The 72,089-nt window shown below is 35.5% G+C and overlaps 1 protein-coding gene and 1 non-coding gene across 2 annotated transcripts; one reads left to right on the top strand and one right to left on the bottom strand.

Moving 5' to 3' along the window:
• Positions 1-61,256: 61,256 nt before the first annotated feature.
• LOC133782808 (uncharacterized) lies at positions 61,257-65,371 on the bottom strand. The gene is made up of 4 exons (XM_062222201.1): positions 65,216-65,371; positions 64,036-64,385; positions 63,567-63,748; positions 61,257-63,481 (listed from the first exon to the last, which is right to left on the bottom strand). Exons 2-4 carry the CDS (start codon positions 64,377-64,379, stop codon positions 61,437-61,439), a joined length of 2,571 nt encoding a protein of 856 aa, XP_062078185.1. The 5' UTR covers positions 64,380-64,385; positions 65,216-65,371; the 3' UTR covers positions 61,257-61,436.
• An 816-nt stretch (positions 65,372-66,187) lies between these two features.
• TRNAR-UCG (transfer RNA arginine (anticodon UCG)) lies at positions 66,188-66,261 on the top strand. The gene has a single exon. It is a non-coding gene; the product is annotated as a tRNA-Arg (tRNA).
• The last annotated feature ends 5,828 nt before the right edge of the window (positions 66,262-72,089 follow it).

Raw genomic sequence — 72,089 nt, 5'->3', positions numbered from 1 at the left:
ACTTTGAAACCCTTTCCAGAATGGCAAAGAACTCAACTAAATCAAATAACCTATTTAAGTGCTCGTAGTTGTTACATTTCGGGTTCTATGGTGAAACATACAATTCTGAAAATGTCTAATACATTTCAAGATTAATGTGTTTCCTCCATATTTATGGAAACTGATTCTGATATCAATCTTTGAAGATTTCTATCTGGTTTAAAATCAGTTCATCCTTTGGGGTTTTAGGTCATTGCCTAAATACACAAACATATAATCTCCATTATATTCAAGATACTCAAAAAATTAAGTCCTTATAATTATTCAATGACTCAATCCATCATTGGATTGACAACTGCTGACTATTCCCACTTTTAACAAATTTTAATTCGAAGACATAACATTCGATACATCAAACAGGCCATCACTGAGTTGTAGGAATACTGTCTCATGTCCTTTTCTAGTTAAAGAATAAATGGACATTATTATTTAGCTAATACATCCTCCTGACCGGGAAGGCAAAAAGCATTTCTTGGATTTTTGTAAACTAAAGTATTTAAGCTTCTTATCTATATAAGTTGCTTGAGATAGTGCCAAAAAATTGTTCTTTCAATCTAATATTTAGAAATGTTCAGCTAACTATTTCTTTTCTATTGATAATTTCTCTACATCATTCCCAATGATCAGAATGTTATCAATATTAAGAATAAGAATCACAACAGAATCTTTCTAGTCGAGATCTTCGAAGGGTTTTGTCATGTCAGTCATTCAGTAAAGACTACGTAGACATCCATTTAAATTAATCTCATAATCCATGCATAAAGCAATGGATAATAGTATGTAAACAGATTTAAGCTTGGTTACATTAGAAGGTATTTATTTGAGTAATAAATTATTCCTTCTGTTTATAGCCTTAAGCTATTAACCTTACTTTGAAAAGTTTGTACTTTCCTCTGTTCTCCTATCATCTTGAATATCCTGTTTCAAAATGAAGTTTAATGAACTTTAGTTGGATGTTAAAGAATCCAAATGTCAAAGGAATTCCAAATTCTATTTCTAGATTCATGGTGCTTCAACCATTGTTTTCTGTTAAAACCTTTCATTATATACTAGTATGTGAATGAAAAATATAGTTAGATCGTGTTACACACAACCAACTAAACTTTATATTTGTAACGGAGTAGTTACTAACTAACGTTCCCATTACAATAATGATTTACATAATTTGTGATATTCTTTGATTTTATCATTGTTAATTATCAGTAACTCGCTTACTTGACTTATAGTCATTATTTCTAGTACAATTTAACTAGAAAAATATAGTTATTATAATAATCATGCTTCATTAAAGTAGAATTTAAGAGATACAAACACTTTTCTAATCTTTTATGATTATTAAATTGTTTCACTAAATGAATTCATGGAAAAAATTCAATTTATTCATATAACCACTTGTGAATCCAAACTTTTAAGTCTTTGATGTTGTACAATCAAACATGTAAAGAGTATAGCAAGTGTTAAAATTATAGAAATAATAAAGATGATAACGATCACTCATTATCTATTTAATCTTATCAAATATGATTATATTCCATTTTCTAAAATACTAATTTTGCTTAGCATTCTAGTTGTATGTGAGTTGGGTTTTGTAACGCCCACCTAATCAAGGACCGTTACACTGTGTAATTAAAATTTTGTCAGACCTGCTAATCGGGTCATTTGGCTTAAATCGTGTAACTAAGGTTAGTGACAAAGGTTAGGGTTAAAATTTTTGGTCAAAGAACCATTGACTTTTATTTCAAAAGTGTTATACAACATGGGATCCCAAAATATTACAACACAACTGTTTAAAAGGGTAAATACATAACAAAAATTACATCAGCCGGCCTAAGCGGCAAAATAGGGCTATAACCCTAGTTCCTCTGAGATAACCTCGGCTGTGATGGTCGACTAGTCGCATATGTACACGCCACCACCGAAGCTCTCCAACTCATGGTTGGTCAAGCTTTCCCTTTCCCTTGCCTACACCAAAAAGCACCCGTGAGCCGAGGCTCAGCAAGAAAACAGAACGTACGACAACAGAGAACATAACTATAAATAACCATTCAACAATAATCAAAAACATTAGTTCACAACCAATGTCATTTAGTTCTATCACACGATCATTGGATCAATCTGGGTCATTGCTCTACTCAGTTGGCTTTTAAGCCAACTCTCAGGCCTATGCCCTAGCTACGTGACCATAGAGTCACCTGGGGTCTCCCCCTTAGCTCTGTCTCAGTAGCCATAGAGCTAGCCCAACCTCCATGGTTCATCTTCGACCTTAGAGTCGATCAACGTAATAGTACATTGCTGGTTTAGGCCAACGCCTTGCAACCAGCGCACAATGCGCTATTGCCGTCCTTGACTCATAAGTCAAGCCCTGATCTAGGATTACACACCTTACTTATAAGAAACAGATGTGGATAGTCACATCCCAACAAATTAAGCACATATTCATGCTAATCATATAATCCCATTAGATAACCATTTCTATAATACTAAACTTATTCACATGACGGGGCCACATGCCCTAACCATAGAATTCATGTAACGAATATAAGCACTTAAGCATTTATCAACAAACATTTAGAACAATAGTCTAACATAACCAATCCTGGGGCTCAAGCCCTAACCATATTAATATATAACAAATGGGCCAAGCCCTAATCACATACAACACGTTCTGGGTACAGTTTTCTTACCTTAGGTCCAAGCAAGCGTAAACAAGAACGACCCTCGAGCACGATCCCAGTTCCGAGCCCTTAGCGATAGCCTAAGTCACAACCATAAAAATAGGATTCTATTAACATTGAGTGATCAAAGGCTTCCGGACCAAGTCCTAGCCTCTGGGACCTCGGGTTCCACCAAACCGGGTAGTGGAAACAATCCCGAGCCCCTAAGATTAAGTTTCTGCGCTCAAAACCTTCTAGGGGTCAAAAAACCCCTTAAGAGTCGCGACCCTATGCCCCCATGCCGCGGTCCACCTCAAACCAGAGGCCTAGCCTCCCCAACCAGTAGACACGCGTCGCGGCCCAGCCATAGTGGCGACGCAGCCCGCCCTCCTTCCCTGGCTCCCATCTGCTCTAGAGGGTCGCGACTCACCAAGAATAGAGTTGCGGCCCGACCCCTTCGAACCCAGAAAAACCTCCATTTCCAGCAACCAAATCCCATCCAATTAAACCCAAAATCATCCCAATAACATAAATTAACTAACCCAATCACTCTAACATGTTCTCAACAATAAAACCCATCAGAAAACTAGCTTCAAAATTCATAAAAATCACACCTTAAATCTTTGAATTTCAAAAGCTCAAGAACACTACAAACTAGCCAAGAAAAACACAGAATTCAAATGCTAAAACCAGAATTCAAGGTTTACCTCTGATGAAGATTAAATCCCTCAAGCCTTAAGCTTTAACTCATGTGATCCTAGCCCAAAATCTCCTTGGTTTCTACCCCCTAAATTCCTTAATTTCCAATGATAATAGCTTAGGAAAGCTTGAGAGAAAAACAAGAGTGAGAGAGAAAAGAAAGGGTCAGTTTAGGCAGCTCCCAAAATGTTCTACTATTTTGTCTTTTGTCCATTAAGTGACTAAGTTAATCCCAAGGCTCGGGGTACCAAAAACGTCCCCGAGGGAAAAATGGTAAATTTCCCCAATATTCCCTCCTAAACTCTCTAACTTCCAATACATCTCCAATTATTTATTTTCATAACCCAATTAATTATCCAATACCCAAAATACCCATTGACTCACCCCGAGTCGGGTATTGGGTCCCGTTGTGACTTTCCCGCTAACTTGCTCCCTAGGATCGCCTCATGCCAAATAATCCAAATAAACCCACAAATTAATGTGGCTTCTCACATATGTCACATTTATGCATGCAAATACACATTTATGCCCTCAACGGGCCAAATTGCCAAATCGCCCTTATAATAAGAAGTGGGCCCACATGCATATTTAATATCCCTAAATATGTCCATTTAATCATATTTTCACATAATTCACATATTAACAATTAATATAGCAATTAAACACGAAATTTCATATATTTCCATCCCGGCCCCCTAAGCCTTATTAGGTAATTTTTGGACGTTATAGGTTTGAATTCCAAGTTCACATGAAAATTACTTGGATTCCAAATTCGAGTTTAGACTTCCTTTTGATCATATCAAACAAGTCTTTAAGTGACTTTACTTTGAATGTTGCATGAAAATTTCTAGAAATTTTCTTTGCATTCAACAAAAATAAACATATCTTAAATAAATGTCAATCAATATTGACTTACTATTTATTATCTCTTTTAGCTTTGAACATTAAAAGTTTCAACATATATCTTGATGTATTAGCTAAACAATTATGTGATTTTTTTATCATTTATAAGACAAATGTCTTTTGGTTAACCTTAATTAATAGACTACATAAACAGGGAGACAACCAAAGAATGATTCTAATAAAAGATTGTCTTTTATTTATTTTATGTGTCTAATTAATTACAAATCAATCTAAAAACTAATTCACATATATGTTTCACTTAATTGTTGTTGGAATAATATGTCTTATTTATTAAATCTTTGATTTGCACAATAATGAATAATTCATAATTATCATTTATACTCATTGATGAAATAGGTAGAATAAATATATTTCAAAAAATAACAACTGGATTTATTATTGAAAAGAAATATTAAACTTGTTCACTCATCAAATAAAGGAATCTAAAATATAGTTCTAGAAATAATTCTAGAACTAATTTAAAGAAAGAACTTATCAGTTTCTTTCATAATGAAAATCAACTATTTCAAAATGACTAAAAAATTTAATTTTTTTTTAAATAAACAAAATAAATTTCTAAACTAATCTTTTCTTTATTCATTCGTCCTCATCATTTCATCTTCTCTTTGGTTTCAATGCAATTACTCTTTTTCTCAAAAGATTTATGCATCCTTGAAGACAAGAACAAATGAAAATTAATATTAGTGGCATAATTTTGAATCAACCATTCAAAATATTAAATAAGAGTTTTTGAGTAAATCGAATATACCCCATATCTTAAAATTTGAGCACGTGCCATAGCATCACTCTTTATTAAGGCTCACATCTCATATGCAGTTTCAATAACCATATATATTTCTTTAATGTCTCCATGCATGGTCGATAACATGCATTGACGTGCCAGGTGATTCAATCTTATCCATTCACCATATTTTTCATGTTCATCAAAGCTGGATGAAAAGCTTGGAACCTCTGGAGGTGGATCATAGATCGCTTCGTACAAGTTTTGTGTTCCAAAGACAATGTGAATCCCTTCATACCATCTTCTTATGCAGTTAAGACTAAATGGAATCTGTTCCAAGATTTTATCAATGAGGTGTGTGTGAATTCCCAAGTTTTCAAGTACTTGATCAGGATTAAGAGAATTAATCATTGTTGCTAGAAATAAATAAATAAAATATAATGAATTAAAACATATAATAAATACCAGATTTTATTTGGAAAAGTAAACATGATGCATGAATGCAACATATAAAAACACATAAAAAATTAAATACTAATCCACGATAAATTAATTTGAAAATTAATGGACCAGCCTTGGGGTAGGTCAGACTAACTCCAAATTAATTTTGAGACGACAAATCTCAATTTCATAAGTGAAAACTTAAAAGCCCCTTTTTCTGTTTTGACTTATGAACTACCGCTAGTTTTGTCAATATGTACTAATTGTGCTCGAAAGCCTAGATACACATTTGGAGTGTAACTCATTATTTTCAATTAATGACTTAACTCAAGAATGTGCCTTAAGGTCAGTCAAACTTGAAATATATCACTAATTATATTCTCATAAGAGAAGTCAACCTTGAGATAAATTAAACATATTCGAAAGTCTTTCCTTAGGGAGGTCGCAAACAGAGGCGACACGAGGCCCTTCCTATGCCTCTCGGTGTTCAACCAATAATGGAGATCATGAGACTTATTGTCATAACTCCCTCTCCCACTCACTATTTTTGAAAAAGTGTGTTTTTCACAAAATCAATATTTTTTAATTTAGTTGTAAAATAAATTTAATTATTTTTACCAAATGATATTCTAATAATTACTAATCCAATTAAGCAAAAAATAAAAAATCGTGCCCTTAATTCTAATTTTAATTTTGCTTCAATTAAAAGAATATCATTTTTATTTTATTAAAAAAATCATTAAAATAATAAATTAAACAACTTTAATTTTGATTTACCGTCTTAACTAATTAAGACTAAGTTTATTGTTATATGAATTATCATATATAAACATATAATAAAATATAGGACGTTCCTAATAACACGCTTCTACACGAATGTAATGCATGCTAATTGCATACTCTGTGGGTATATGAATGGCATGTTATAATGCATGACAAAATATTAAACACTTTAATCATATTAAACATTTATAATAAGTAAATAAAAGCAGGTTGATAACTTTTGGGTATTTCTAGAAAAATTACAACACTTGCAAAAAATTCATGAAAATGTAACCTAGACTAGCTAAGGCCTGATGAAAAGCCCCTTGATCTCGAACCTTGAGATATAGTCTTGTTGAGCCAATGCCACCCTTTTCCATATCTATTTTGAATTATACAACTTTTTAATTATTTTAAACAACCTTTTATAATAATTAAACTTTGGGTTTTAACACCCAAATAGTTTCTAAGGCCCAATTTGAATTTGGGTAATTTAATTCAAAAATAAAATTAAACAATTTAATTTTAATTTATTAAAATTAAGAATAATTTTAATTTTGGATATTTTAATTAAAATGGTTTTAATTATGGAAGAGAATAATTAAAACATTTTTAATTGAGGAGAATAATCAATATTATTTCAATAAAGGAAATTTCCAAATTAAAACAATTTTAATTCAATTTCAAAATTTTAATTAAATGAATAATTAAAATAATTTTGGTAACAACACATTAGGGTTTGTATAACACAAACCCTAGGTGTGTCACCAATATGGGCAGCGGCAAGAGGTTCGGCGGTGGAGGAGGGCACGGCTCGGGGTGAAGGCTGGCAGGGGCACGCGGCCTGTGCACAGGTGGGCACGGCGTGGAGTGGGCGTGCGTGGGCACGGCGTGGGGTGCAGGGCACAGCTCGGGCCTCGTGGTTCATGCTCGAGGCTTGGACCATATCAAAATTTATCCAAAAATTTAAATTACAAAATTCCTATGCCCCAAAATTTGGCTTACATTTTTTTTTTCATCTAGAAATTTTAAGAACAATTCCTCTACCCAAAAGTATCATTATAAACAACCCTTAAGAATTTATCATCATCAATATAAACATTCATCTATTCAAATATATATCACATATAATATAAAAATGCACATAGTCCCACATAGCAATTAATAATATGCAGAGATTAATAACATGCTCTCGTACCAATTGTTGGAAAAACAATTAGAGTGCACAGTGAATTGGCATGGTGGGCCCAACTTATAAACAATAAAAAAAAAAAAGCATCTCCTGTATAAACAGTTTATATGTTCAAGAAAACATCCAGGCAAGAACCATTAATATGCAATATCATTAATCGTGCAACATATATATTATACACATACTTATACATATCATATGCACATGTATACAAATATTCAAGAACATAAATATTTACCACTTGAAGCTTATCAAGTGTCCTTGAGTCTTTTAGCGATCTTCTTATCCAATGCTTTGAGTACTCAGACCACGATCTTCCAGAATGTTCTCTACACCTCAAGATGTGTTTGGACACATAGAGAACAAGGGTTTGTAATTTAGAAATCACGAGTTTTTCTCAACACATGAGAACTTGGATTATGGCTTGAGAAATGTTATAATAACAGAAGAAGATGACAATTTCTTGTTTGACAAATTCTGAAACTTTTTCTGAATCACCACTCACTTATTTCTTATTATAACATAACATATATATATATTAGAGATTATATATTACCATATTATTCAAAATAAAATAGTAATATAATAATACAATCATAATGATGATAGGACTTGATTTAGGTAATATCTAACTTACCAAATTTGAAAAAAAAAATCTATTTTCTTACACGCATGGCACAGTCCCTGGACTGTGCCATGCGCGTAGCAGTATTCCCTTTCAGAGAATAATGCATTTTTATTATTTTCTTTTATTTATATATTTAATTAAAATCAATCATTCCCACAAAATATGGTATCATCTTTTTAAGGAAAATATCACAACCATTTTTCAATATTTAAATTTTAAATTCAAAATTCAAATTGATGATCATCATCTTTTAAAACTCAATAAATCAAAAACTATTTTGACTTACCAAATTTATTTTCTCCCACTCAAATAAAATAACTAATTTAAAAAATTAATGTTTATATATAAATTTTGAAATTCTATAAATATATTTTTTTTAAATTTATTAATTAATTATTCAACCTCAATTATCATATAATTGTATATTTGACCTGAAGAATAAAATTCTTCTCAAATTTCCAAATTACAATTTTTACCCTTGTATCAACTCTTACATTGATATAGTGTTGATAGAGCCACCCTAGGGACCTATGGACCTATAATATCAAGCTCCAATAAATATTAGATTATTAATCAAAGCTCTTTGACTAAATAACCATATTTATTAATCTCATGATTACTCCACTATAAATATGAGATTGAACTCTTGATAGTTATAGACATATATTTACAAAATACTTTACTAGAGAATCAAGTGTCCATTGATATAATCATTACATACAACGTTAACCCTCTATTAATGGTTCATAATTAAAAGGGAATAAAATTACCATTTTACCCTTTTAACTATATCTAGTTCCTAGTGTACCATTGACTTTACTGGTGAAGGTTGTGTCACAACAAGTTTGCGACTTGAGCGCTCAAAACCTTTTTAGTTCCAAAAGTCAACCCAATAAGGAACCGTTATTCAATTTATAAGAAGGTATAGACTCCATATCTGTTAAACTATGTCCCTACCATATATATATCATTGAGTCCCCAAAACAATTGTTCTTAGCCTGATCATTTTGACAAACCTTAACGCATGAATCAAATGATCAGATGACATATATATGAGTTCATAGTAACCTTAGGATTAAGATCATCGTGTATATGATCACCATTTGATGTGTTTGATTAATACTATGAAACAGTGTTTAAACAAGTATTAACAATCACATCTGGTCCAGTTCTATATATCACTATGTATAAAGTACCTTCACTAAAGTGTCCTACTACACTAGTGACCCAAATATAGGTCACTTGTGACAGTCAGTATCCCGTGATCCGTAGGGGGAAAGACCAGGTAAAGCTGTGCAATCCCACACCGCCTGGGGAAGGTCAAGTGTGAAGATTCTAAGACTGTGTAGGTATGGGACACAGTTGAAGATGGCTTAAATAGATTGATGGGAACTGCCTATATCAACAAGATGCATCTTCTTTTCGGTAGCCCATCACTTGAGAACTCCAAAGTTAAGCGTGCTTGACCTGGAGTAATCTCAAGATGGGTGACCTCTTGGGAAGTTTTCTTAGGAAGCGTGCGAGTGAGGACAAAGCACACTGGAAAGACTCAAGTTGGTTTGTAGGGCCAGACATCATTCCAGGAAGCAGCAATAGTGACGTGGGGCAATACAAATGGTATCAGAGCCTTGACCCAGCCGGAAGTGTGGCCAACGGGGACGTCAGACTCCTAAGAGGGGTGATTGTGACAGTCAATATCCAGTGATCCGTAGGGGAAAGACCAGGTAAAGTTGTGCAATCCCACACCGCCTGGGGAAGGTCAAGTGTGATGATTCTAAGATTGTGTAGGTATGGGACTACTGTAACGACCCAACTATTCTAGACCTTGGACCATTAATAACTACTATACTAATCTTAAGAAAACGTACATATGAAATAACCATAACTTTATTAAAAAAACTGTAAATTAAAGGTTAAATACATCAAAATTCATTTAGGATATGGGATCCCATTGTTTTGAAAATAAAACAAAACATAACTTAAATAAATTGGTTACAAAATTAAGTGCGGAAAAATAATACATAGAAATCATAACTAAAAGACTAAAAAAAAACTTCATCCTCTAATCGAACGCTCAGTCCATCGATTCTATCCTGCCTCAATACACATCCCCAAGCTGCCAAGAATCTTTCCACCGCCATAACTATTTTCCTGCACATATAAAACATAAAGGAATGAGCCTAATGCCCAGCAAGGAAAATCTACTACAAGCATGAAACATAATCATACATATAACTATAAGCTATAAACATATAACATATATCTATAAAGACGTACATCATATAAGACTGTACTATTAATGGCCATTAAATCATGTGATAAACCATCTACGTCCCCTTTCTAATATCTGAGGTAGGTTAGATCACATGGTAGGTTTATGATAACCCATCGACGTCCCCTGTCTAATATCTGAGGTAGGGTAAATCATAACCATGAAACATAAGAAAACATAACATAACATACTATAGCATAAATTATCATAACATATAAGCATATAAAACTATCCTATTTTCCTTACCAATATATCGGGATGATGAGAACAAAGACGGGATTTTGGAACACTCCTAAAAACCATAATAGAGAGGTGAGTATACTAAAGAAAAGGGATGAAAAGAATGAACTACACCATCGAAAAGATACTTACCAATAAGAATCTTACGTTCAAGATCTTAGATGCCTAACCAAGAATAGAGAATACGAGTTAGGATTTGAGTAGAAAAACTATAAGAACAATACATAAAGGAACTAGAATAAGGAATACCATGAATGCTTCTATGACCGAACTATACCTCGAAACCGAAATACACTATAACCTTACTTCCCAAGTGTTTATTAAGCTTATAACCCCAACCCAAGTGTTTATCACTCTATAGTCTCACTAGCACCTGGAAGGCTCTGATTAATGCTTGGAGAATGAATGAAAATGCTTGGTGCTAGGTCCTATTTATAGAGTTCTAGAAATAAAAATCTTCTTTTTGGCTTTGAATAAAAATAATGAATTTAATTGAAAATATTTGAATATCCTTCAGCCAAAGGCTTAGGACTTGGTCAAATTGTTCAGAGAGATTTAAGGAGTCAAAGCTTAATTTTTAAAACAAAAATAATAAAAACAAATAGAATCCTAACTTCTAACTCTAAAGCCATCTTCAGTAAAATCAACATATCTGGAGTTGTACGAATCCAATTTAGACTATCTTTATACCGTTAGAAAACTAATTCAATTATCTACAACTTTCTAGAAATACTATTTTTCGAAATTCATAACATAACAGGGTCAAAAATAGGTCGGAAGTTACAATACCCTAAAATTACGAAAAATCTATTTAATTATCTAAATCTCAAATAAATAAAATTGTGGCAAATGTCATGCTCCTAAAAAATTCTGGTGAAGACTAAGTCTTATATTTCCCTTATTTTATCATTAAAATAATAATTCCTTAATAATCATGCATATGACAAGTGTCATATTCCTATTGGCTCTATCTAAACCTTTAACAATAACCATGCTCATGACAAGTGTCATATTCTCATTAGATCTATCTAAACCTTAGGTTATAATAATTATCATATTAATAACCAACAATATTAATCAAACCTTATGTTATAATTAATATTCTTAAACTATAGGTTAAACTTATAAAATCCATAACTATTCCTAGGAGTTTCCAACTAAGTCCCGGCTTGAACCAAAATCCACAGTCATAAACATACTACAACTACTACTAGCTATTACTATTACTACTACTATCTAACTAGCTAAGTAAAGTTCTAGGACTCTACAACTACACAGTTGAAGAAGGCTTAAATAGATGGATTGGTACTTACTGTATCAACAATATGCATCTGCTTTTCGGTAGCCCATCACTTGAGAACTCCAAAGTTAAGTGTGCTTGACCTGGAGTAATCTCAGATGGGTGACCTCCTGGGAAGTTTTCCCAGGAAGCATGCGAGTGAGGACAAAGCACGCTGGAAAGACTCATGTTGGTTTGTAGGGCCAAACGTCATTCCAGGAAGCAGTCATAGTGACGTGGGGTGTTACATCAATTGTATTCATAATACCAGCAAACCGTACTAGCAGTAATTAATCTAAAGATTCCATAACTTTATTTTATTGCGAAGTATTTCAATTTTATTATTTTAATCTCGTTCCTCTCAAACCAATGTGAGATTAAGACCACATAGATAAACTTTGGAATTTTCTGATATTTACTTAATATTATCAACTTAACATCGGACATAGTCTATATATATAAATTCAATTCAATTATTCATTTTATTTAAAACATTTGTCAACTACAATTTCTTTAAGGGCATTATTCCCAACATAGGATTCATCCATTTTTTCCTAGAGAAATGCCCTAGGTCTGCCCTGGTTTTTGGAGCGAGAGAAACATTCTTGTGGGGGTTTTCTTTTTCGATGGGATCAGGCACTTTGGCTTTCCCTTTTTCTTGAGATGGGTTCAATGGACCGACTCTGGGATGAGGGGATTGTCCCAGAGGAGGAATAGGTGTTGTAGCATTGTTGGGTACGCTAGTCCCTGTAGGAGGGACAGGCGGCTGTGTTTCTGGGGGAGGAATGACTAAGGGATTGGCTGTAAATCCTTGAGCAGCAATAAAAGTTTGAAGAGTCAGGAGGGACTCTTGCATCTAGCGGGTGGTCTCTTATTGTTCTGCCATCCTCGCTTATTAGTCGAGGACCTGTTGCCTCAGACGAACCACTTCTGGATCCTCCTATTCAGGTTCCACATCATTCTCACCGGGATCAATGGAAATTCTCAGCCTCATGGTCTTCATACCCATCTCCATCTTCCTCGTAATAGTCTTCATCGTATTCACCCCCTTCTCCGAAGTTCTAGGAGTCGTCAGGCAGAGGCCCATGATAAGGCACATCCTCTGGTTGGTCTTGAGGAAGTGGTTAGTTTTGCAATGGCTCTCCATTGTCTTGTTGATGATGGTGAGCGGGATCAAACACAGTATGTCTGGTGTTCACCATCTTCGTAGATGACAAAGATTGATTCAAACTTTCTTCAAGCTCTCAATGAAAACACCAAAATGTTTATCGAGTTTTTCGAAAACTATAAATATATTGAAAAATAAGAGCTAGAAAGAAAGGCTAAGAAATGAACAAGATTACATTTTTTATGTGGTTGGGGCGTTAATGAGCCTTAGTCCACGAGTCAGTAGTATTAGTCTTTAGAGAGTTTAACGAGGGAGGTTTTCTGCAAGTTCGGCAGCATTTTGCTTACAAGAGAAAATCGGGGTTTGCTACAGTGCACGAATGACCCTATTTATAGGCAGTCATGTGACTTGGGTTGGACTAATCCAGGCCCAATAAGGATACAATTATAAATGCTCGCTAACAGAGCCATAATACAAGGGTGTAACATGATTATAAGTTATTATACTAGGCCCATTAGGTTGGCTTAAGTGTAATAGAGCCTTACAGCTGCCCTTTGTACGTTGGCATGGACTGATCCACGTGGGCTACCAGGGGGATCTTGGGGACAAGATCTATCAGAGTAGTGGCAGTAGCATTTCCTAGGAACATTGTACGTTCCATGCGTACCCTATTCTGAAGGTTAGTTAGGGAGACCAACTACTGGATTTCTTGGGGACACGTCAGCTATAGGAAAGACTGGGCTTGTTCTACCTGGAAATATGGTCTGGATTCATATTTCTATGTCCATGTTCATTTACCAAGAAGCGGGTTCATTTACCAGGGTGGACATCAGAATACGATAATTGATCGGACATCTTGATGCGGGTTTGAGCATTGGCGATGGACCCGGAGACTTAACCTAAATCCCACTTGATGGGATCTGACTCCTGGAATGGATTGTCTGCCACCATAACCAAAATTTCAGAGGATAGAGATTGGGTGTGCCCGAGAAGGCGGTTCGGGCCTGTATCTCAATTTTGGCCCCCTTACTATGCTCGTGCTACTCGCTAGTTATTGGGCTCGGCATGGTTCGGGTCGATAGGGTTTGGTTCTCATTGTTCGCTGGGCCCTAGTTGGGCCCGGGCCTCTCCCGAGAGCCCATGTAACCCGTCTGGCCATGCCACGTGTCCAAGGTGGAAATATGGATAACATCCACAATTTACATTAAAGTTATGGAATCTTTAATTAAACACTACTATTACGGTCCACTAGTATTATGAATGCATGTGATCTAGATCCGGATCACTAGTGTAGTAGGACATCTTAGTGGAGGTGCTTTATACAATAAGATTGTATAAGACTGGACCAAATATGTATCTAACTCTTTATTAAAATATTGTTTACCATAAAAAGTTATAATCATATCACTTAATGATCATATGCAGATTGATCTAAATCCTGAAGTTATTATGAGCTTCTATTTATATCATTTGAGTCCTTTGATTCACTCATTAGGGTATGTCAAAATGATCAGGCTAAAAACTTTTGTTTTGGGGACTCATTGGTATAGATGGCTAGGGACATAACATACAGATATAGAATGCAAGCCTTCTTCTTTGAAGATTGAATAATTGTTCCCTTAAGGATTAATTCTGGAACTGAATAGTTTGAGGCCTCTAATTTATAAACCTTTTATAAATTAACTATACGCTAGTAAATTAACGTTACTTAAGGATAAAAAGGTAATTAGATGGGTAAAACGGTAATTTAAACTAGCTCTAATTATGAACCAATTATTGGAGGATTGAATTGCATGAAGTGATTAAATCAATAGACACTTAATAAAGTACTCAATAAATATAAGTCTATAATTACAAGAGTTCAATCCCATATTTTTTGTGGGATGATATTGGGATTAATAAATAAAATTGTTATATTAAAGAGTTGTAATTAATAATCTAAATTTATTGGAGCTTGAAATTATAGGTCCCCGGTTCGGCTCTATAAAACATTGTACAGGGTAAGAGTAGCAATAGAACAAGTATGGGTATATTCGTCAAGAAAATTAGTTTCTGGAAAAATACGTAATTATGAGATAACTATGGAATATATATTTATTATTAAATTAATTGTAATTTTCGTAATTATTAATTAATTAAATAAAATAATTATTTTTGAAAATTAGTTTGAGAAATTGATTTAATATTTAAATTTGGGCAATTTAAATTTAGATAACTTATTTGAAATAAGTCAAAGGGTTGTTAGATTGATTTTGAATCAATTTAAATTCAATTAATATATTTTAAATATAGTAATATATAAGATCTATTTTAATTGAATTAATTAAAAAATAAATTTGAAATATATGTCTTGTAACTATGCATGATCTACACGCCAGTCACTGTCCCTGGCGCAGACCAAGTGCTAAGGGCACTATGGTATTTTTTTCCTATCTTATTTTATTATTATTAATTAAAATTATTTTTATTAATGAAACCCTAGATAACTAATATAAATATATGTATTATATTTCTCTCAACAAGATTTAGATCGCGATATTCAGTCTGACTGAAAAAGAGAGTTTTCTCAGGGAGAAAAATTAAGAGAGAATATAAATTGTTTCAACCCTTCTCTTTACCCAAACTCCATTGATCTCATGTGTTGAGAATATCAATGGAGTCCTAGATTGTCCTATTAAATCTCTACGTGCCCACACACGTCCTACAATGGTAAGATTACAATCTGGAAGACTTTTGTGTGAGTCTTGCGTGCTTGGATAAGATGATCATTATTATACAAGAAGATAGCAATGACGCTTGATAGGCTTCAAGATGTAAATCTTCTTCAGTTAGATTAATATATATAAATCATAGGATCGTTTATATAAAAAAAAAAATTTAAATCTACTAGAGCCATATATCACATTCCGCTCCACACTCGAAAAATTGTTTCCAATAGCAAACACATTAAATGTGGTCCTTGTAGAATTCTTGGATAAACCAAGCATCAATGAAGAGCCTGTAGAGGTCGGAATGATTTGCGAAGAACCAACCTAGATGACTCCCATAGTATAATACCTCTGTAGAGTCCAAGAACTTTACTTAGCTAAGATAGATAATAGTATGATAGTATGTATAGTATTATCATTGTTACTGTGGATTTTTGGTTCAGACCGGGAATTATTTGGACACTCATAGTAGTACTTATAGATTTTCTAAGTTTAATCTATAGTTTAAGAATATTAAGTATAACCTAAGGTTTGATTAATGTAACTGATATTAAGGATTATATTTATTATATTATAAGGTTTAGACATCAACCAATAGGATTTTAAGCACATGTTATGAATGGTGATTAAGGATTAAGTATTTTTTAGGATTAAATTTAATAAAGAGTAAAGTTTGAATGTTATAAGGTCAGTCAGCAGCTTTGGATACGTTGAGGGCTTAGTCAAGGCTGTTTACTCCATTCAAACTTAGCTAAAAATGTGTAATTTCGTGTTTAATTATTCAACGTGTGCCGATATATCGCAGCTATAGGGGGCGATATATCGCAGCACGTAGATACGGAAAACACGAAACGATGCACGGTCGCCTCGGGCATACTGGCCCGGGCGATATATCGCCTACAGGGGGCGATATATCGCCTCCTTCAGCATGAATTCAAACTCTTTTGAATTCATTTCCTTTCAGCCATTCAAACTCCTTCAACAGTCCAGCATCTTTTGAACGAGTCTTCAGCCTCTGCTGAACGATTATTCAATTGATTTTCACCTAAAAAGCCATTATTTTTATTCAAGTAAAATCAAGATACTTTCATTCCCAAACTCTATAAATAGGACCTAGTACCCAGCCAGTATTCACCTTTTGCTCTAAGTTCAGAAGCTGCTAGTGTTAAGTGAGTGTGTGAGAGTGTAAACACCTGGTTTGGGAAAAACATAAGCTTAAACATCATAAGCTTATCAAACACTTTGGGAAGTGAGATTCTATAGTATTTCGGTTGTGGTGTAGATCTATCTTACAAGTCTTTGAGGTAACCAAAACTCTAGTTCATTTCTGTATTATGTTATTTTCTTCCTCATAGTCTTCTACTCAATCTCTAACCTTAATCTTCATTTTGGTTAGGGAATCTAAGTTCTTGAAACACATAAGTTTGGTAAGTGTGACTTTCAAATGGTTTAGTCTTTCCATCCCTTCATTTCATCTCCTTTCTTTAGACTCACTCTTGTTCATTATGGTTTTAGGAGTGTTCCAAAAGTCCCAACTCAGTCCATTATATCCTGGTAACTTTGGTAAGGAAAATAGGCTAGAATCTATATGTTTATGTTTATGTTATCTTATGTGTTATGTTATGATATTTTATGAATATGTTATGTATGTATGTTTGTAGGCTTGGGCATATGACCCATATGACTAACAAGACCCCAAATGGGTTATGGGCATATGACCTACTTAGCTAGTAGGACCCCACTAATTCCATGGGCATATGCTTGTTTAGTCTATGGGACCCCAAGTAATAATGGCCATTATAATAAGTGTATTATGTGTTATGATATGTCTTTATGTTTCTTATGAAATTATGTTTATGACTATGTGTTAGATTTTTCCTTGTTGGGCATTAGGCTCATTCCTTTCTGTTTATGTGCAGGAAATAAGCTTTAGAGGCGGAAAGATTCGTGACGCTTAGAGGATGTGTATCGATGGTGAATGGAGTCAAGGGGCCGAGCGTTATTCGATTCGAGGATGTAGTCTTGTTTATGTTTTTTATGGTTTTAAATGTACTTTCCGCATTTTCTATGTAACTCTTTTTACTTTAAGTTATTTTTGTTTTAAAGACAATGGGTACCCATATCCTACTTATTTTTATGAAAGTAACCTTTGTTTCTACAAGTTTATAATAAATTATGGTATTTTCGCAAATGTATGTTTTAGTAAGAATTTGTATGTATAGTTCGATAATGGTCCAAGAGTCTAGATTAGTGGGTCATTACAGTTGGTATCAGAGCAACGGTTCCTTCGCATGAAGTTCTCCTCGATACACACGCTCAAAGCTCTGAATCGGACCGCCAAGTAAGTGTTTAAGTTACTAGTTATGTTACTTATGTGTATAGCTAACACCTTTAGTGTTTATGTTTTCAGTTAAGAATGAACGGAGCTTTAAGCAATGAGGATATCCGAGCCATTAAGGCTTTAAAAAGAATAAGGGAGCCAAGAAACACCGTAGGAGCACTAGAAAAGATCACTCGAAGATTGATCTTGTTCCACAAAGAGATAGGTCACCTTCAAGAGTCTAAGCAAATCATGATGAGAGCTGCAGAACAATATGTCCTAGTAATTAGGCTTTTAAAAGATTTTCCTTCAGCAATTTTAACTTTAGAAGAAATATGGGAGAATATAAATAATGATGATGACTTACAAGCAGCCCTAAGATATTATTCTCTCATACTTAAGTTCACCTATGATTTAGAGTTTCAATTCACTAATGAGCAACAACATAGGATCTTCTTGAATCTTCCCCGAGGAAATTTTGAGGCTCAAGACGATGATGATTATAAGGAGATAGACAATGATATGCTAGATGAAGGATCGGATGTAGAAGATCCCGATTTTTAGAATAGCTAGTTTTTTCATTGTTTGTTTTGTTTATTTCTTTATTTTATGATTGTAATAAGTGAAAATTATTTTCCAAATTAATAACATGTTGTTTTTCTATCATGTATGGGTTTGATTCTATTTTTGCAATCATAATAAGTAATAAATAAAATAAATAATGACTAAGTTCAGTGAGGGTGGATACAAATCAATGGACCAAGTTTCTTTATTGAGAGTTAGGGGGCCTTAGTAGTGGGAACGATTTTACTGATCCCAGCCCTCCCTCAATATGGTTAACTTTGGAACAAAGATAAGTTTCGAGCCTGAGAATTAAGTCATATAGGAAGATTAGAAACACACTTAGAAAATAAAGATGACTTGTTTTTCAAAGTATAGAAACCCACTCTAATAATAAATAAAGACCCATATAATTTTTCATAAGAAGTCATAATAAATAGGTCCGAGATATGTTTGTTTTAGAATAAGTTTTTGCCTTAGAGCCTATTAGGGTAAGTTCTAACAAGTTCTCGACTGTTAGAACTTTTGGTGAAGATGTCGCTCCGAAGATCTGCACGCACCAACGGAAACGCCTCCAACGACCAAGGATGCCCTCCAGTTCAGAAGAGGAGTGCGTGCTACTACTAGCCGCAACGCGCCGACACCGTCAGCTGACAACACCGCGGAAATTGCTAGACGGCAACAACAAGTCGAGGAACTCTTGCAGCAACAACGTCAACAGGCGCAGACTCAGCCTCAGCCTCCGCCGCAACCGCAGCCGCAGCCACAACAAATGGCCCTAGCACCCCAACAAGTTGGTCCATATGGGGGATGGCCAGTGACGAACTACGCGCCACATCTAGTACCGAATCTGGAGTCAGTGTATGAAAGGTTCCGCAAGCAGCATGCTCCAAACTTCGAAGGGACTATAGACCCCTTTGAGGCAGAAGAGTGGCTAAGGAATGAGGAGTCAATTCTTACGCACATGAATCTCAGTAATGCAGACCGCATATCCTGCGTCTCGACATTACTCAAGAAGGATGCCAAAATATGGTGGGACTTAGTTCACCAGACTAACGATGTCACCACCATGATATGGACAAGATTTGTGGAGCCGTTCCACAAAAATTATTACACTTCAGCAGTCATCGCTAATGGTAGAAGAATATGCTCGTCAGTTCAATAAATTAGTCAAGTTTGCACCAGAGTTGGTCCCAACCGACTTTACGAGGTTGACCAAGTTCGTCAGAGGACTTAGACCAAAGATGGAATTAGGGGTTAAGCTAGCAGACCTGGGAACCACTACCTATGCCAATGTTCTAGAAAAGGCAATAGAAGTAGAAAGGATTCAGATGAATGTCAGTGAGGAGAAGAAGGATTAAACGATGGTTCCAGACCTAAGTCTTTGCCTTGACCCAAGGAGGAACCCATGCTAGTAACAAGGATTTACAGGTCAGATCCTATCCTCGATAGTATATGTTCTAGTATCACTTGATTTGGGAGCAATATACTCGTATATCTCGTTAGGAATGATAGAAAAACTAGACAAACCTAGTGAAAGATTTAGAACTAGGTTTGTAACCAAGTTGCCTTCGGGCAAAGTAGTTCTATCATCACGAATAGTATGAGGCGTACCAATCAAGATTGAGGACAAGGAACTAGAAGGAGACCTGTTAGAGCTGGTGATCAAAGACTTCGACGTCATACTAGGCATGGATCGGCTAGCACGGCATGGCGCAACGATTGACAACAAATGCAAGAAGGTGATGTTCGAGACTCCTAACGGCCAGAGACGATGCTTCATGGGACAAGCTTCAGGATTACGCACCCCGTTAGTGTCATCTCTCAAAGCTCAACAAAGGATAGAGAAAGGATGTCAAGCGTTCTTAGCCAGCTTCACGAACGTGGAAAGGGAGACGCCACTTAAGGATGGAGATGTTCGAGTTATACAAGTATTTCTAGAGGTATTTCCTGATGACTTGCCAGGATTGCCGCCAAATCAAGAAATAGACTTCACGATAGAATTAGTACCGGGCACCGAGCCTATCTCTAAGGCACCATACCAGATGGCACCTACGAAACTCAAGGAGTTAACAAGAACTCCTAGACTTGGGTTTCATTAGGCCAAGCCATTCACCATGGGGAGCTCCGGTACTATTCGTGAAGAAGAAGGACGGAAGTATGCGCATGTGCATAGACTACCGTGAGCTAAATAAAGTAACAATTAAGAACAAATACCCACTACCTCGGATTGATGATTTGTTTGATCAACTCCGAGGCGCGACTGTATTTTCTAAGATCGATTTACGGTCCGGGTATCATCAGCTCAAGGTAAAGGGAGAAGATATTCCTAAGACAGCCTTTAGGACTCGTTATGGACACTACGAGTTCTTGGTTATGTCTTTTGGTCCTACTAATGCACCAGCCGCGTTTATGGATTTAAGGAATAGGGTCTTCAAAGACTACTTGGATAAATTCGTCGTTGTGTTCATTGACGACATTTTAATTTACTCCAAGGATGAAGTGGAGCACGAGGAACACTTGAGAATGATTTTGACGCGATTGAAGGAGCACCAAATCTACGCAGAAATGCGAGTTTTGGCTTTCGCAAGTGGCGTTCCTCGGGCACATCATATCAAAAGACGGAGTTGCAGTAGATCCATCGAAGGTAGCGGCCGTGAAGGATTGGCCTAGGCCAAAGAACGCGTCAGAAGTAAGAAGCTCCTTAGGGCTAGGAGGTTATTATAGAAAGTTTGTAGAGGGCTTTTCTAAGATAGCCATTCCACTCACCAACCTGACCCGGAAGCAACAAAAGTTTATCTGGAATGAGAAGTGTGAGGAAAGCTTTCAATTGCTTAAAGATAAGCTTTGCTCAACACCAGTACTCAGTGTACCAACGCCCAACGATAAGTTCGTTGTCTAATGCGATGCATCAAAGCTAGGATTGGGATGCGTGTTGATGCAAAAATGACAAGGTGATAGCCTACGCCTCACGTCAGTTGAAGGAGTATGAACAACGCTATCCAACTCACGATATGGAGTTGGCAGCGGTGGTCGTTGCATTGAAAATCTGGCGCCATTATCTTTACGGAGAACGGTGCGAGATTTATACGGACCACAAGAGTTTAAAATACTTCTTTACGCAGAAGGAGCTCAACATGAGGCAGCGCAGGTGGATAGAATTAGTCAAGGATTACGACTGTGAAATCCTATACCACCCAGGGAAGGCGAACGTAGTTGCCGATGCACTTAGTAGGAAAAGCTATGGGAACTTAGCAGCCTTATCCGGAATAGAAAAGCCGCTACAGCAGGAGCTTATCAGTGCCGGAATAGAAGTGGTTGTAGGCAAGCTGGCTAACTTGTCTATCCAATCAAATCTGCTAGAGGACATACGGATTGGTCAGAGACATGAGGAATCGCTAGCACCACACATGGATGCAGTCAGAGAAGGCAAGACTACCGATTTCTCAATATCTAGCCAAGGCTTATTGAGATATAATGATCGGGTATGCGTGCCATATGATCAAAGTATTAAGAAGACGATCCTAGAAGAAGCGCATAATACCTCGTACTCAGTTCATCCAGGGTCTACCAAGATGACTCATGACATCAAGGCAGTCTATTGGTGGCTAGGGATGAAGGAGATAGTAGAGTATGTATCTAAGTGTCTTGTATGCCAGCAAGTGAAGGCGGAGCATCAGCGGCCTGCAGGATTATTGCAACTGCTTAGCATACCGGAATGGAAGTGGGACGATATAGCCATGGACTTCGTGACGGGTCTGCCAAAGATGAACAAGCAGCATGATTCTGCTTGGATAGTCATAGATATACTAACCAAGTCGGCTCATTTCCTGCCTGTTAAGACTTCATATACGGCAGACCAATATGCAGACATCTACATCCAAGAGATTGTACGATTGCATGGAATCCCCAAGACGTTAGTGTCAGATAGAGGATCAGTATTTACGTCAAGATTTTGGAGAAGCTTACAGCAAGCTATGGGTACTAAATTAAGCCTTCGTACAGCTTTCCATCCTCAGACAGATGGGCAGTCCGAGCGTACGATTCATATTTTAGAGGATATGCTACGCGCATGTGTACTTGATTTCGGAGGATCGTGGAACAAGTACTTACCACTGATCGAGTTCTCGTACAACAACAGCTACCAGTCAACGATCGGAATAGCACCTTATGAGTTGCTATATGGACGAAGGTACCGATCACCGTTGCACTAGGACGAGGTAGGAGAAAGGCAGCTTCTAAGGCCCGAAGCTGTTAGACAAGCTCAAGAAGCAGAAACGTTTATTAGACAGCGAATGCTGGCTGCTCAAAGCCGTCAGAAAAGATATGCGGATACCAAGCGACGCGATGTGGAATTCTAAGTTGGAGATCAAGATATCTCCTATGAAGGGTGTCAAGCGGTTCGGGAAGAAAGGCAAGCTCAGTCCCCGATTCATAAGTCCTTTTGAGATATTGGACAAAGTGGGACCAGTTGTGTATAGACTAGCCCTACCGCCAGCACTAGCCGATAGTCACAACGTCTTCCACATCTCGATGTTACGCAAGTATGTGTCAGACCCATCTCACGTCCTCAAGTACGATACCATAGCGCTCCAGAAAGACTTAAGTTATGAGGAACGACCGATTAGCATCCTAGATAGAGGGATGAAGCAGCTGCGGTCCAAGAGCTTTCCTATAGTCAAAGTCATATGGAGCAATAGTTCTGAACGCGAGGCAACGTGGGAGTTGGAAGAGGACATGCAAGGCCGGTATCCGGAGTTATGTGATAAGTAAATTTCGAGGACGAAATTCTTTTTAGTAGGGGAGAATTGTAGAGTCCAAGAACTTTACTTAGCTAAGATAGATAATAGTATGATAGTATGTATAGTATTATCATTGTTACTGTGGATTTTTGGTTCAGACCGGGAATTATTTGGACACTCATAGTAGTACTTATAGATTTTCTAAGTTTAATCTATAGTTTAAGAATATTAAGTATAACCTAAGGTTTGATTAATGTAACTGATATTAAGGATTATATTTATTATATTATAAGGTTTAGACATCAACCAATAGGATTTTAAGCACATGTTATGAATGGTGATTAAGGATTAAGTATTTTTTAGGATTAAATTTATTAAGGAGTAAAGTTTGAATGTTATAAGGTCAGTCAGCAGCTTTGGATACGTTGAGGGCTTAGTCAAGGCTGTTTACTCCATTCAAACTTAGCTAAAAATGTGTAATTTCGTGTTTAATTATTCAGCGTGTGCCGATATATCGCAGCTATAGGGGGCGATATATCGCAGCACGTAGATACGGAAAACACGAAACGATGCACGGTCGCCTCGGGCATACTGGCCCGGGCGATATATCGCCTACAGGGGGCGATATATCGCCTCCTTCAGCATGAATTCAAACTCTTTTGAATTCATTTCCTTTCAGCCATTCAAACTCCTTCAACAGTCCAGCATCTTTTGAACGAGTCTTCAGCCTCTGCTGAACGATTATTCAATTGATTTTCACCTAAAAAGCCATTATTTTTATTCAAGTAAAATCAAGATACTTTCATTCCCAAACTCTATAAATAGGACCTAGTACCCAGCCATTATTCACCTTTTGCTCTAAGTTCAGAAGCTGCTAGTGTTAAGTGAGTGTGTGAGAGTGTAAACACCTGGTTTGGGAAAAACATAAGCTTAAACATCATAAGCTTATCAAACACTTTGGGAAGTGAGATTCTATAGTATTTCGGTTGTGGTGTAGATCTATCTTACAAGTCTTTGAGGTAACCAAAACTCTAGTTCATTTCTGTATTATGTTATTTTCTTCCTCATAGTCTTCTACTCAATCTCTAACCTTAATCTTCATTTTGGTTAGGGAATCTAAGTTCTTGAAACACATAAGTTTGGTAAGTGTGACTTTCAAATGGTTTAGTCTTTCCATCCCTTCATTTCATCTCCTTTCTTTAGACTCACTCTTGTTCATTATGGTTTTAGGAGTGTTCCAAAAGTCCCAACTCAGTCCATTATATCCCGGTAACTTTGGTAAGGAAAATAGGCTAGAATCTATATGTTTATGTTTATGTTATCTTATGTGTTATGTTATGATATGTTATGAATATGTTATGTATGTATGTTTGTAGGCTTGGGCATATGACCCATATGACTAACAAGACCCCAAATGGGTTATGGGCATATGACCTACTTAGCTAGTAGGACCCCACTAATTCCATGGGCATATGCTTGTTTAGTCTATGGGACCCCAAGTAATAATAGCCATTATAATCAGTGTATTATGTGTCATGATATGTCTTTATGTTTCTTATGAAATTATGTTTATGACTATGTGTTAGATTTTTCCTTGCTGGGCATTAGGCTCATTCCTTTCTGTTTATGTGCAGGAAATAAGCTTTAGAGGCGGAAAGATTCGTGACGCTTAGAGGATGTGTATCGATGGTGAATGGAGTCAAGGGGCCGAGCGTTATTCGATTCGAGGATGTAGTCTTGTTTATGTTTTTTATGGTATTAAATGTATTTTCCGCATTTTCTATGTAACTCTTTTTACTTTAAGTTATTTTTGTTTTAAAGACAATGGGTACCCATATCCTACTTATTTTTATGAAAGTAACCTTTGTTTCTACAAGTTTATAATAAATTATGGTATTTTCGCAAATGTATGTTTTAGTAAGAATTTGTATGTATAGTTCGATAATGGTCCAAGAGTCTAGATTAGTGGGTCATTACAACCTCACAACCGGAAAGCTACCTGAAGACCAAAAGAATGCACACAAATTATTGTATCAGGTCCCGCAGTACGTTATGGTTGAGGGGATTCTCTACATGCGAGGCCATTATTTGCCCCTCCTAAGGTGTGTCCTACCTGAGGAAGCGCAGGCTATCCTTAAATAAATCTACGAAGGATTTTTTGGGACCACGTTGGGGGGAAAAACTTGGATCTAAAGATACTAAGGCAAGGTTATTTCTGGCCCACGTTGAAAAAGGACTCGGCCTCATATGTCCTCAAGTGTGACAAATGTCAACGTTTTGCCACTATTGCCTGAGCTACACCCATGGAGATAACCATGATTTCCTCGCCCTGGCCACTTGCTATATGGGAGATTGACCTAATTGGCTCGTTGCCTACTGGAAAAGGAGGAGTTCACTATGCAGTTGTCGCAATCGACTACTTTACAAAGTAGATTGAGGCTGAGCCTCTGACGACTATAACCTCGGAGAGAGTACTAGATTTTTTTGTGAAGAACATCATATTACCCTTGAACAGTCTTTGAAACATTCAGCAAATTTAGATTAAAATTTTTGCAACTTAGAATTTTGAAAATTGATTACTCCACGACTTCTTAAACCTCGAGTTTTCAAAGAAATTCCAAATACGAACTAAGTTAAGAAAATTCAAAGCATAACAAAAAAAAAAATCCTAGAATGTAACTAGTTATAAAAATCTTGAATCTAAACCAGGTCCAAGGCCTGATCCCTAATAGGTATATGCAACTAGGCAATCAAACTCCTGGAAATAACCAAGTCATCGACCAGAAATTAACTAGGTGAGCCATCAGGCAAAATATCTCGATCTAAAATTACCCCTATAACTCTTCGAATGTATAAGGACTTTGAAGGTTCATAAGCATAATACTTGATAGAGAAAGGGGAGTGAACAAAAGAGATTAGATATAACATGTTGAAACATAAATCAAAATACACAAATTATATTGAGGGTAAAAATAACCTCGAGTTAAAGCCCGAAGGCAATTGTCTCGGCCTAAAATGCCCAAATAAAAAGGGCTTAAAATGCCCAAACAAAGAAAATAAAATTAAAAAAAAAAACATAAAAGAGGGCACCCATCATCCTTGAGCTCCGGTAACTTGCTCTCGATATGACACCTCTTCTTCCCCGCCTTTTGCTGCTGCTCCTGAAGTCTCCACTGTCCCCGCAGGCTTCTTTGATAATCTGTCCTGGAACATGGAGAGGTAGCGCTCCCAAAGTTTTGCATCCAGGATCAAGAAATTCCCTTCCTGGTTGTACGCCCAACATCAATAGAACATTTCTTCCATAGAGCTTTCTGCTTCGGAAAAGCATGTGCTTGAGACTATCAACCTTTGCAAGCTTCTACTTTAGATCGATGACCTCGAGTTGAAGCTGGTCCCACCACTGGATTACCTCTGAAACTTATGCTTTGGCAATTCTCTCATTCTCCTGAGAGATCTTCAGGGCATTGTTGGCCTCGTCCAAGGCGGCCTTTGTGGCATTGGCCTCCTCCAGGGAGACCTTCACCTCCCCAAAGGAGGTCCTAGCCTTGTCCCTTTTAGCTCATATCCGAGTAAGGTCCCAAATCTGAGCCATGAAAGACTGCAATAAAAGTGGTGATAAGGCGTTAGCTCGTGAAAAACAATACAACTACATATAGAAGGATAAAAAAATACTCACGGTCAAGGCCATCCCCAGGGCGAAGTCTAGGACAGCCTCAAAAGGATGTTCCTCCATGGTAAATTTGTTCATAAATTTTCGCAACCCTCCCAACCAGAATAATCTTCCTAAACCAAACTAAATAACCCGACTAAAATTTAAACCAACTAATCTCTACACTAGTCAGGTTGAAAATGGGTCCCCATCCGCCCAAATAAACCATTTAACCCAATTAAGGTTTTATTATTATATATATTATGATTTAATTATATACATATCGTATGTAATGCCCCAAATTTCCTAATAAGGTTTGGGACCTTGATTAAGAGGACGGGACGGCCATAATTGATTTATTATGTTATTAAATGATAATATGCATGTTTAGGTGTATTAAATATGCATGTGAACCCATTTCTGATTAATTGGGTGATTTCCATATTTTGGCCATTTCGAGCATATTTGGCATATATGTGATATGTGTGTGGAGCTTTATTATTATTTGGTTATGCTAGGGTTACTCAGGACGAGACAATCCTAGGAGGTAAGCTAGTGTAATAGTCACAACGGGATTTATTCTTGACTCGGAGTGAGTCAATGGGTATTTAACATTATCGGGTTATTTGGTAATGGGAATAAGTATTTGATGATAAATTGGGAATTAGTAAGATCAGGGGGAAATTATGGAGGTTTTGACTATTTTGCCCCCGGGGATGTTTTCGGGACCCCAAGCGTTAGGATTTGTTTGAGGCTACTTAAGCTTGAAGTAATCTGTTAAGAAATAAAAAGAACGTTCAAAACGTTCTCTCTCCCTCAAAATTCCATTTTTGTCTCCCGATCGCATTTTCAAAGGAAACTTGAGTTCTAGGACTCGGATTCAAGCGAGGATCAAGGGATAGAAATCCTAGGGAAGATTAGAAACTTTTTAGCCAAAGGATTTAGTTGGGAAACGACTCAATCGGAGGTAATCCAAGTTTTAAGTTCGAAGTTTTTAAAGTTTTTAAGCTTGAATTGGATTTTGTGTTTTGATGAGTTTTTTGATGATTTGAGACTTGGGTTTTGTTGGTTTTGGATCATGGAGATGTTTGGAAACTTTGATTTTGGGATTTGGATATGTTTGGGTAGGTTTTTAAATGAAGAAATGGAGGTTTTTTGGCTGGGTTCAAGGTTGAGCCGCGACTCTGTTCTTGGGCGTCGCGGCTCAAGCTTGAAGAAGCTGGTGGTTTGGGGCTACTAGGCTATTTGAGCTACAGCTCCATTAGGGAGAGCTGCGGCTCTAATGCTGTCAGAGAAGATTTTTAGGCCTGACTTGAGTGGGGCTGCGGCTCTAATGTTTGGGGTCGCAGCTCAAAAGGGGAAAAATGGCCAAAATGGTGTTTTGATCATGGGAACTTAACCCTTAGGCCTCAGGACCGTTCCTACTACCCGATTTAGTAGGATTCGACGTCCCGAAGGTTAGGTCTTGGTTCGGGAATCTTTTATTACTAATTTTGATGAGGTTTTATATTATGGTTGTGACTAGGTTATCACTAGGGGCTTGGAATCAGGATCGTGCTTGTGGCTCATTTATTGGTAACCTTTGCTTGGACCAAAGGTAAGAAAACTGCACCATGTATATGACATGCATGGTTATTATTGATGCATGTCGAGTGTTTAAATGTGATGCATGTGATGCACGAGAAACATGTGGTTAGGGCATGCCATGAATGTTGAATATGAGATTGATCAGAGCTTGAGTCTCTGTGTTTGTGCATAATCCTAATTATGCTAGAAATTGTTAAGTAAGCATGTTGAATGCCCTATATTCAGATATTTGACATATGATATATGCCTGGTAGCATTACTTACTTGTGCGTGGCACTGACTTACTAGCCAGAATCGGCAATGGTGTCAAAACTAGCTGTAAAGCTGTGATTTACTAGTCAAGTTCAACAGTAGTTTTGAGCACTGGTTGTGTGTTACTGACCTAAGAGTCAGGAGCGGCATAAACGTCATGAGCGTAGAGCTGATAAAAGATTAGATCTAATCGACATCGGCATTGAATGACTCATATGGAGTATTAATGCTGGACCGACCCTAAGTTCGATGAAAATTATAAGCGTTTGACTAGTCTATGAATAGTTACTCAGAGCTAGGGCCAAAGGCCTAGGTTTAGTGTTTTGTCACATGGCTAAAGGAGCGGTACCCACAGTAGTGACTCTATGGTCACTCGATAGGTTTATGTTGGTGACTATTTCATCAAATACCTATCTTGTTTAAGCTAGTGAAAGGATCGCTTATTTGTAAAGCCCAGGTGACCGTATCGTCACATGGCTAATGGGAACAGAACCCACCTTAGTGGCTTTTACAACTATCACTCTTCTATTTAGGGCTATAAGCCCAGCATTATCTTATTAGGATTGACTTGATAGTCATCCACGCAGGAGGGCAGGATTCCTTATCCTGGATACCCATCATTATCAGAACTTATTTGCATGCTTAAATAGGGCTATATTTGTTATGCATGCACGTTATGATTTGATGACATGATGTTACTGATCATGAGCATATTAAGTTTTCTTGCTGGGCTTCGGCTCACGGGTGCAATGTGGTGCAGGTAAAGGCAAAAGAAAGCTGTACCATCCTTGAGTTGGAGAGCTTAGGAGATATTGTGTACATATGCGGCTGCTCAACCGCCACGGCCGAGGGTTGAAAGAGGAACTAGGGTTAAACCCTGTTTTGCCGCTTAGATCGGCTGGTTGTAAATATTTTCTTGTAATAAACCTTTAAATTATATTTTTGGGATCCCGATATATACAGTAGACGTTCTAATGAAACGTTGTATCTTAACCAAAAATTTTAATCCTAAACCGCTAATCATACTTAGTTACACGATTATGGCCAAATAACTCGATTAGCGAGTTTAGCACTGTTCAAATTGCACACCGTAGCGGTCCCTGGAGTTTAGGGTGTTACATCGTACACGGTAAAACTTAAAGAAAAAAGAAAAGTAACCCTAATGCAATCTTCTCTAACCATTATGCCACCTCACCCACGCAGCTCCCTCTCCCTCTCTCATCTTAACTCACTCACCCATGCAACTCTCTCTCTCTCTCTCTCTCAGTCTCTTATTTCTCCCCAGCTTTCTCCAGTCCGGCGACTGTAAAACCAAGTTGACGCAACAGCAGCGACGGAACAGAATAGGCAACGACGCAGCTGAAGCAGCACAGGAAGGCGACGACTCCTTCCCTAGACTAGCTCTCAGTCTTCCTCCAACATGTATTCATTTTTTTTCCACCACCCAGTACCCAGTACCTACCAGCCACCATATATTTATATATATAGATTACTGATTATATATAAATTTATATATATCGATACCTTCTGCGGTTTGTGTTTTTTTAATTCTTTTCTATATATGTATATATATACCTTGTATATATAACTCACTCTCACGTTGCTCTCTATCTCCACCATCCTCTTGCACCATTGACGTCGACTTCTGGTACATAAGGAAATATGTGTTTTTTTTTCTCTCTATATGTGTATATAGATATATCTTTTTGAGTTCATATATATATATATATTATTCAAAGTTTGAATGTTTTGTTTGTTTATATATAATAGATATATTGCGTTTATCACATGTATTCTATTTTTTGGTTTTATTGTCATTTCTTACATTGCTCTTTTTTAAAGAAAAATATTGACTAGTTAATAGTTATTATTTTATTGCATGTCATTTTCCTGGTTCTTATCTATATATAGAAAAATAGAACTATTCATAATTGAGCAGAGGTGATAATCTATTATTAATGAGTTTTCAATTCAGTAAAGTCCAAAATTGAGCAAAATACATTTGGGAAACATATGTCTTTCTAGATTTGATAATTAGAACACCATTATACTAAATTCTTTTAGTTTTCTATGCCATAACTTCAAAGAAAACTTGCAATGCAAAAAGAAATGATCATATTTTTCTTTTCACAAAAATTTAATATATTTTTTGTATTATACATTTTAATTCTAGAATAAGAAATGTTGTCAATTTGTTTATTTGTTTCTTCACCTTAATGAGAAAGAAAAAAAAGATTAACTTGTGTTGTAATGTGCTTATCATATACATTTAGATAAGATGTGGATGATATGTTGTTGACGGTAAGAACTCGTCAACGAAGTTAAGTTGGAAAGATTATCAAATTAAAATCGCTAATTGGAAAGCTATGGAAACTTGAACAATAACTCAAGAACAATGGTATAACAACAATGAAGAATTCAGTATCTCATTCACACTAATGCCTCTGCTACAGTCAAATTTCCAACCCCTTTTCAGGTGGCCTTGGAATTCAATTTATAGTAGGCTCTAACGGCCTTAGGTACATAGTGGTCCAGGGGACCAAGTGGTACAAACGTACTGTACTAGGGGAGTGGCTTCAGAGGTTGTGGTTGTACATCCCGTACAGGGGCAGGTGTCAGGAGGATGTCTCCACTACTTGTCTGTACCCCTTCCTGAGGCGTGGTAGCAGGCGTGTTGGCGCAGGAGGTAGTGGTGTCGGTTCTGACCTATGGCCGTAGACGTACGGACCATGATCCTTACCCCAGCAACCTCACTGGCACTGGCATCTGTACCTAGTACTTGGTCGTACAAATATGTCTCATTCAACTCGTACTGGGTCTCCTAAGCATAGGGACTTCGAGGTGTGAAAAAGGGGATCTTGGTGTCCGTACTGGTCGTGGCGTTGAGTAGGGGTCTTGGGCCCATACGCATCAAGTCATGGGGTGTCGGCCTCCTGGGACGATGGTGGGCTAGTGGACCTCCCGGGGCGCGCGCGTGGGACCTTGCGTGGCCTCGCGCATGGGCAGCCTCGCGGGATGAGGTGGTCTCGCGGATCAGGAGGGCCTCGCCCATTTGATGGCCACGCGACATGGCAGCCTCGCGAGACGAGGTAGCCTCGTGACTCGGTGGCCTCGCGGAAGGCGACTCGGTGGCCTCGCGGAAGGTGACTCGGTGGCCTCGCGGAAGGCGACTCGGTGGCCTCGCGGAACAGCATCCTCGCGAGACGGGGTGGTCTCGCGGATCAGGAGGGCCTTGCCCATCTGATGGCCTCGCCCATCTGGGACCTTGCGTGGCCTCGCGCACGGGCAGCCTCGCGAGATGAGGTGGTCTCGCGGATCAGGAGGGCCTCGCCCATTTGATGGCCACGCGACATGGCAGCCTCGCGAGACGGGGTAGCCTCGCGACTTGGTGACCTCGCGGAAGGCGACTTGGTGGCCTCGCGGAAGGCGACTCGGTGGCCTCGCGGAACAGCATCCTCGCGAGACGGGGTGGTCTCGCGGATCACGGGGGTCTCGCCCATCTGATGGCCTTGCCCATCTGGGACCTTGCGTGGCCTCGCGCACGGGCAGCCTCGCGAGATGAGGTGGTCTCGCGGATCAGGAGGGCCTCGCCCATTTGATGGCCACGCGACATGGGGGTGGGGGGGGAGTACGCCCAGGTGACGACCTTGCATTTTCCCTTGATGAGATTATGAGCATCAACATATGTTATTTTGTAGATAATTACATATGGAAAATGAAGATGAAAATGTCGATACTATGGTGGAGGAATCGATTAATTATATAAAAAATGAAGAAGGGAATGCTAAGATTGAGATTGAACGCCTACAAAAAAGGACAAGGAGAAGGAAAAATACATCATCTATTTGGGAACATATTACCATGGTTAAGAGAAATATAGTTACAAATGGGGAAGAACAAGTAGAAGAGAGCAGAATGCAATTATTGTAAAGCAGGTTATGTAGCTAATAGTAAGAATTGTGGAACTAGTAACTTGTGGAGTCACGTTGAGAGAAAATGTAGAAAGTGCCCATTTAGCGATTGGACAGAGCAGAATAAGAAACAAAAGATGATTACTGATTTCACTAAGAAGACACCCGATTTTGAAGTTAACTCAAGTGGGACTAACACAAAAAAGTTTAGTCAGACTACAGTGAGAGAATTGATTGGCAAGTATTTTATCATTGACGAGCTTCCTTTTAGGCATATTGAAGGGAAAGTGTTATGCTTGCTTGTTTCTCATTTCTTTCTGAAATTTGAGTTTCCTTCAAGAGTTACAATTGCTCGAGACATCTACCAGTTGTATTGGGATGAGAAGAAAAAATTGAGAAAGGTGTTTCTCAATTGTAGGTTGTCGTTGACTGCTGATGGTTGGACTTCCATACAAAATATTAATTATATTTGTTTGGCTGCTCATTGGATTGATGATAATTAGAAGTTGCAGAAAAGGATTATTAGTTTTATTCAAGTTCCCAGTCACAAAGGTGATATGGTAGCAAAAGAACCTATCAATAGCCTTAACATTGGGGGAATACTCAACTTTTATATACCACAGTTGATAATTCCTCTTCAAATGATGTAGCTCAGAGAAAGGTGAATGAATATTTTCTAGAAAATCAAAACACTTTAGTTTTGAGTATACAGATGTTTCATATGCGTTGTTGTGCCCACATTTTGAACTTGGTTGTTAGTGATGGTTTAAAGGAAAAGTCTTATGCCATTTCTAGCATAAGGAATGCAGTTATGTGAGATTTTCTCCAGCTAGGCTAAAATGGTTTAAAGAAGCTTGTAAAGATGTAGATGCTGAATCAAAGGCCCTATTATGTTTGGATGTGGTGACAAGGTGGAATTCCACATACATGATGCTAGAAACTACATTAAAGTTAAAGAAATTTTTTAGGTATATGGAATGGGATGCAAACTATACCAAGTATATTGAAGAAGAAAGAGTGAATGAGGAAAAAGTGGATGGCCCACCAAACACTACTAATTGGATGAATGTAGAAGTATTTGTTCAGTTTCTCAAGGATTTTTATGAGCTTACTTTGAAGTTTAGTGGGGTCGTTGTATGTCACATCAAATCTTTTCTTCTAAGAGATTCTTCAAATTCAAGTTCAGCTTAGAGAAATGAAGACTAGTACAGATGAGTTTATGAGCAAAATGGCAGAAAGCATGCAGTTGAAGTTTGACAAGTATTGGGGCAATGTTGAGAAGATGAACTTGTTGCAATATATTGCCTCTATTTTGGATCTAAGGTTCAAATTAGATGTGTTCGTAATGGTTTCAGGTATCTCTATGACCCAATTAAAGCTAAAAAATCGATAACAAAAGTTGAAAATATGATGAGTAGCTTGTATGCATTTTATAAGAAAATTCTTGTTCTTCATAATCCCTCAAAAGATGAACAACCAAGTGAAAATGACACTTCCAATGCAAGTGGAAGTTCAAGTAGCACATCGTTTCTCAAAGCTAAAGTTTGTTTTGAGTGAGGTAACTAGTAATGATTTGGATGATTATCTTGCTGGTATAAAGGAAAAGTTAGTTGAGAATGGGGATTTTGACATTCTAGATTGGTGGACAAGGAATGGTATCAAGTATCCTATTGTCTCACATATTGCAAGAGATGTTTTATCAGTTCAAATGTCTACAGTTGCTTCTAAATCAGTCTTTTCTACTGGAGGAAGAATACTCGATCCATTTAGAAGATCTTTGTCTCCAAAGATGGTTGAAGCTTTAATTTGCTCGAAGAATTGGTTAACTTGTGATTATGATGCCCATGTTGTGTTTAGACAATATATGGATGAAATTGAGGATTTGAAGACATTCGAGCAAGTTGAGTCATGTATATTATATTTACAATTTTTCTTAGTTCTTTTTCTTGTCTTAATTTAATAACTATTGGTTTCTAATATATTTTAATTTTACTTTTATACTAGATGAATCTTGTATTACAAGCACAGGAATTGAGACTACTACTCCTAGTTCTTTCTAACCCATTTGATGGAATAATGAGATGATTAGATCGATTTGGTATTATGACTTTCATATTTGTAATTGGACTGTGTTATTTGAACTTAAACTTTGGTTATGATTGTTGTTGGAGAGTTAGACATAGACTATATTACAAGCACAGGAACTGAGACTGCTACTCCTAGTTCCTTCTGACCCTTTTGATGGAATCATGAGATGATTAGATCAGTTTGGTATTATGACTTTCATATTTGTATTTGGACTGTGTTATTTGAACTTAAAATTTGGTTATGATTGTTGTTGGAGAGTTAGACATAGACTATATTATTATTATTAAAGTTAAGGATGAATGATTGTTTTAAAAAATTATTCAAAGTACATATAAATAAATTGAGTTTTATCTCATAATTTTAAAAAATAAATTGAAAATAATGTTTTGAACTTCAAAAAGATAAGTTTGACACTTTTACTTAATCAAAAAATGTGTTTGTAAAAAAAATGGGTTACTCAGGTCAACCTGACCAAATAGTTGGACAGGTTAAAAGTTTTTTTCTTATTTGGGCAGGTTTGGGTTGGGTGTTTGTAACCCAATTTTGACATTGGATTGGAAAAAATATGTTATAACCTGACCAAACCAACCGACGTACAACCCTACTCTATGGATTTCAGCTCCCTAGTCTCGAGCTGGTTAGCATGACCCATCAAATGGCTCACTATGCCCTGAAGGGGACCACGCAAGGCTTCCAAGTGCCTCTCAACCTCAATGTGAAGACCTGGAACTGTTGCGACCGAGGCATCAACCTGGATAACTTAGGGGGGACAGACGCAGGGTTGCGAGGAGGTGGTGGGGCTATTGCTGCTTCTGGGCAGAGCTGGCACCCTTGTCTTTTGAAGGAGACCTGGTGGCGGTTCCAACTCCGGGACTGGTTTTCTTCATAATCCTCTGCCTCTTTATGGGAGGCCCAGTTTGAAAACCTCCTTTAGACTCATGTCTTCGTTTACAAAAGAGTGAGCAGAAGAGTTAGAACCAAGAAGTGTTAGTCAAAATAAAGCATAGTAAAAAGTAAAGAGAACCCTACCCTCCGAGCTAGAGTAAGAAACAACAATAACTAGCTCTGGATTACGGACCGAACTTGACACGACCTCTAATTCATGAATGACTGGAGATGGGGGAGATTCTAAAACTATTACTTCTCGAGACTCACTAGGTCCAGGCACCTCGTCTGGACTAGGTTTGTACTCGGGCTGCCTCACACCAAGGGTGCGATAACCCTAACACAGTAAATGCCAGAACATGATATTGGTCCAATATTGCTAAAAAATGGACGACCTAAACCTAAATGTGTTATCTACAATTACAATGTATTTGGGGAGTGTCAGGTCATGGTAGAGCACTAGATGATCAATGCATTGTTGAAGCATTACATCTAGATTTGGATCTTCATGATTTCGTCTCATGACTTGCCTCGGGTCATATCAAGTTAAGATAAACTCGACAGCAACTCGTTTTATGTCCTTGTTTTTATTACCTTGGTCGGAGGTGCCGGTTGCTGCTCCTGATTAAGCTCGAACCCGATCGTCTATTCGCACAACCCCAATGGCGTTTTCTTATGCACCAATGACACAACCTCCTCTTCTTCCTTGACCTCCACAACAACCGGGGCTGGTTGTTTGGGGGGCTTAGAGGCCTTAGGTGCAAAGTCTGATCCTTCCTGATCAATCTGTAGGTCTCCGTGGTGGCATCATTCACCACCTTCTTGTATTCCTTCTCTCCATCAGGAAGGTCGGCCAGGGTATCATACTGACCTCCCAGAGTCATAGATCTATCCGTCCTCTTGTAAATAGCTGCACGAGATAATAACTCGATCAAAATAAGTTTTAACTTAGTTAAGATAAAAAATTCAAATAAAGAGTTCAAAAGGCTAAGTGACTTACGAGGACAGTTGAAGTATCGGTGGGTGCAGTTCTTAAACCTGCTTGACATAAAGAACTAATCTTTAAAGTCATTCGGGTGGCTGGGGAGCCCGATGATGGTGGCGGATTTTGGGAACCGGGTGAGGTAGTAGAAACCATCACCTCGAGTCTTCATGTCTGGATTGGCCTTCAGACAGAAAAAGTGCATGATGTGCGCAGGAGTGGGGACCTCCCACTTGTGCTTTGGGAACAAATATTTCAACCCCGCGAGGAGACGATACGAATTCGGGGGGAGCTAGAACGGAGCGAGCTCAACGTAGGTCATGAAATCTATGAAGTATTAGTTTAGCGGGAGGAAGGCACCTGCCTTCAGGTGCTCATCACTCCAGGCCCCAAAGTTGTCCTACAACGGGGTGCAACTCCGCTCTCCAGCCAAAGGAGGTTGAGCATAAAATTTGGGACTCATCTTTATCTCGTGACTCATCATTATCTTGTTGACTTGACTTGAGTCGTTATCTGAGAAACGATCCTCTAGGCCTCGAAAAAACTATCAGGCCTTACCTAGGCCTCCCTCTCCACCACTGGACCAAAGTGAGGAATGGGGTCTCGGAGGTGTCCTTCTTGTCCTTGTTTTGAGAGGACGAGCCTACCACATACTTTTTCTTTTGGTTGGCTATATTTTAGTTCGCCTGGTGACAAAGTGACTCTTTAGAGGCGACCTAAGGTATAACCTAACTTCGATAGTAGAAGAAAGGGTGACCTAAGTCAACTACAGGGTGAGTTTGTGTCTAAACTATCAATGCATGACTTCACACGTGTTCGTGGGCCACGCGCCTCTCAGGAAGGTGCTGAAATTTCAAAATTTGTGTGTCAGACCTAGCAATTTTTTGGAAAGCAGTTTAATGCAAAACCACCCCAATATCGTAATCCTTAAGCTACCCAGAACTAAACCTAATACCCTTGAATCTTTAAACCCATAAATATAAACATTCATCCTTTAAACCCATAAATCCCAAAAAATAAAGTATTTTTTATGCATTAATCCTAACCATTCCTAGTTCTCTTAGTTTTGGCCTAAATATAAACCTAAACTAAAGCACGTACAGAATCAAATAAGGCAAAAGTACTGGAAAATTTCATAGAACTTATTGAAAAATGAGAAAATAAAATTTAAACCAGGGCTGAGCATACTTACATGTTGGTTTTTTGGTCGTCAAGTGAAGAAAGAGTAGGAAGAAGAGAAAATGCCTGAAAATCCAAACGTGAAGGTCTAAGAATTTCTGGGAAGCAAAGGATTTTAGAGAGTTTGAATATTTTGAGAAGAAGAAAGAGAAAATGGAAAAATTGAATGCAAAGGTGATGAGGCACATATTTTTCTCTTCTATTTATACGTAAACTTCGGGGACAAATCTGGGCCAAACAATTAAAGTAGTTCGAGATCCAAGGACCAGAGTTAAATGCACCAAAAGGTTGATAAGACAACTGTCACAGTACTTGAAACCCGAACAAACACCTATGATCGAAAGACATGTATCCTATACTCGAGTGGGTCGATGAGCACGATTCCTTACAACGGAAGCAGAAAGGCCCCTATTGTGTGTCAGTAGTGACATCATGCATGAGCAGGGACTTGGGGGAAAATGTTGTATCCTAAAAATACGAGCTAGATTATCATGCTCAAGGTACAGCTGGCAGACAAACAAATAAAGAGAATCAACAATCAAGGACATCTTGTTAACTCTGGAGTGAACAACTCGAGTTTGCTTGATGATCTACGACAGTCAAAGATCCTTCAGATCGCCTCAAACGCTGGTGACCGAGATTGAACTGTACATTGTCTAGATCACCTTCATGAAGTTCAGAACGTGACCCATGCCAGTTCGTGTTGCTCTTATAACACACAGCTCAAGGTGATGTATCCAGTTCACGGATACCCAATGACACGCACAGTGAAGAATCCCAAGAGACTCGGAGATTCAATATACTTAAATTCATGTCTTATAGTTCAGTTAAAAGATTCCCCGCATGGGCAAGGACTCACAATAAATGTCTGAGTTCCTTATGTATTTATTACCCAATATAATGGGATAGGTTTAATTAGGGCATTTATGTATTAATCCATTTAGGAAGTTACCTGATTGTGTAAGTTACCTTTTATTGTACAATTACCCTATATTGTCCACCATAATTCCCTATAAATACAAGGGGAATTGACAGTAAAAGGGATCAACATTCTGTATACAAAAACTCTGTTGAAATTATCATAAATAATTTCATCTAGGGTTCCTAAACAGATTAATAACAGTGACTCGTGGTGTAACGTCCCAAATTCCCTAATAAGGCTTAGTGCCTTGATTATGTGCATGTTTATGATTATATGCATGATGATATGAATGATGTGAGTTATATTATGATATGACTATATTTGCATGCTTAGGTGTATTAAGCATGTATGTGGGCTCTTTTCTTGTTAGAAGGGCATTTTTGTAATTTTGACCCATTGAGGGTATAATTGTAAATATATGTGTTTTAGGGTTGAGACCACATTATTATGTGGATATATTTGGTTACTCGGTGCAAGGCGATCGTAGTGAGCAAGTTAGCAGTTTAGTCACAACAGGGTCAAATAACCAGCTCAGGGTGAGCTTAGGGGTATTTTGGTAATTTAGTACATTACCGAGATTTATCGGGTAATGGTAAGTTATTTGGTGATTACTTGGGGATATTGGAATTAATTGGGAAATTATGAGGTGTTAATTGAGATTAGCGAGAAATGGTGGAAAAAGATGGTTTTGCCCTTGAGAGCATTAAAGAGAGAGCTTTTGGGATAGGGGCATTTTGGTCTTTTCCCTAACCTTGGATAGACTTAAACTAGTAGAAGCCTTCAGAAAATTAAACAAAAAACACTCAGCAGCTCCCTCAACTTTGTCTCTCTCGTTAGTTCCCTCTCTCTCCTAGTTTGGATTGGAGCTCATGATGCCTTGAGTTTTGGGGCAAGGCTTGTTAGGGATTGAAGTTTAGTTGGAATTGGAAGCTTTTAAGGTTAAAGAGGCAGCTAGGAAACAATTTTATCTGAGGTAAATTCAAGTTTTAAGTTTTGAGTTTTTGGTTTTTTTTTTTTAGTTTTAGAGTTTGCTTTGAATTTTGAGTTTGGTTGATGTTTTGTTTAAGTTTAAGGGCTGGGTTTTGATGTTTGTGAGCTGTTGAGACCACTTCTGTAGTCGAATTGTATTAAAATCTTGTTTTATGATGATTTTGGGGAGTTTAGAATTCTGTAAAATGTCAAAAATCTGGGTTCGCGGGGTTGCGTCACGACGCTATTCTTGGGACATCGCGGCCCGTATGAACTCAGGGGCGTTGGGGTTCTTCTGAACCGCCATAGAGTCGCGACACTAGGTGGGCTGAACTGCGGTGCATGTCCAATGAAAATAGGGCTAGGGCTCTCTGCTTTGGGGCACGCTGCAACGCTAATTAGGAAGATTGGTCGAGTGAGGTTTCGAGTTGCGGCGACTTGAACCTAAGGGCTCCGGAAGGATTCTACTGCCCAGTTTAGTAGAATTTGAGGTCCCAAAGGCTAGGACTTAATTCGAAAGCCTTTATTTATTCAATATTGATGGATAACCTCGATTATGGTTGTGACTAGGGTACCGCTAGGGCTCAGAAAGGGATCATGCTCTAGGGTTGTTTCTATTTATTCAGCGCTTGGACCAGAGGTAAGAAAAATGCACCCTGGGGTATGATTAGGGCTCGGGCCCCTGTGAATGAGCACGATTATGATTATGCATGTGATTGCTTGATTAAGCATGTTTGAATGCTCTGTATCTGGATAAATGTTAAATGAATTGTAATTGTCGGTTTATCTAATTGAAAGGCTTGACTTATAAGTCAAGGGCAGCAATAGCGCACTGAGCGCTGGTCGAAAGGCTTGACTTATAAGTCAAGGGAGGTAATAGCGCGCTGAGAGATGGTCGAAAGGATTGACTTATAAGTCATGGGCAGCAATAGTGCGCTGAGCGCAGACCGATATGGTTATGCCTAATCAGGAGAGTGGAATACACTTGACCGACCCTATGGTCAATTGGAAAATAAAGCGCCAGGTACGTTTGGCTTGCCTTAAGGCTGGTTATATAGAGGATTGGGCAATGGACCCCAGGGTGACTCTACAGTCACTTATCCTAGGGCAACGGGCCCCAGTGTGACTCTATAGTCACTTATCTTGGGCAACAGGCCACGATGTGACTCTATAGTCACTTATCTGGGTTGAATGCATGCATGAGTAGGGTTATTACTGGTAGGCATGCTAATTATGATTCTGTAATATGTTATTAACTTCTTATGAGCATGTTTAAGTTTTCTTGTTGAGCATCGGCTCACAGGTGCTATGTGGTGCAGGTAAGGAAAAAGGGAAGCTAGACTAGCCATGAGTTGGAGAGCTTTAGTGGCGACGTGTACATATGCAGCTTGCTCGACCACCATGGACGGGGTTTCATAGAGGAACTAGGGTTGAACCCTAATTTTGCTGCTTATGCCAGCTTGTGTTGTAATCGCCCTTTTGAATTGTAAATGACCTAGTAATGTTTATTTTGGGATCCCATGTACGAACTTAAACTTTTTAATGAAATGATTATTTCTTTTGACCAATTTTTTTAATCATAACCTGTCAATTACCTTTAGTTACACGTTTATGACCAAATGACTAGATTAGCGAATCTAGCACTATTTAAAATACACAGTGTAACAATCTTGGCTATCCAAGGCGTTACACGTGGACTAGGTGGATTTTAACCACTGAACAACATAAAATTGTGTGTGTTCATATTTCTTTACATTCGGTTTAATATAAGCTTAATCTCTTTATTTCAGATTCTAAATCCCCTACTGACGAAAAACCGAGTCAACACATCATAGAAAAAATTTACAAAAATAAAAATGTACATGATAAATATTGATAATTTTGTGATAGTTCAGTTATTAATATTAAAAAAATACAAGAATTTTCTTGATGAAAATTAATTTAATTTATAGAACTATTAAATCTTTTTTAAATCATCATGAAAATATATATTTTTCAATGTCATGTTTGGCTTTGTTATAAATTAAGTGGTCCTATTTTTTTTTTAAGATTGATTCACCATTTTTTTTATACATATTTTTTATGTGTTTTGAGAGAAAAAGAGATAAAAATATCATTTAGAGACATAAATGATACAATTCGAAAAAGTTGGAAACCTAACTAATACAAAATCAATTTTTGAGACCTAAGTGTTACAAAATGTAAAAAATGAGAATGCAGTTGAAAAAAATCCTAGATAAAATTGAATTAACAAATTAAATGTAATTTCAAATAATAAATATTTTATAAAATATTAGAATTGTAAAACCCAAGGATCAAAAGGGAAAATAAACATTTGTAACTGTTCATTAGAATTATCACCAAATTTCTAATCGTAAAATGGAAAGAAAACATATACCTGAGGGGAGAATATGTTAAGCGTCTACAATATCAACAAAATTAGACTCACATATTTGCTTTGCCTCTAAGAAGATCACCCGATCCACATGTATATTGAGTTGTTATCATATTACAAGCACTCATGTCATGCAAACTTGTTGGACCCAACAAAGAATCAATCATGAGTTCTAATTAAACTGCAACATTTGCAAAAGAAAAATAGAAATCATCGACTACTTGGATCCTAAAGTAATACATCCTTCACTATCTTAATAGTCTCCTTCTTGGTCTCCACAAGGGAGATTGCTTTGTCGCCTCAAGAAAAAAAGTTAAATTGGCCAATTTTCCCCTTTCTTGTATTATTTGCCTCTCAATCATCATGTAGAGGTTGTGAAAGAATGAGAGAAGGAAGGTTGAGATCAGATTCGACATGGTGTGGGTGTGAGCGTAAGCGCCGTAAGTCGTGAGGGTTGTCTGTGCTTGTTCAGTGATACAAATTTCAAGGAGGAGAATAGGTTTAGAATCTTAAAAGAGGTACTGGAGAGGGACAGAGGAAAAGAAGAAACCCCTAATTTTAAGAGAAGATAATAGTTCCAGGTTTGGTGTTGAAGAGTCACCTCCATACTTTTTTACCGTAACTAATATTACATACTTTTCTAAAGCTTAAACCATATTTTTTACCATAACAAGTTACAATTAGGTCTGAAAAAAATCAGATCTGGAAAAAAAAAATCTTAACAGATCGTGGTGGTAATAGGTTACAATTACGTCCGGAAGAAGGAAAAAAATAAAATATGAAGTGCAAAATCAGGTGTGAAAAGAAGAAGAACAAAAAGAATAAAACCAGATTTGAAGAAGAAGAAAAAGAAGAAGAGGGGCGGAGGTGCATCGTTGTCAAGGGCGAGGGAGTAGAAGTGGCATCGCCGGCAGAGGGCTGGGACGATTGAACCAAATGAGGGAGGAGAGAGGAAGAAAGGAGAAAAGAGGGAGAGATATCGTGAGGGGGAGAGGAGAGAGTAAGAGAGGGTTTTGTGTAATTATGTTTGTAGTAATCTATTTTTTATATTTTAAACTTTTTTTTTAAAAAAAAACTTACCATATTTTTGTATTATTATATTTTGGGACATTATATTTGCACCCCAATAATATATAAAGGCAACCCATTAGTTAAAATATAATAATGTTTAAAATCATTTCTATCACTTTTTCTCAATTTTTTTTTTTTGGCATTCTTTAATTTCTTTTTTTTTTTTAATTTAAATAATTTTGTTATATTATTTTAATCATTTTTTTAGAAAAAAAAACTTTATTTTAACAAATGCTTATATATTTTTTGTTTTTAATTTTTTTATTTAAATATTTAAAAAAATATATTATTTATATGTATTTTTTAGAATATAAAAAAGAAAAAAAATTAGAAAAATGTAAGTATAAGTTGAAAAATAATATATAATATTTTTTAATTTTTTAACGAAATAGGGTGTATTAATTAAATTTTGGGGTGCAAATATAATGGTCCTTATATTTTTTATGTTTATTTTTGCCATATTAATTCAAATGGGCATAAACTTATTTATTAATTTAAATTACACCTAGCGCCTAATTTAAGTTAACCTCTTTACTTTTTACCCACATTTTAAAACTCTTAGATTATTACCCAAAATTTTAATGAATCAACCCATTATACCCCTTCTATTTCACGACTTCTTTTCTCCTCACACACATATCATCTTCTCCCCTACTATATAGCTTCGCGACCACTGATCATCTTCCACCCCACTACCCATCCGACTTTCACGAAAGACCCAATGAAGTGAGCAAGAGGATCCATGAAAGGAGGAATTGATTGAGGTTTGCGATATTGCCAAAGTGAATCTGTTAATTTTCTTGCTCCTCCATGTTTGACTTTTAAAAAATAAAGGTGTTGCTAAGTAATTTTCATCTCAATCTTCATTCCTTTTTGTTTTCTAGTTTGAGTTTATATGCTCTTATATCACTATTTCATGGTTTTGAATGATTGCTTAATGGAGTATGGGATGCTTAAGAATTTGTCCTATTTTTATATTTTGAATTAATTATATGCATTCCATGTATTTGATGAAATTCCTCAACAAAACTTCAATTTTTTTATAATTAATTTTATTCTTACTATGGTATTTTGCTGATTTATGTTTAATTATAAAAATATATTTATAGATAGAAATATGTAATCATAATATTTTAATGGGATTTGATTTTGGGGTGAAAGTACACCAAAGTAGTTTGGTAAGAAGAATTGAAAGAGGACTGCTAAGCACAAACTTAGATAATTAATGGTATTGATTCATCATCAATTCATAGACATGTCTTAAGATCGTGATTTTGGCCATACCATTTTATAGGTCTACAATCTTTTGTGTAGGCAATTTTGATTTAAACAATAATATCCTCTAATTTTCTTCTTTTGTATAAGTTTTTTATATTGGTTTAAATTATAGTAGTGGGAATGTATCATTATCTTACTTGTCTCCATGATATATGGCATGTATTGTACATGTAAATAATAAAAATATTTGATATTCTGCCATATAATATCATCAATGCATGCTATACATTTTTTATAGGTCTTCACATCTTGAACCCATGTTTATGTAATCTACGTCAATTATACTAATATGTGTTTGAGTGTCATTATTACTTAGTTATATAAATAAAATTATAGTATGTTGAAAGTTTGAACTAGAAAATCATATGTTCTCATTACTTTATCTATTATTTAGTTTATTGAAACAAAATTTACATCTTATTCACAATTAGTAATTTATGTAAGTATAGACACATAAATTATAACTATGTTATATATGAAGAGGAATAATCTATATACCTTAACATTTTTTAAATAGTTGGCTCAATGTAGCCCATCATTGGCTTACCACCAGTTAATAAAGTGGCCTCTTCTCCCTTGCCAAGCTCAATATAGCTTAGGATTTCATCAAATTGTACATTGTCAACATGAAATGCTTCGAGTGACTTGTTAGTATTTTTGTGATACATTATGGTTTAGACTACGGCTAGGATTGCAGTTTATATTTTAAAGGAACATGGTTTATTTTATATGGTTGTGGTTTAGATTTTAAGACTAGTGATTTAACTTTCAAGCTTTGTGGTTTAAATTTTAAAGAGTCGTGGTTTAAATTTTAAATAGTCGTGGTTTAAATTTTAAGTCTTGTGGTTTAAATTTTAAAGACTAGTGATTTAAATTTTAAAGAGAGTTGGTTTAGATTTTAAAGGATTTGTTTATATTTTATATGGTCGTGGTTTAGATTTCAAGTCTATTTGTTTAACTTTTAAGCCTTGTGGTTTAAATTTTAAAAATCTGTGGTTTAAATTAAAAGTCTTGTGGTTTAAATTTTAATTCTTGTTGTTTAAATTTTAAATATTCGTGGTTTAAATTTTAAAGAGTTGTGGTTTAGAATTTAAAGGATCATGGTTTATATTTTATATGGTCGTGGTTTAGATTTTTAGCCTAGTGATTTAACTTTTAAAACTTGTGGTTTAAATTTTAAAAAGTCGCGGTTTAAATTTGAAGTCTTGTGTTTTAAATTTGAAGCCTTATGGCTTAAAATTTAAGCCTTGTGATGTAAATTTTAAAGAGTCGTAGTTTAAATTTTGAATACTAGTGGTTTAAATTTTAATGAGTCGTGATTTAGATTTTAAAGGATCGTGATTTATATTTTATATGATCGTGGTTTAGATTTTAAGCATAGTAGTTTAACTTTTAAGCCTTGTAGTTTAAATTTTAAAGATTCATGGTTTAAATTTTAAGTCTTGTGGTTTAAATTTTAAAGAGTCATTTTTAGATTTAAAGGATCGTGATTTATATTTTATATGGTCGTGTTTTAAATTTTAAGTCTAGTGTTTAACTTTTAAGCCTTGTGATTTAAATTTTAAAAATTCGTTGTTTAAATTTTAAAGAGTCATGGTTTAAATTTTAAAGAGACGTAGTTCAAATTTTAAGTATTGTGGTTAAAATTTTAAAGAGTCGTGGTTTAAATTTTAAGCCTTGTGGTTTAAATTTCAAAGAGTAGTGAGTTGAATTTTAAGCCTTGTGATTTAAATTTTAAAAACTAGTAATTTTAATTTTAAGTTTTATGGTTTACATTTTGAAGAGTTGTGGTTTAGATTTTAAGCATTGAGGTTAAACTTTTAAAGGGACGTGTTTTAGATTTTATGTCTTGAGATTTATATTTTAAAAGATTGTGGCTTACATTTTAAGCTTTGTGGTTTAAATTTTAAAGGGTTGTGGTTTAGATTGTAAGTCTTAATGTTTACATTTTAAATAATAATTTTCCATAGATTGAATACAATCCTATAACTATAGTTGTCACACATATATATGGCAACATAAACGTTTCAGTTTTGCAATAGCAACTTTAGTTTCTATGAGTTACTTTTACAAACACTTAGAAGACATTTCAAAACTATTACCATTTGAGCCTAGTATGAGTTGTTATGAGCCTAGAATCCTTCTTTAGACATTTCAACAAACAATTAGAATGCATTTCCAATTTAACTATAATATGACACATATAATACATACTACAACAACACTTAGAACCATGCGCTCAAATAAGGGTAATTTGGAAAGTCTCGTGATAATAATGGGTAAATTTTAACTAAATATATTTAGTGTCTAATTTTCGTTAACTACTCTTAAAAGTGGGTAGTTCTCAACTTTTCCCTGTGTTCTTTGCAAAAGAAACAATTTATTTCTACACTGAGATTTCTCTTTTCTGCTATGTGGCAGCCATGGTTATTTGCTAGGCTCCATGTCATTGGAAGTTCTAACTTTTGTTTGATTGTTATAGAAAAACAAAGTGGTTTTATGTGGTGGGTGAGCTCTTGAAAGAAGAAGTGTCGGAACTACTGGGAGCATGCGCCAAGGAAGGACGGCGAGTAGCGAAGGTTTTGATGGTGTTGTTGGTTCAAGATCTCACCCAATGTCGTTCTCATTATGAGCATTGGTTTCATAGTCTTTCTTGCGATTCTTCATATTATAGGCAAACTCTACTTTGTTTGCATAGGAGCCTAGAAGAAGAGTGTTCTACTAGAAACAGAGATTCAAGGTTTCATGCTCCGCATTTCATTTGAGTTAAAGATGGACAAGTAACGAATTTCACCCTCGTTATAATTTTTCTTTTGTAATTTGTTCATTTAGATTGTGAAAGGTTGAAACAATAGTTGGATTTTGTTTTTAATTAATGAAAGGTATATTTTCATCTAAATATGGCTTAGTTTTTAAGCAAATTTTGTTTGTTCCAACATTTGAGAAGCACAAGAGATGATAGTTTGCCTCACTCTTTTACTTCACATTCTAAATTGTAAACCACCCATCCTTATATATGGACTACAACTCTAAAAGTGTAACTTATGAGTTACAGAAAGTAAAACTATAGTTTAAAGAGACGTGATTTAGATTTTAAGCCTTATGATTTAAATGTTAAGAAGTTTTGGTTTAGATTTTAAACGTTATGTTTTATAATTTAAAGAGATGTGGTTTAGATTTTTAGCTTAGTGATTTAGATTTTAAGCCTTGTGGTTTAGATTTTAAAGGTTATGTTTTATAGTTTAAAGAGACGTGATTTAGATTTTAAACGTTATGTTTTATAGTTTTAAAAGACGTGGTTTAGATTTTTAGTCTACTGGTTTAAATTTTAAGCCTTATAGTTTAAATTTTAAAGAGTTGTGGTTTAGATTTTAAACGTTATGCTTTATAGTTTAAAGAGACGTGGTTTAAATTTTAAAGAATTTTGGTTTAGATTTTAAACATTACGTTTTATAATTTAAAGAGATGTGGTTTAGATTTTTAGCCTAATGGCTTAACTTTTAAACATTGTAGTTTAAATTCTAAGTTTTGTGTGGTTTAAATTTTAAAGAGTCGTGGTTTAAATTATAAGTCTTGTGGTTTAAATTTTAAAGAGTCGTGTTTACATTTTAAGGGATTATGGTTTATATTTATATGGATTAAGCCTAGTGGTATAAATTTTAAGCATTGTGGTTTAATTTTTAAAAAGTTGTGATTAAAATTTTAAGCATTGTAGTTTAAATTTTCAAGAGTCATGGTTTAAATTTTAAGCATTTTTTGTTTGAATTTCAAAGAGTAGTTGTTTAAATTTTAAAGAACCGTGGTTTAGATTTTAAAGAATCATGTTTTATATTTTTTATGGTCGTGGTTTAGATTTTAAGTCTAGTGGTTTAACTTTTAAGCATTGTGGTTTAGATTTTAAGTCTTATTCTTTAAATTTTAAAGAGTCATAGTTTAAATTTTAAGTATTGTAGTTTGAATTTTAAAGACTAGTGGTTTAAATTTTAAGAAGTCATGGTTTAGATTTGAAAGGATCATGGTTGATATTTTATATTGTCATGGTTTAGATTTTAAGCCTAGTAATATAATTTTTAAGCATTGTGGTTTAAATTTTAAAAAGTCGTTGTTTAAATTTTAAGCCTTGAAGTTTAAATTTTAATGAGTCATGGTTTAAATTTTAAGGATTTATGGTTTAATTTTTAAAGGGCCGTAGTTTAAGTTTTAAGTCTTATGCTTTAAATTTTAAAGACTAGTGGTTTAAATTTTAAAGAGTCGTGATTTAGATTTTATAAGATCATGGTTTATATTTTATATGGTCGTGGTTTAGATTTTAAGCCTAGTGATTTAACTTTTAAGCCTTGTGGTTTAAATGTTAAGAAGTCATGAATTAAATTTTAAGTCTTTTGGTTTAAACTTTAAAGAGGCGTAGTTTAAATTTTAAATCTTGTAGTTTAAATTTTAAAAACTAATTGTTTACATTTTAAAAAGACGTGATTTATATTTTAAAGAATCATGATTTATATTTTATATAGTCGTGGTTTACATTTTAGGCCTAGTAGTTTAACTTTTAAGCCTTGTGATTTAAATTTTAAAGAGTCATGATTTAAATTTTAAGCCTTGTGGTTTAAATTTTAAAAACTAGTAGTTTAAATTTTAAAAAGTCGTGTTTTAGCTTTTAAAAGATCATGATTTAGCATAGTGGTTTAACTTTTAAGCCGTGTGATTTAAATTTTAAGAAGTCATGGATTAAATTTTAAGTCTTGTGGTTTAATTTCAAATAGTTGTAGTTTAAATTTTAAAGAGTCGTAGTTTGAATTTTAAGCCTTGTGGTTTATATTTAAGCTTTGTGATTTACATTTTCAAGAGTTTTGGTTTTGATTTTAACCCTGAAGTTGAACTTTTAAAATGTCGTGGTTTAGATTTTATGTCTTGAGATTTACATTTTAAAGAATTGTTGTTTACATTTTAACCTTTGTGATTTAAATTTTAAAAAGTAGTGATTTAGATTTTAAGCCTTAATGTTTACATTTTAAATAATAATTTTTCATAGATTGAATACAATCCTATAACTATAGTTGTCACACATATATATAACAACATAAAAGTTTCAGTTTTGCAATAGCAACTTTAGTTTCTACGAGTTACTTTTACAAACACTTAGAAGACATTTCAAAACTATTACCATTTGAACCTAGTATGAGTTGTTATGAGCCTAGAATCATTCTTTAGACATTTCAACAAACAATTAGAATGCATTTCCAATTTAACTATAATATGACACATATAATACATACTACAACACACTTAGAACCATGTGCTCAAATAAAGGTAATTTGGGATATCTCATGATAATAATGTGTAAATTTTAACTAAATATATTTAGTGTCTAGTTTTAGTTAACTACTCTTAAAAATTGGTAGTTATCAACTTGTTACTTCAAGCCGACTTTTTTAATGGTAAAATATCATTTTATATCTCTTCTATATAATAAGTGTGTAGATAACGGAAATCCTTGATTTTAACGGTTTTTTTATTTTTTTTAATGTTAACTTTAACGGAATATTCTTATATTTAACAAAATATTCTTATATTTAATGGTAGTTTGTAAACACTTAAACTTAAATAAAATTAAATTAAAAAATAAAATATGATATTTTTGAGATATTTTACAATGATAATTATTTAAAAATAATAAAATCATACGTTTTATAACTTAAATAAAATTTAATTAAACCTAAACTCACTTATTAGAAAAATATCATATTAAACATATAATCTAATCTATTGTGAATTAGCAACAAATTGTTTTTATTAAAAAAAACTAACAAGAAACTTAAATTTAAAATCCACGTATAATATTTAATATTACATTAAATATATAATATATAATCTCTTATTGTCACTCCCAAATTCAAAAACTAGAACAAACATAAACTTAAACAAAAATAAATAAATTATTTAATTAAAATATGATATTTATTTCAAAGTTTATATGACATTAATATAAATTTAATAAAAATAATTAATAAATTCTATAAATAAAACTAAACAAATGTGCATATTGCATGTTGCTTGTATCTAGTATATATATATATGTATATATAATTAAACTTTTACTTATATAACTTTTTAAAGAACAAAATAACACTTTAAACCTTATTAATGAGGTGTTGTACCTCTTAATTCTATTTATTACAAAACAATTAAAAAAAAAGCAATTAAATTTAAAAACTCATTTATATCATATTTTTATAAATAAAATAAGTTTTGGATGTCTTAATTTCATCAGTTTGTTATTTAATTTGATATGAAAAATTAATGTTAATTTAGGGTTTGGACCTTTAATTGAATTCTATCATCTTATATCAAGTTTGAAGAAAACAACAACAAAAGGTCATCATAGATCATTAAGTATTGCACACATTAATCCTCAAAAAAATATATACTAATCTTGTAACTAAGCCCAAAAGCTTCTAAGAAAAAGTAACATAAAAAACAAAGTATGAACATCTATTTTTATTCAAATTAAAATCAAGGCTCAAAAATCAATATTTTTATTCAAAAAAATAAGCAGAGTATTCAAGTTCCAACAAAGGATAAAAAGAAGAAAAAAAAATACTAATCTTAGAACTATTGAGCATTAAAATCTCATAACACAAATCATTAATAATAAAGATACAAATCACAAAATAAAACCAATCTCATCATAAGCATAATAGAAAAGGAAATCAAATCAATATTGTGATTCACACTGTAATGGGAAATTAATAACCAAAAAAGGAAACAAATCCCACATGTGGCCGAGAGACATGCACGTACGTGAGATTTAAAGTATATAAGGAATGATGAGTGGAGAAAGAGACCAGAGAAACAAGTGAGAAAGCAGTTGAAATGTAAGAGAGATAGACTAGAGTAGTGAAGTGAGTACTTAATAAATCTTTGGGAATTTTAAAGCTTACACCCACAGATATTTTTACCATAACTAATATTAGGTACTTTTTAGCAATTCTCAATATAAAATTCACCTTTCAGATTAACCATAAAAAAGCCGAGGCTAGGACAATACTTCTTTTCACATTTTGATTTAGGACATTTGCAACCTCCCTTGTTGTCCGCCCTTTTTCTGCAAGGACGTATTCGAGAAAAATAATCTCATATTAAAATTTTGAGGATTTTTAATGCATTAAAAAATTTAAAAAATATATATTCATTATATATATTATACCTTTTGAGGGGCGTAGTACTGTGATTGGGACTGAGACAGCACCGGAAGGAGAGCTTTCAGTATAAATGAAACCCTCGAATTATTAAAAATAACTAATAATTAGAATAGCTTTAATTTAATTAATATAATTATATAATTCAATATATATATAATTAATATAATTTAATTTTTAATTGAGTATTTACTTAATAATATAATTACCTTATCCTCTCTTTCCTTAGAACTCATTATGCTTGGGCTGTTGATAATTCCAACCAATAATTAATCAATGATCATAAAGAAATAAAGAGAAAAAAAATATGATAAATAAAGATTATATATTCCTAAAAAAAAATTATATACCAAGATTATTAATTAATGATCAAAGAAACAACTCAATCATGCAACTTATTTGGTCTAAATAAAAATGTAAGAAAAAGTGAACAAACTTAGCCGATGCACATAAATATTTAACAAATATATATACACTATAATACAAATATATATATACATTCCAGAAGAGAATCAAATCATCTTAATTATGAAAAAACAGTAAGAAAAATTAATCAAACATACACAATGTGCCCAACAGATACACTATAATTAATGATCAAAGAAACAACTCGATCATGCAACTTAAAGATCTAAAATAAAATAAAAATGTTTTAAAAATTGATCAAACTTACACAATTAATTACACATAAATATTTAACAATATATATATATATATATATTCCAGAAGAGAAAGAAGTCATCTTAATAATGAAAAAAAAAAAAGTACCACCCAACCGATACACATAAATATCAGGATTATTGACTTTAGTTTTATTTGATTTTTCCCAATATTTCAATTAGCATTATTTCTGTTATTAATCAGTTAAGTTGTTTTAGTTATTTTAGTTGTTTAGTTTCATTATCATTAGCTATAAATATAGCCTTTGTACTTTTGATTGCTCTCCCTGATTTTTGATCAATACACAAAGTTTTCTTTCCTTTTTGTTTCGCAATATGGTACCAGAGCGGGAAGGATAGGCTTTCCCTTCGATCCTTCTTCTTCCCCGGCGATCTCTTCAGCGCTCCTCCTGATTGGCCGCGCAATCTCCGCCGGCAAACCAATGCTCTTCTCGATCGAGCTCCGCAAGCTTTCTCGACGTGTTTTTCTGCTCCGTTTGAACCAAATCCCCTCAACGATTCTTTTTGGTTTGGTTTCTCTTTCTCTTCTTTTTCTTGATTCTTTCAATCTACCTTTTCTTTTCTCTGTGCCTTTCCTTATTCCAGACTTCCGAAAATGGCTACCCCTAGTCACTCCCCCTCTTCGCCCGATGATTCTATTACATCAACCATTGTTGGCTCTCAACCCATTCCACCATCTTCCACCACAAGAACGCCCCTTGAGGATCCATCAGATCCATATTACCTCCATCACTCAGACAATCCTGGCAACATTCTTGTTTCCCAGCCCCTTACAAGTCAAGATAACTATGCTTCTTGGAGCAGGGCTATGAAGTTATCCATTTCAGTCAAAAACAAAATTGGCTTTCTTGATGGTTCAATTACCAAGCCTTCACCTACGGACACATCTCTATATAATGCTTGGAGCTGTAACAACAACATAGTCATTTCTTGGATTTTAAACTCTGTTTCAAAGGAAATCTCAGCAAGCATCTTGTATGATGATTCTGCATCAGCCATTTGGAAGGATCTTCAGGTCAGATTTTCAGAGACGCAATGGCCCACACATCTTCAACCTTCGGAAAGATTTGATGAACCTTCGACAGGATGCTCAAATTGTGAGTATGTACTACACAAAACTTCGTACCATTTGGGAAGAACTCTCTACTTACAGACCAACTTGTACCTGCAATAAATGTACTTGTGGAGGAGTTCAGAAGTTACAAGAGCATTATCATATGGAGTACATAATGTCTTTCCTAATGGGGCTCAAGGATTCCTACTCCCATGTCCGTGGGAATATCTTGCTTATGGATCCTTTATCTGAACTTAACATCAGGGTCTTTCATTTAGTCACTCAAGAAGAGAACCAAAGAGGAGACCTCACAATTGATTCCCATTCTTCTATGGCTTTTGCGCTTCACAGTGATCGGTCTCACACTCTGAAATCTTATTCTACAGCTTTCAATCCACATCCACCAAGAAAGAATCGCCTTTTTTGCACCCATTGCAATGTTCTTGGGAACACTATTGAGAAATGTTATAAGCTACATGGCTATCCACCTGGTTATAAACCAAAACCCTCCACCGACGCCTCAGCAACCAAATTCCATACTTCCAAGGATGCAAACAACAATACCAGACCTGACCAAGCTCAAGTCAATTCTACAACTTTCAGCGACACTACAACTTTATTACCTCAACTTACCTCTGCACAATACCAACAACTTCTCAACCTTCTTGCTACTCAAGCACCTGGTATGACTTCTTCAAACCCTAGTTCCCCTACAGGTAAACCAGGTATTGTATTATCTACCAATTCAGCCATACCTTTACTTGATTCCTGAATTATGGATTCTGGAGCTATGAGGCATATTTGTTCCAATATCCACTGTTTTCAATTTCTTAATCCCATATATCCAACTAAGCTTATATTGCCTAATAATGATACACTGTTTGTTCATCATAGTGGCTCCATTGCACTACATCAAGACTTCATTCTTACAGATGTCCTTTATGTTCCCTCTTTTAAATATAATATAATATATATGTTAGTTCTTTGACTGATCAAGGCTCCATTTTCCTTTCTTTCAATTCTAATTCTTTTTCTATACAGGGCATGGACTCCAAGAAGATGATTGGCACGGGTAAAGCCAGCAATGGACTATACATCTTAGACAACCCCTCTTCCTCTTCTCATGTTCTTTCCATTTCTGCTGAAACATGGCATTCAAGACTAGGCCATCTTTCTCATAAACGATTAGAATTGCTTAAATCTACTTTGCATTGTAATACTTCCAACTTAAATAAAATTAATCCTTGTTTCATCTGACCAAAGGCCAAACTCAAAAAATTGCCATTTCATAATAATAATCATTTTTCTGATGAGCCTTTTAATCTTGTACATTGTGACATATGGGGTCCTCACCATATTCCTTCTCATTCTAATCATAGATATTTTTTAACCCTTGTTGATGATTATTCTAGATTTACTTGGCTATATTCTCTAAAACAGAAATCTGATGCACTGCTTGTTGTTCCTCAGTTCATATCTCTAATACAAACTCAATATAATTGTGTTCTTAAAAAAATTTGATCTGACAACGCCCCAGAGCTTGCCTTCAAAGATTTTTTCACTAAAAAGGGAATTATACATAAGTTTACTTGTGTAGAAGCTCCTGAACAAAATGTTGTTGCTGAAAGAAAGCATCAACATTTGTTAAATGTGGCTCGATCTCTCTATTTCCAAGCTAACCTACCTATAATTTTTTGGTCAGATTGTGTCTCTACAGCCGCTTACATTATCAATAGAATTCCTACACCTAATCTACACAATAAATCACCCTACGGATTATTGTACAACAAACCCCCTGATTATGCTCATTTTTTATCTTTTGGATGTCTAGCCTTATTACTGCACAAAGGACAAAATTTGAGTCTCATGCTAGAACTTGCATTTTTATGGGATACCCTCTTGGCATTAAAGGATATAGGTTGTATGATCTTAACACCCAAAAAAAAAATTATTTCTAGAAATGTCATTTTTCATGAACACATTTTTCCATTTCACAAACTTAATAGTTTTCACTCTCATATTGATCCTTTCTCTAATATTGTCCTGCCTTCTACTGACATTACTAACACACCTATCATTGACTATCATCAAAATATATCCACTGCTCCTCCTACTGATACTCTTCTGCAGGACACTGATATACCAGCCCCCTCACTAGATGATTCAGCACCAAATAGAGCTCCTTCATTTCTTAGCTCAATTCCTGATACTCCTGATGCTACTTCAGCACCATCTGACCCTATTATCATACGCTCCACCAGGCCTAAAAAGCCACCTTCTTATTTACGTGACTTTGAATGTCACTCTTCACTTCATACTACTTTTTCTATTCTCTATCCTATTGCTCATCACATGTCTTTTTCTAAATTATTCTCTGCTCACAAAGCCTTTGTTTATGCAGTTTCTACACAACATGAACCTAAATCATACAAACAGGCCATTTTGCATAACTCTTGGATAAAAGCTATGGATGATGAGCTGGAAGCACTTCAGAACAATCACACACGGACCATTGTTCCTCTTCCTCCTAATAAGAGAGCAATTGGTTGCCGATGGGTCTATAAAATTAAATTTCACAACAATGGTTCTATCGAAAGATATAAAGCGAGATTAGTCGCCCAAGGATACTCACAGCAAGAAGGGCTGGATTACTTTGACACTTTTTCACCTGTAGCCAAAATGGTTACACTAAAATTACTCTTAGCTATATCATCTGTCAAACAATGGCATACTATACAAATTGATATAAACAATGCTTTCCTAAACGGTGACTTAAATAAAGAAGTATATATGTCTCTTCCCCAAGGACTTGCTATCTCTAATTCCTCTTTTGCAGGTTCCAATCTGGTTTGTAAACTCAATAAATCAATATATGGCCTCAAACAATCTTCTCGATAGTGGTATACAATCTGCTGGCTTCAAGCAGTCCCAAGCTGATTACACACTCTTCACACGTGGTCACGGTCAACACTTTATTGCCTTACTTGTATATGTGGACGACATCATCATAATTGGTCCCAATCTCACTATTTTACACCAACTTCAGGCCTCCCTTCATGGTCATTTCAAACTTAAAGCACTTGGTACACTCAAATATTTTCTTGGTTTTGAGATTGCTCATTCTATAGCTAGCCTCTTCCTCTCATAAAGGCAGTACACAATTAATTTACTTGCCGATACAGGCTATCTTGGTAGCAAGCCAGCAAAGACCCCTATGGATCCTAGACTAAAACTTGACAATGTACAAGGTGATCTTTTGACAGAACCTTCACAGTACAGAAGGTTAATTGGTCGACTCCTCTACTTGACCCTTTCTAGACCTGACATCACCTATTCTATGCATACTCTAAGTCAGTTCATGTCTTCTCCTCGCACCACTCATCTACAAGTTGTCCACCATTTATTAAGGTATTTAAAAGGGAGCCTTGGACAAGGCCTACTCTACTCCGCTGCATCTTCACTCCATCTTCGAGCCTTCTCAGATTCAGACTGGGCTTCTTGTCCCCTAACCAGGCGTTCAACCACTGGTTTTTGCATATTTTTGGGTGACTGTTTAGTTTCTTGGCGCACGAAGAAACAACCTACAATTTCCAAAAGTTCTGCTGAAGCAGAATATCGAGCTTTAGCCGCCACTGCCAGTGAGATTACATGGCTCCAATACCTCTTAGATGACCTTCACATCCACTCTTCTACACCTGCCTTTATTTATTGTGATAACCTCTCAGCCATCCACATTGCCAATAATCCAACATTTCATGAAAGAACCAAGCATATTGAGCTTGACTGCCACTTCATTAGAGACAAAACCAAAGCTGGTTCTATTCGCCTTATTCCTGTTTCTAGTTCCTTACAACTAGCAGATGCTTTTACCAAAGCTCTTCCATCTACAACTCTACACTCCCTTATCAGTAAGATGACCGTTCACAACATTTACCATCCATCTTGAGGGGGGCATATTAGGATTATTGACTTTAGTTTTATTTGATTTTTCCCTGTATTTCAATTAGCATTATTTAAGTTATTATTCAGTTAAGTTGTTTTAGTTATTTTAGTTGTTTAGTTTCATTATCATTAGCTATAAATATAGCCTTTGTACTTTTGACTGCTCTCTCTGATTTTTGATCAATACACAAAGTTTTCTTTCCTTTTTGTTCTGCAATAATAAATATTAAAAAAATGCATAAAACGAATTGCACTACAATATTATTGATACAATACTAGTCGTAATATAAAAAAATATATATACATATATAAACATATTCTATAAGAGAAAGAAAGCTAGAAAGAAAGAAAATTCTTGAAGAGCCTGAGACTTGTTGATTCTTGTTCTTGCCTTATATCAGTATTTTTTGGTTTTTATATATATTAAATTTAGAGCGCAGTTGTGATTGCTGCCAAAAAATCCGTGGGCCGAACCCCCAACCCAACCCACGCCAAAAAAATGGGCCAAAGAGATCGACCCTTACCAAGCGACCCATTCGGCGGGTGCAAAGAAAAGGCCAAACATTTCGGCTCGGAAACGGAATAGGCCCAATTTTGGTATACCCAACCCAACCTGGCTGATTAAGGCCTATGACATTTTATAAAAGTAAATTTTCCGACCAGGCTATTTATAATTTTTTGTTGTTGTGTGTGATATTAATTGATAAATGTTGTTTCGGCATTACCCCTGAAATATACCAGGTTTTGTGATTTTTTTTTTTTTTAAAATCAGATGATTCATATTTGAAATAAAATAGACTTTTTCGGCATCTCTCGGCATAATCTCCAATCAGTCTTATTCCATTTTAGACAATCTTTATGAAAGGGGATTTTTAAAAAATATGGCTTTTTAGCCATCAATGTGCAAAAATATGGTAATTAAACTTTACTTACTTTGTATGGAAAATTTAACTTCAAAAAATCAGAATATGGGAAAAGTTATCCCACATTAAAAAATAAAAAATAAACAAACAAATCATCCATTAAGGAGGGTAGTATTGTAATTAAACATCCAAATACTACAATGCTGAAATTTTGACTCGATCAAAAACATCCCCAACAGATTTTTTTTTTTCAGCAAGAACACCCATCTCCTCCGGCAACTCCACCCACAAACCCAAACCTCCAGTTACCTCCAGCCACGTGAAACAACACCTTCCTACAATCGGATCTGCTTCTCCAGCGACGTCCATCTCCGGCGATGTCCTTCTCCATCACCAGCGACGTCCTTCTCCATCTCTGGCGACGAACTTCTCCATCGTCCAAAGCATCCAAGAAAACCAGGTTTGTAAAATCTTGCTCTGTCAAATACTATATTAATCTAATTTTCTTCAACTTAAAATCTATTAATTTCCTAATTCTTCTACATAATATAGAACCATTGATTTCATAAATGCGTAACGGCTCTAGTCACGAGGAGGAGCTCTGTCCTACGCAAAAATAAACATTGAATTGGATACATAGCTTTTTTAATTTAATTTATTTATGAGCAGAATCAGTAGTTTGAGTGGTATAGTCTAGTGAGTTAAGTCTACTACAAGTGTTATTTTTAGTTGTGAGAAAACTATCTAGAGCTGCCTTTTAACTTTACGAACCAAGCAAACAAACAAACCTCTTCGGCCGCCATTAGAGCTCAGAACCAAGCTCAAAAGCTCACAGGTTTTTTCTTTATTATTCTTTTTCAAGTTCTGAATCTTTTCTTGTAAATATGTCTATGTTGCTGTACAGCTTTCTTTCTTGATTGCCTCTTGGTTTCTGTATTGAATTAATTCGTATTAATGCATCTTCCCTTTTTGGATTTTCTATTTGGAGCATTTTGCAGATCTATACACCGCATATAATCTTTAATCAAATACTCCATTGATTTGTTTTGCACTTTTCCTTTTTTCTAATTATTCCCAAATCTTGTAACCCGAATCATTGTTCTCTCTCATTTTTCTAATATTTTCTTCTCATTAAAGCACTCTTTGTAATTTTCCATTTGTCACTCTTTAGCTGATTTTCTCGGGAAAATCCAAGCTACGAACCTTCAAAATTCCCTCTAGTCTTTCTACAATCTTGCGTAATACACCTTTTTTTTAATATTTATAAAAATGCTTCGATTTGTGGGGTCGTTTTTGCTCTGCCTCTATGTCGTGGCTCCGTTGTTGAGCTCTCTCTCGATAAAAAAGAACTATGATTATTTTAGATTCAACTTTGTCTTTGCGATAAAAAAACATTTGATATTGGTCTGAATTCTAATTGTCAAAACATTCAGTAACAACAAAGTAACTAGTTACCTTGAAAAACTGTTATATTTTCCAATTAAGTTTTTCAGTGACGTATTTAATTGCAGACTAAAGTAACCAGTTACCTTCACCAGTTACACCCAATTAACTACTTAAAAATTTACAAAATATTACAAGTATGGAAAATACTACTTCTTTGGTTCAAGTTGGAGGCAAGTGGTCAGAGGCGAGGGAGGAGGTTGGTTCGTGGTCAGATCTGGTTTTTTTTTTTTTTCTGTCTGGAGATCTTTGGTAACTGGTTACCTTCACATTCTGATGTGTGTGTATATTTCTGGGTTCTATATGGTAACTGGTTACCTAGGTTACTAAATCATACTTACTCTTCTTCTTTTTTTTCCTTCAAATGTGATGTTATTTTTTCATTTCTAATATGAGTGACTCGTCAACCTCTTATGATAACTGGTTACCCCTCTTATGGCAGTAAGTTACTAATCGCACTGTAACTGGTTACCCCTCCTGATACATGTTATTTAACCTCTAAGATTATTTTTTACATAAATGTGAAAAAATACAAACAAGTAACTGGTTACCCCTCTAGATAAATGTTATTTAAGCTAGCAGTAGGATTTTTTTACATAACTTTGAAAAATTAAATAAGTAACTGGTTACCTTACCCAGGTTTTAAAAAAAAACGTACAACCTAAAAAAAAGGAAAAAAAATGTTTACAATAAATAAAAAATAATAATAAACACAATTCATATTACAAAAAAAAAATATTGCAAAATAAACATGGAAAAATTTAATATAAAAATAGTTATATAAAATTAATATTAAAAAAATAATCAAATAAGCTAAAAAAAAATAATCAAATTACAAACATTCCCTTCAAAATTCATAAAACTTGATTAAGAGTGAAAATATGGCATAAACAAACTTTTATAAAAAAATATGGGGAACTAAACCCATAAAAGTGAAATTAAAACAACAAAAAAGCCTTAGATTAACTTTTCTTGAAAAAAAAACCATATTTTTTCACAATCTATTAAAATTCCCATATAATATGTAATTTTCACATTTTTTTATATAACACTAAGGCCGACGAGGCTATTTATAATTTTTTTTTGTTGGGTGTGATATTGATTAATGAATGTTGTTTCGACATTACCCCTGAAATATACCAAGTTTTGTGGTTTTTTTTTTTTGTTTTGTTTAAATCAGATGATTCATATATGAAATAAAATAGACTTTTTCGGCATCTCTCGGCATAATCTGCAATCAGTCTTATTCCATTTTAGACAATCTTTATGAAAATGTCCACAAGACTTGTGGGGTGAGTCAACATCTACCAGTCCTCTTTAAGAACTTTCTTCAACAATCACTCAACACAATACAATACAAACACCATGTTTATTTTATCAGACAATCGTTTATAACAAATTTGTGCGTATTCTCTTGCTCAACTTTACAATCTTATAGAAATAGAGTACTTTTTTCTCCCCCAAGTATGAAGGGTCTCTAATAAGATAAAAAGGAAATGTGCCAAAGAATACATTTCAGGAAAATGGAAAATTTTGATAAGAATTTACCAATGGCGTATTGGATTTGTGGGTCGAACAGTTAAAAAGCTATCATGCACTAGTGAGTAGAATGTGAATAGCTAATATGAAAGAAAATCCTAAACATTTATCACTAACTGCAAAAAAGTATCAGTTAAACTAGAGAAAGTACACATCAAATTCAACTTGATATGATGGGGCTAACTCCTTACATCCATGGCTGAGAAAAAATATGAACAAGAACTGTACAAAAGAAAAAAATAATCCGAAAAGACCATTTTATTAGTTTGCCTTGCATGTGGCTTTGTTGTGCCCTGTTTCCTTGCACCTTGTGCAAGTAACTGGTCTAACCCTCTTGGCTACTCCTGTTTCGCTCTCCTTTTTCTTGTTTTGGGTTGGTGAGCGTGAGGTTATAGGAGGAAGAACAAGGGCAGTCTCTGACTTTGCCTTATCACTTGTCACAGACTTCAAACTGGAGTATGCAGAGTGTATGGATTCAGAATATGTTAACCTGAAGCTATCAGCAGTGAAGTATCTTGAGCAGTAATCATATATGTTTCTACCGGTGCAAGAGAAGACCGCAACGGCATGTGAGCAAGGCAAACCAGATCGTTTCCAACCAAGACAGCTACAGCTCCACTTCTCAACGTTCACAACATTAGTGGAATCGCCATGAACCTCAAAAAGGGTGTCAGAAGAAAATAGTACTTTATGACCATAAGCTTTATTCCTTTGCTCTCGTAGTTTTTGCTCCTTCAATGGTGTAAGTTTTGTAGTCCACTTACTTGAATCTGTTCTGCGAGTATTTATTAATTCCATGGTCTTACAGTGCAGCAGTTCGATCTTCTGTACTATTGGTGATTCACGCACTTCCTCCATCCACTTGGTGTAAGTTTCTGCAACATTTACAGTAACATGGTTATAAGGTTCACCCTTGAATGATGTGCTTGTCCAGTGTTCTAGCTCAACCTCCATTAACCAATCATAGGCTTGGGAAGACACTTTTTTAATTTGCTCAGTATGCAATTTAAAAGTGTCAGGTCGGATTGCATGGGCAGCAGCCAAAAAATGTATTGGTAATGAATTCTTGCCTTCCCCATTGAATGGACCTTTTGAGCTTCTTTTGAAGCTTTCTAGAAGGTGGTATATAGAGTAACCATGGTGAGCATCGTCAAATAACTTAAGCACTGAGTTCTTTAATTCCTTCTCACGGTCAGAGACAAAAGTTATGGATTGTGAAATTAAGAGTACAGATTTCAGTTGCTCCAAGAACCAATGCCAATTATCATTGTTCTCATTGTCAACTACGGCAAATGCAACTGGAAAGACACAGTCGTCTCCATCCAATGCACTTGCTGTCAACATAACCTCATGGAACTTAGATTTCATTGATGAAGCTTCAAGAAACATGATTGGGCGACAACCCATCTGAAAGCCATGTATGGAAGCATGAAACGATAAAAAGAGACGCTCAAATCTTTTTTCATCACTAATGAAAAGCTTGATTAAGCTACCGGGGTTAGCTTCTGTCATCTTCTCACAAAGACAAGGTAGCTGATTATATGCCTCCTTGTACGAACCATGCAGTTGCTGCCTGGCATCTCCAATGCCACGCCATACTTGTGTATAGTTTAGCTCTACCCCAAAATCTTGAAGAATACTTTTTGCAAGTTGCTTTGGTTTGTGATGTGGGCTATCTTGTAATCTATCTTTTATAATACTTACGACCCAATTCTTAGCTGGATGAGCAGACTCCCAGGATTTCCCTCCACATGTATGCGATTCATTCATATTTTTTATTTTAAATGATTGTGTTGACGAATCCCAAGATGCATAAATCTTCCAGGAACAATCTTCGGCTATACATCTGCCACTTGCACGATTTGTGTCATTCTTTTTCAGCCTGTACATAAAACGGTGTGCAATGGCATACCTCTGCAGTGCCTCACGAAATTCATAGACGCTTTTGAATTCCTGACCTACACCAGTGATGCCATCTTTCCACAATTCCATTAGCCTCTCTGGGGGAACATCAGCAGAGCTAACAAGAGCAGCATTATCACTACAATTATCTTGTTTATGCTCCACATCATCTGAAACTGCATCAATATTGCACTTTGAGATACTTTTTCTCATAGGTGTAGTCTTCCTTTTCTTCCCACCATCATTAGTGTGTGCGACAATAGGACCATTGGCATCACTTTTCCGGGATGCAGCACGTCTCCGTTTCTTAACAGTATCAGCAGGGGTAGAGTCCATATCAATTGAAGGTGAATTTTCAGCATTGGCATCAGAAGTAGAACCAGGTGGAGTGGAACTAGCAGCACCTGCATCAGTCATGATACTATAAGCCGTCAAAAGGTTTAAGTTACTGGAAATTTTAACAGCAGCTTCAACAGCTATAATAACCACCTGGTGTTGATGTAGTGTGAGAGAATGAGGAAACTGGAGTGACAGGGGTGAGATTAGCATCAGAGGGCACTGAAGTTGAACGCTTCGCAACTAAAGGAGTAACAACAATATCAGAATTGGTAGGAACTGCCACACAGGCAGCAATTGGCCTTATGGCTTCCGCTACTTTTAATCCAGCAGCCCTACAAGTAATGACCAATATGATTCAAAATGCATTTTATTTGTGATATACCAGGCCAAACCAGAAATTATGATTCAAATTACAGTATGGAGGGTACTGTAATCATTCCATTAAAACCAGAAAACAGTATGAAATGAATGTATGAAACTTTTAATTTCAGATGCAATGCCAACAGTATATGCTGAAAAGTGATAATCTCAATGAAACATTTAATAAATAGGAGAAGAAAAAACAACAGTTGTGGTCCTAAAAAAGGACAACGACCTGACAAAATGAAATCAAATATACCTTCCAGGTAAGCTCAAGGCTTCACGATCAAAACCTGCTTTTCCTTGGATGTAAACATCAGCAGTTACCGAATTCCCATGAAAGTCATACATCCTTTTTAGATCTTTATCGTTAGCCAAAGTGATCAGAGTTCGCCTATTTCCTGGAAGAAAGTACTTGATGGACAAGGACTCATAGGCTAAGTTCCACATTTCAGCTAGCTTCAACTTGAGATCATTGATTAGAGTTTCATGGGTAATATCTACTGCATGGGCCTCTCCTCCAGCATATGATAATGTCCCATCATCATTTGTGACAAATTCACCAAGAGACTGGCAGATTAAGATAAGCTTTGGCCTTGCCATCAAGACCTTCACCAATTTCAAGTAAAGAATTAAAATTATAATGTAAAACAAAAACAAAAAATACGTATGCAGTTATTCTTCATCACTGTTTCAAAATCATGAACCAATATCATCTCTAGACTTTATCATTTCAAAATGAATAATTTTATGTGATGCACAGATAAGGTTCCAATAGCCTTGAACCTCTTTACAGGGAAGCATTAAATATACGACCCTCATACCAGTCCATGGACTAAAGACAACACTTATGCATAACCGAAAGACAAAATAAGAAACACTTTCTCTGTCACCATGAGACAAAAAAAAACATATCAATTAAAAAAAAAATAGGTAATGCCCAGTTCAACATACTGTAAGAATTCACCAAATTTCACAGCCCTAAATCTTATATCTACCACACCAGTATGAAATTCAGTATATAATAACCAGTAACTACACTTAATATTTATCACATTACAATAATTAACAAATAATAGCTTGTGCGATTATCGTCCCAAACCACCTTTTTTATTGTATCAAAATCTTCATAAAATTTGATGGGACAGAGTACTCCATAGTGGGTCAACCCAAAGCATTTTAGCAATAAAGTCAACCAATTCAATATTGACACAAAGAGTAAATCGATGAAAAAAGTAAAAGGTTTTATAGAGAAAGAAAACCCATAAACCCATAATTTTGAGACACCAAAACATCACATTTACAAAATATACAAAAAAACAATCCTACAAATTAAAGCTTAAAGCCTCGAATCATAAGAAAGATGATTTATTTTTCCCAATATTGATGTGAGTGTAAAAAGAGAAAAAGGAGTTGGAGACATTGAGAGAAGGGCTTACCGGAAAGAGGGAGAGCGGGGGCTTAAAGGTAGACGGAAACCCTAGAACCAGGGGCGTTTCGAAAAAGATGAGGAGTGAAAGGGTGTGTTGGAAAAGTAAGTATAGAATTTGGGGCTAGGATGGGAAACGCCGAAAAGTTTTGGGGGCTGTTTTGTAATTTTCAATAGTTGAGATCTTTGACTTAATAATTGGGATTATGATACACCTGAGGGGTTGGTGCATGGTTTGGAAATGACAAGCGACCCTATGCATGCCACGTGGTGAGTGTCAAATTGAAACCTTAGTATACACGAAGAAAAAAATTATTCGAATGTAATTATAAAAAATACAGAAAAATCCTTTTCAAAAAAAGAAAAACAGAAAAATCCCTGACTAAATAAATAATTTACTTTAAAAACTCAAATTAAATAAGTAATAAGATAAAAAATAAAAAATAAATTTAAAATTCATGATTTGTTTAAAATATATATATTAATTTTTTAAATAAAAAACTTATATGTCAAAAGTTTGATTTATTTTTACCAAACAATTTGAAAGGTAAACAATGTATGTTTAAATGTATTTGGTATTCACAATATATGTACACACATAATTATAAAACAGAAAAAGAAAAAGGGGAAAAAAGAAAGTAGAATAAAATTTGCTAAAAGCATGTTTTTTGTTTTTAAAAGATCAAATAAATTTTAAAAAATTAAAAATTTATAATAAATCCAAACAACATTAATTGGGAGATTTGGTTTGTTTTGGAGAAACATTTTCCGTAACTTCACTATAAATTTGTACGTTATGTTTTTAAAAGCATTAATTGATATAATAGCTTCTTCTTCATCTGTTTTTTTTTATGACAAATACATAATTTCATGCGAAATGATTAATAACAAATATGACTATTAATAATCCTACTTTATCTATATAAAGCTCATAAAATAAAATAATTATTAATTTTGTTAAATTAATTGTTATAAACATTCAGACCGCATAGCGCAGTGGATTAGCGCGTTTGACTTCGGATCAAAAGGTCGTGGGTTCGACTCCCACTGTGGTCGGGATAGCTTCTCTTTTTTTTTTTTTTTTCTTTTTTTCTATTATTTTATTGATATACAAGTTGGGGAAAGGCTCCGGTACAATAAAACTAATAAATTTGACGGGTTGAGATCTAGAATACAGTAAAACTTTTATAACTTAACAATTTTAGGAATAAGGAAAAAAAAAAAACCAATACCTTTGGCAGCACATTTCCTTATTGATAGTTTGACTATGAAAATGAATCAATGATTCTTTTGAAAAGTTTGACAACAAACTTGTTATCCTCTAACAAAGGTATAAAGTCATTGAAAAAGAATAACATTTAAGATAAAGTGTCACAAGTGTTAAACAACGTGCAAAGAAAAACCAATTAAATAATTCGAATCTAACGCCACCATCAAATACACATTCTACCTCTACAAATCTCCATTCTTCTTGTATATCTTCTAGATATCCAATGACCCCTATGAATCTCCTTCAATAAATTTTAAAAAAAAAGATAGATGAAATATGGATAAGTATATTTTTAGAAAAGATAATAATAATTAAAAAAAAACTATATAATTAAGTTTAATCAATTGCAATAAAAATAAAATACAATAAATATATTCTTATGAGTTAGAATAAACAAATAAAGAAAAAACTAAACTTATAAATTCGAAAGAAACAAGAAAAAAAAAATCTAATAAAATCTAATATGTGTAGGTCATGAAGATGTCACCATTGTACCTTAGTTTTGTAATGATGTCTCAATAAAAATAGTCCAATAACTAAAATTAGAAATTGCTATTATCCTCCAAAGTGGTCGAAATTTCTAGTGACTTATAATAACATAACTTATAATAACAAATAACTCCAATAACTTTGAATAACAATAATAATAATAAAATAATTTGTCAAAATAATAATAAAAAAACTAAATTAATTTAACATATATATAAATGGCCAAAATAATTTTAAAAAATACGATCATTTGAAAACTAACTTAAAAACCGACAAGAATAATGACTAACATAAGATAAAAGGTATAAAGTCATTGAAAAAGAATAACATTTAAGATAAAGTGTCACAAGTGTTAAACAACGTGCAAAGAAAAACCAATTAAATAATTCGAATCTAACGCCACCATCAAATACACATTCTACCTCTACAAATCTCCATTCTTCTTGTATATCTTCTAGATATCCAATAACCCCTATGAATCTCCTTCAATAAATTTAAAAAAAAAAGATAGATGAAATATGGATAAGTATATTTTTAGAAAAGATAATAATAATTAAAAAAAAAACTATATAATTAAGTTTAATCAATTGCAATAAAAATAAAATACAATAAATATATTCTTATGAGTTAGAATAAACAAATAAAGAAAAAACTAAACTTATAAATTCGAAAGAAACAAGAAAAAAAAAATCTAATAAAATCTAATATGTGTAGGTCATGAAGATGTCACCATTGTACCTTAGTTTTGTAATGATGTCTCAATAAAAATAGTCCAATAACTAAAATTAGAAATTGCTATTATCCTCCAAAGTGGTCGAAATTTCTAGTGACTTATAATAACATAACTTATAATAACAAATAACTCCAATAACTTTGAATAACAATAATAATAATAAAATAATTTGTCAAAATAATAATAAAAAAACTAAATTAATTTAACATATATATAAATGGCCAAAATAATTTTAAAAAATACGATCATTTGAAAACTAACTTAAAAACCGACAAGAATAATGACTAACATAAGATAAAAATAATCATCTCAAAATATTATATCTTAATATTAAATTTAAAATATTCATTGTATAAAAATATAAATATATATATAATTGACCTAAGATAAACAAATGTCAAAATGATAGAGAAATATATGTAACACCCCGATTTCCCAAGACATTACTTATAAAAGTCCATTTTAAATCTATAAAAATTTATGATAGAAAAACTTATTTATTGAAATAAAACTAGGCATGAGATCTCATTATTCAAAATAAAATATTTAACACTTAATTAAAAGTCATAATGACATTAATAAACTATTTCATGTCCAAAACCAAAACTAAAATGTTCCAATCCGAAAACATTTTTAAAACTATAAAACATCGCCCACTGCTAACATGTAAGATTCATGTCTCGAGCCCGCACCACTCACTGCTTTGTCTTGTCATTACCTGCACACAAAGTACCCGTGAGATAACGCCTAGTAAGAAGAGTTATGTAGGACATAACTCCTCAAACCAAAAAACATAAACTTTCAACTAAACATAAATAAACATCAGATACATAATAAGTATCGTGTGATATATAAACACCGCATCACACTAACATAATGTGTGTTATACTCACACACATAATACTAACAAGTCATGTTGATCAGACATAAAATGTAATCTGCCTTGCCTGCATTGTACTCATACTCGGTCGTTCCCTCAAGTCATGTAGCGAGATATAGGTACAAGGTTTCTCTTGTGATAGGTTTTGACAAGATGGGAGGTTCCGCGAGGTGTTTCTTGAGCTCCTGAAATGCTAGCTCACATTCCTTTGTCCACTTGATTTTTTTGCCCCCTCTCAAAAGGTTGAAGAATGGAAGACAGCGGTCTGTAGATTTCGAGATAAACCTACTCAATGCCGCCATCTGTCTAGCAAACTCTGGACATCTTTATGCTTTTGAGGTGAGGGCATGCCAATTAACGCCTGGATCTTGTCAGGATTAGCCTCTATTCTCTGTGCGTTCACAATGAAACCCATGAACTTCCCCGACGATACTCCAAAAGAGCATTTCTGGGGGTTGAGCTTCATGTTGTACTTCCGTAGCACGGCTAAGCATTCTTCGAGGTCGTCCACATGGTTATTTTTATGTTTAGATTTGACCAACATATCATCAACATAAACTTCCATGTTATTACCTATCTGCTCGGAGAACATCATATTTACGAGCCGTTGGTATGTGGCTCCAGCATTCTTGAGCCTGAACGACATGACATTGTAGCAGTACAATCCTTTATCTGTCACAAAACTCATATGCTCTTGGTCCGGGGCATGCATGGCAATCTGGTTATATCCAGAATAAGCGTCCATGCCCGGCTGTGGCATCAACGAGCTGGTCGATCCGAGGTAGGGGAAAGCAGTCCTTAGGACATGCTTTATTGAGGTCCTAGTAATCAATACAAGTCCGCCATGTTCCATTAGGTTTTGGAACCAGCATCGGGTTAGCGACCCAATCAGGGTAGAAGGCATCTCGTATGATTCGCCTTTAACCTATCGACCTCTTCCTTTAGGGCTTTCTTTCTGTCGTTGTCCAGGAGTCTTCGTTTTTGCTGCTTCGGGGGGAAGCTCTTGTCAATGTTAAGGGCATAGCTTATCACATTCGGGCTTATCCCCACCATGTCCAAATGTGACCATGCGAAGACGTCCTGGTTCTTCCTCAGGAAGCAGATTAATTGCTACTTTGTTTCCTCCGACAGGTTTTTCCCTACCTTTACAGTTTTCGGGGGATCGACCTCTTCGAGCTTGATCTCTTCGAGCTCTTCTAGTGGCTTGAGATCAACCCTTTCTTCTACTCTTGGATCGATCTCTTCTTCTATTTCGAAGACTGTCCCATCCTTATTCTGTATTATGACAGGTGTTTGTGCACTTGTCTGTTTCTTTCCTCTAACAGAAATGCTATAGCATTCCCTCCCTGCGAGCTAGTCCCCTTTCAGAGTCCCCATGCCACTAGAAGTCAGAAACATGATGGCCAGATGCCTTACAGACGAAACTACCCCCAGCCCTACTAGGGCGGGTCTCCCAAGCAATACGTTGTAGGCCGATGGAAGATCCACTACTACAAACTCCATCATCTTGGTTGTCGAGACTAGGAAGTCTCCCAAGGTTACGGGGAGTTCGATGGATCCCATACAGGCAATCCCTTCTCCTGAAAAGTCGTACAACGTCGTTGCACAGGCCTTTAGGTAACGAAGCGCGAGTCCCATCTTTTCTAAGGTGACCTTGTAGAGGATATTTACTGAGCTCCCGTTATCAACCAGGACTTGTTGTACCCTCTTGTTCGCGAGCTGAAGGGTGATGACCAGCGGGTCATTGTGAGGAAACTGTACATGAGACGCATCGTCCTCAGTAAAAGTTATGGGTTGAGATTCAACCCTTTGTTGTTTTGGAGCTCTAGGTTCGGGTTCATAAGGAGACCCGTCACCAGTTTTCAGCTCATTCACATATCTCTTCTGGGCGTTCCTGCCTAGTCCTGCAATATGTGGTCCCATGGTTATGACATCTTCTCCATCAATCGGAGGGGGTCGCTCGTCTTCCAATGCTCGGGAGTTGATGTTCTAGGCAGGTGGTGGTGTTGTTTCCCTCTGGCTGGTGGAAGCCTGATTGGGGTTTTGATTCCTAACATATTGCTTGAAATATCCTCTCGAGATCAATCCTTCGATCTCATCTTTTAATTGCCTGCATTCATCGGTTGTATGTCTAATATTTCTATCAAATCTGTAGTGCTTTTTGGAGTCTCTTTTCGCCTTTTGGTTCCTCATGGGGTCGGGTCATCTGAAAGGGACCTGATTTTCATTAGCCAGGTAGATATTCTCCCGAGACTCATTGAGCTTAGTATACACTTTGTATATGGAGAAATATCTTTCTCCTTTCTTCTTCTTTCCCCCTCCGCCTCGGGATTATTCCCTTCATTCTTCTTTCTTTTAGAAGGGTTATCCCCAAGGGGTTTTGAGGTTGTAGGATCCTCCGAGTTTGAGGCAGAGTTTATGTTTGTTGTTGTAGTTATGGGTTGAGAGGTCATATTCAGCACTGACCTCGCCTCTTCTACATTAACAAACCTCTGAGCTCGTCGATTGAACTCGGTTAAGGACCTTACGGGCATCCTCTGCATATCCTCCCAGAGAGGACTTCTAGGAATTATTCTGGCTCGAACAGCCATTAAATGGCCACTGTCATCGACGTCACGAGCTTGGGAAAATTCCAAATTAAACCTCGTGAGGTAACTTTTCAACGTTTCATTCGGATGTTGTCAGACATTGGTCAAGGCAGATGCCTCAGGCCTAATGCCGACCATGGCCTTGAATTGCTTCTTGAAATCTCTTGACAATTGATCCCAAGAAGCAATCAAATGTCTCTTATACTTCTCAAACCAGTTTTTTGCTGGACCCGTGAGCGAGGCTGGGAACAACATGCATCTGAGCTCGTAGCCCACATTACTGGCTTGCATGATTGTGTTGAACATGCTTAAATGACTGTATGGATCTGAATTCCCATCAAATGGTGGGACATGAGGAATTCTGAATCCCTTAGGAAACAGGGTGCTAGAAATATGTGGGGCGAAGGGCTCAAGCTCTTCATCGAACTCTTCATCCCATTCCCGACCTCGTTCATTTTGTAAGAGTCTAAATGCTCTTTCCAACTGTTCTATTCTTTCTTGGACTAGATCTACGGGGGGTCTGACTTGAAGCAGCGGGAACTAGTTATCGTTGATTACAACTCCAGTTCCCTGCCTCAGCGCAGGGTGTTTGCGCCCGTTGAGATGGTCTCTCAGGTCCGAATTCGGGGGATTTTCATTCCCCTGATTGTGGTTAAGATGTTCTCGTAAATCTGGGTGATTTCTTTGATTCCCAGTATTTCTACGTTCTTGGTCATATATACTAACTCATCTAGTGTCACCCGAGCCTTCACTGACATGGATCGTTGCATGGTTGTTTCGAGACGGGTTTCTTGCTGGTTGTCTCGTCTCGATAGTGTGAGACTGAGACATTTGACTTCTCGTAGGTTGGGGACCCCTATGCCCCCTAGTAGTCTCCCCATTTCCATGCCTTCGCCCAGCTTGCCTTTCCTTATCACCATGGGT

This window comes from Humulus lupulus, chromosome 6 (genome assembly GCF_963169125.1).
Source record: "Humulus lupulus chromosome 6, drHumLupu1.1, whole genome shotgun sequence".
NCBI lineage: Eukaryota > Viridiplantae > Streptophyta > Magnoliopsida > Rosales > Cannabaceae > Humulus > Humulus lupulus.
This window is presented reverse-complemented; position numbering and strand designations above follow the sequence as displayed.

Bases quoted from the DNA above. Each gene is read 5' to 3' on its own strand.
- LOC133782808 (XM_062222201.1), bottom strand. From the start codon at position 64,379: ATGGCAAGGCCAAAGCTTATCTTAATCTGCCAGTCTCTTGGTGAATTT. The intron at 63,749-64,035 runs GTATATTTGATT...CATTACTTGTAG, and splicing joins GCCTTGAGCTTACCTGGAAG to GGCTGCTGGATTAAAAGTAG. The intron at 63,482-63,566 runs GTGGTTATTATA...TGACTGATGCAG, and splicing joins TCACACTACATCAACACCAG to GTGCTGCTAGTTCCACTCCA.